General features: G+C 35.4%; 1 protein-coding gene across 1 annotated transcript; it reads right to left on the bottom strand.

Moving 5' to 3' along the window:
- Nucleotides 1-23623: 23623 nt before the first annotated feature.
- Nucleotides 23624-65332, bottom strand: LOC108724895 (uncharacterized). Its single transcript, XM_018451594.1, has 4 exons — nucleotides 62878-65332; nucleotides 29428-29694; nucleotides 28597-28826; nucleotides 23624-24714 (listed from the first exon to the last, which is right to left on the bottom strand). The coding sequence occupies exons 1-4, from the start codon at nucleotides 63017-63019 to the stop codon at nucleotides 24373-24375; spliced, it is 981 nt and encodes a 326-aa protein (XP_018307096.1). The 5' UTR covers nucleotides 63020-65332; the 3' UTR covers nucleotides 23624-24372.
- Nucleotides 65333-72089: the final 6757 nt, after the last annotated feature.

Raw genomic sequence — 72089 nt, 5'->3', positions numbered from 1 at the left:
CCGTCGTGAAATCCTTTTATACCTCTTCAAATCTTTGCCGGGAGCTTTTGCGAGGAATTTCTTTTCATGGTCACCGTCGTTTCGCGCAAACCGCCGCCGTTGCCTCGGACCGCTTCGAGGTTTTTCCACGCTATCGTTTAATTCTTTCGATTTGCCTTTTTTCCGCCTAATAAACGCCGTCAGCTTCTTGATGGATCTCCAGCAACTAGTGACTGCACAGTTCAACTTCTTCATCTCCATTCTGCTTTTTAAACTTTCGTAGTTTCCCCGGCGTCCCGCGCATTCAACGTTTTCCGCCCGCGACGAACACTCCCCATTTCAAGGTTGATTATACTTTCAGTGGAGCGTTAGACGACGAAGATTCTTCAAATATGCACAGGAGTGCTCCCTCTATATACTATTTCTTCATTCCGGCAAATCCGTTTCCGAACTAGGGCGGAGGTCCACATTGTAGATTGCAATTGAGGCTTGCGGCAGGAATATATGTATTTTGTATCAAGTTTACTAAGTTTAGCGCAAGAAGATGATATCCCACGATAACACCTAAGTTTATAAATTTTAACGTAAGAACTGTAATTGTACAGTAAATTGCATAGGAAAATCATTTTGACCTGTTAAATATATACACAATTTTTATTTATTAAAAGTTGTTGAATACTGAATTATGAAAAATATTGTTAAAAAAAATTCACAGGTACGAGAGTAATCATTTTCCATAATTTTATCGCTGAATGTGATACTGTTTAGCAAGTTGCTTTATGTACCATATCATAATTTTGGAAATTTGCGATTAAAATTGCAAAAAGAGCAATATTAATGTATCTTAACTAGGATTGTTAGATATCATGGAAAATTTACTGAGAAAACCGGTAAAAGTCAGGGAATTAAAAAATAGTCAGGAAAAACCGAAAAGTCAGGAAATTAAAAAATGGCCAGAGAAAACCGGGAAAAGTCAAGAAATCAAGGACTTTATTAATTTAAAATAAAATTAAATTTACGGCAACAGCAATTTTAAATTTAAACTTTACTTTCTTTAAAATTATTAAACAGAATTTTTAATAATTATTTAAAGAAGCATTGTATTTTTTATGATTTTTCAATTTTGTAGTATGCGACTTGTAGACAACCATTAACACAAACGTAGTTAGAAAAGAATACTATAATAGCTTGACTTTTGCAAAATCAAGATGTATATTAATTACTTTTCACAAATCACTTGTAATTGTAAAATTGTAAAAATATTATACAAAATATTCCAGTAATTATATATTTATTCCAGTAATTATATATTTTCTTAAACGCGAACGAATTTAATGCAAGAGATGTTTTAAAATTATATACAGTCAAGATAAAAAATTTCTAATTAAGATGGTAATTAAAATATAAGTAGTGTTTTACTAAGAAGATTATATTTTAATAAGCAATTAATGTACAAAACAAAAATTTGATGAAACAAATAAATTAAAAGTTAAGAAACTGAAAATTATGTCTGACAAGAATAATTTCAGAAGTCGCAGAAATAGATGAAAAGATAAATACACTTCTTTCAAAAGTACAAGATTGAAGTTTTTTATGTTAATGTAAATATAATGAAGAATATACACTGAAAAAGACCCAATACGAGGGTTGAAACGTCTGTATTTTAATATATATATTGTTACACGAGCAACTTGTTGGTTCACATTGGCATTTCCTCATTACATCATTATATTTACATTGAGTTTATCTGGAGGAGCCTTATATTGTATTTTTAATTTTAATTTTATTATTTTTATAAATGTTTTAGAACGGTAAAAGTTTTATTTAATTGTTCATGTTATTTTTTATTGCATATATTTTTCATTTCTAATTAATAATCAATAAAAAATTTTAATATTTCCTTTTCTTTATCTTTATATTCAATTGTTTAGGCTTCAGTTAAGAAAGAGGCAAGAAAATTTTTCTTTATTTTAACAACGTTAATATATTATAACTTATATATAATTTATAATATATACAAACTTATAATATATATAACGATAAGAATTATATTGCAATTAAAATTAAGTATATTAATATTGTTAAGACTTTTAGTCTTTGAAAGGAATTTGTTGTGTCGATTGTGGTTAAAAAGATATTTATGATTAATATAAGATCTATTATGTTATAGTTGCGACTTATATAAGCCATTATAATAAATTTTATAATAATGATAAATACATTTTCAATCATAATTGATATAACAACTTCCTTTTAAGAACCGTAAGTCTTTGGAAATTCTAAAGTCGTCTGTATTACCGACTAAACCATATAATTTTTTATTTAACAATTACTTTTTTCCTTTTTTACTGATTCGAAAATCCTTTTCCAGGATTAAAGTATACGCATTAATGTATGTCTGTGAGGTGGAATCTATGCTGAGAACGACAAAAAAGATTTCCAAATTGAGATCTTCTTTTCCATTTTTCAGTCCAATATGGCGCTCCACAGCTGTTACGTAACATTTGCTTCATATAAAAGCTGTGCAATCTGTACTTACAAAATAGTAGTTCACAGACTAATAGTTTGCACGAACGAACAACGTGGAGTTCTTAAAATTGGACTTAGACGTCCAATTAAAATGTTATAGTTATACGAAAATTTATGTGTTTGTGTGCGTGAGATACTGATGTAGTAGTATGTAGTGATGTATCAATGACACATAAATCATCTGTGTGTAAGTACTACTTACAATATGACTAGTCATCTTTAGAATCTCTTTAACATACTTAATTTTAATTGCAATAAAACTTTTCCAACATATGTCATACATGATGTTAAAATGTACTAAGATTCGCTAAAATAGTTTTCTTTTGCTTTAACTTTACAAAAATGTCAAAATTGTGACATGATAGAGCAACTTAAACGGGATTGTCCAGGGACGCTTTTCAGACCAGAAAATTGCGGAAAACCATTATTCGTTCTTGTTTCGTTTTTGTGCGAAAAAATAATCATTTTTTGTCAAACATTAAAACAGACGGAAGAAAATGTTAAATTGTTTTTGCAAAAGAGACTTGGAAAAGATACTTAGGTCCCTTTTACTTGTGTCTGCTTTCACGACTACATTTAACTAAAGCATGGTAAATATTTATTTCTTTAATTATTTCGAGTGTTTATTATTTAAGTGTCTCGAGTCTCACCGGCGATTGTGGTCGTGTAATTTTCAACGCTATATCTGTATAATACGGTATCGTTCAGAAAGTTCGCGGCTGAAACCGAGAGAACGATCCGCGTTCTAGACGTCGCACTTGTCGCCGACCACTTGGTAACGTTACCTGCGGTTTCCTAGGCAACGCAAATTATAAGTTCTGCCCTTGAGGTAAGCGAACGACTCAATTTGCTCGTTCGACACCGCGCTCGAATCTAGTTTCGCTCACACGTGACCGCGTTCTCGCGTTCTTGTTGCGTCAATAACTCGCGGATTTAAATGTCGCTATCCGAGAAGCAACGACGAAAAGAGCGCGGAAGGCTCCGATATCCGTAAATTACATGCATAAGTTCATTAGAAAAGCTTAAGCTCGCGCAAAAAGCCGTCGGGGAACGAATCCTAAACTCGTTTGAAAAAAGCTTACGTTAAAAGCATAGTTGGCCGAGTATGATCCACTTCGCGCGACGTCACTTTTCGCGGAAATTTAATATAATTCCAAGCTGTTTAATTGATCCCGACGACGAAATCTGAAAAATCGAATTAAAACGCACGTCAAATAAATAATCCTTTTACTACTGTTCGACGAGCCAGTATAATCACTTTGCCGTAATTGCTTCTCATTCGTTCGTTTCAAAGCCTATTTTAATACAATCCATGCACTATTGTCGAATTGAATTGCGCTGCAAACGTTTTTGACGTGTACTTTGATTTGTTCCGATATCACTGCGTACCTCCGATTTAATTGGCACCGCGCGATTTAATTAGCGTCCGACTGTCGTATAGTCAATCACTTAATTTACGATTAAGCCTTGATGTTCTTGGATATTATGATGGATTAAATGGAAACATGCTCGTAATACCTCTACACGATCTCTGCGCGAAGATCGTAAGCTGGTTCAGCAACTGCACTTTCATATGGTAATATTTGCATTCGAATTAGGAGGAAGTGCCGTTCGCATTAGGTTAATTGCTACTCCACGTCGCAAATAATTACGCTAGTATCAAAGTGTTAAATGACCAGCAGCATATGCAATACTTGGCATACGCGAAGAACGGAAATCAGTATTCCCTTTATCGTGCGCCCTGTCGTAAATTCTTAAACCGTCGCGTCGCGTCTCGTCGGAAATAACAATATTCTGGACGAATAGAAATTACGGCCGATAAAAGTAATTTCACCGGAGAGATCCGTTTAAGAATTTAACTTTGACATTTAACAGAATTATGGACATTACTAATAAAACAAAATGTAATAGTGTATGTACTATTAGAGTATTCGATAATTGCTAAATTCCATAATTGATGTATTTTTCATCAGCGGTCCTTCGGAAAACAATATCAGCAGTCAATTTTCCGCTTTTGATTCACGTGGATTTGGATTTATTATTATTTCCATAAATCGGTGAGTAACGCAGACGAACGTTTCCACCTGCGGAACATCAGCGTGGTGCGTCAATCCACGAATAATACATTCGGCGTGTCAGTTCGTTGGTCTGTACGCCGACAAGGCCCATTCGCGCTTTCAGAGATGCGAGACTTTTCTCTCCAAGCGTTTCTCTAATCACGTGTCCACGACGATCGATCCCTAATCCCCGTCACGTTACCGACATGTCTACGCAGTCCACATGTCTACCCCATCGTGTGTTCACACTTTCGACGCCGTCAGCTGCTCGAAATTGGCGGGAGTAACGGCCAGTTTCCGTGGCACGAAATCTCGCATTACATTTATACGGCGGCGTATATTGCGCGCGCCCGCCCCCGCCCCCGCGTAATTCGTAACGTGAGCCTCGCGAGACGATCCATATTGCGCGAGTCGTCGTCATGTAGCCGACGAGAGAATGTCCACAGACAATGTAATCCCATCCCAGTACGGGAAAGTGGAGAAGGAATAGAAAGAGAAGAGGGGAGAAGGAGAAGGAAGATGATGAGGCAGAGAAGCAGGAGGACGAAGAGGAGGCGGAACGTTGCCGGAGAGTACGGTTAAGTATATTACAGAAATTGCCGCGGGTGACTGGTCCATTTGTAAATGAGATTGAGTCACCGGTTACGGCAGTCCCTCGTCGTCGGAATATGTACTTGCTAACGGAGAGCCCGCGGCTTACGAGAAACCTGAGGAGAGAATAAGAGCTGTATGTAACCGTTGCTATAAATGAGTCTGCTGTGTAACGAGTAAAAATTAGATTTACCTTCAAGACGTTGAGAGAGAGAGAGTGTGTGTGTGTGAGAGAGAGAGAGAGAGAGGAGAGATGAGCAGAGGGCAGTAGGTGAAAAGGAGTGAAGGGGTGAGGATGAATCGAATGCACCGAATGGTATTTGCCCGCCTGTTCGTCGGAAATATCGCTCTTATACAAATAAACGTGTTTTGTTGGGGATAATTATTGAACTTTCCACTATCACAGTTTACTAGAGTTCTTTAGCAAAATATAGAACGATAAGTATTGTCGGGGAAAATGAGAGAATTGCGAACACGGAAAGCTCAAACGATATTGTTGGAGTGTTAATTTCTCGTTTCTCGCATCCAGTGATAGTCCGAAACATGCTTATTGTTAGTGCTGTACTGTGACACATGACCTGAGAACACACATGCCGTTTAAGATAATATAACTATTATGCTCGGTCCACAACCTTGCTTTAAGAGGCCCTAAGCCGTAAGAGCCGTAAAAGCTGTAAGAAAGTAACCCAACCACAGTCGATTATTTTTCTCATATTCAACTGTGATTGGTCAATTTCTTAAGGCTTTACGGCCTCTTAAAGTAAAGTTGTGGACCTAGCTTTACATGTTTTCGACGTTTGATCTTTGAAAGAGAGAGGAGAGAGGGTGTGAGTGAGAGAGAGAGAGGAGAAAGAGGGGTAAGGGGAGAAATAGAGAGAGGAAGGGAGACGGGGGAGAGGGAGGGATGGGAGGAAGGGGGGAGAAGGGGGAATTCCGGACACCTCGCGTGGAAGTAGATACCCGAGCAGAAATTCAATTAGGGTGCGACTAAGGTCTCTAGCAGGCTATTCCTAATGTTCAGTCAGGTCCTGATAAGAAATTATGATAAGGGCCGTATCAGGAATGTGACGCCATTTTCCGATTGTAACCTGACAGGGTCGCAAGATCAGGTCCTTATCACAAACCTATTCAGGTCCCTAATAGAAGTTGCGTTACGTACCTGAAACCTACTAGGAATTCATATTAAGACCTGATTTTACACTTCAGGTCTTTAACAGAAGTAGCGATATGTGCCTAATACGGCACTTATCAGGATTCTATATTAAGGCCTAATTTTACACTAGGAATAACCTATTAGGGACTTTATTGTATCCATCCTACATAGCATAGAATATTTATAAAATACGTATTTACAAAATATTTATGAGATTTAATAGAATATTTACGAAATATTTTGTAAATATTTTTGTGATGAAATCATAAAGATTTATGAAAAATATTATGAAATATTTATCATAAATATTATAAAGATCCATTCTTATAATGTCTTAGAGGCATTCTAAGAATGGATTTCGACACGGACATAATCCGCGAAATGCATAATTTCTGTATAGAAAATGCCTATGGAAGCCTCAAGAATATTATAAAGATATTTAATAAACATATTATAAACTTAAAAAAAAATTAATTAACCCAGTTTTATTGCTAAAATAAGTATTATTCGAAATTATAATTTCGAATGGCAAGTCTTGTTTTTTATTAAAATTATAATTTGTATTGATAATATATGAATATTAATTATTGTAATAATTTTAATATTAATCTTAATATTGTAGTTTAATGTTAAATAACTGGAATATCTTTCGAATAGAGTACGAAGACTTCTAATTATTTATTGATTGATAAATAATCTTTATTTGAGTTTTTTCTTAGATGTTTTCTCTTAGGTGTTTGCAATTCCTTCACTGTCCCTTAAATTGTATTTCGTAAACTAAAAACTTTGCACAATTCACACATCTCGTTTTCAAGAAGCCTCGCGAGAACTCTTCTTATCAAACATCAAAGAGATAGATCAGAATCGGACAGTTGCATTTAGCATTGAATTTGCGTCACGAACGGACTGTACATTCTTGCATTTTTAACTTCTTTAACAGATTTCCTCGAATGCAAGAGAGCTTTTCCCATTGAAGTTAATAAATCCAAATGATAGGAACGCCCCGCGCGCATCACGGACGCTAGCATTGTGCGATTTCTGTTGTGTGTGAGAAACGCAGTATCTCTCGGATCATACTGATGGATGGAGTGCAATCTTCTCAGCTAGGGTTCTCACAGAAATAAGATCACTTTCCCCTCTGTTATCGTGCGAGTCACGCGACCGTCGTTTTCGCTTTTTTTTCTCTCCTTTACTTTTTATAAACATCCATTTCTCTACGTGGTCAACGAGCGGTTTGAAGCTAACATTTTCCGTTACTTTCAGCATCGAGGCACAAGTTAATTAGCACTCCGGTCTTGTTTTCTACCCCATCCTACTCACACGTATTTTTATGAACCGGGTCTGTTTATACGAGTACACGTAAAGTTACCCCGAGATGCATGGAATTTTGGCGCGTCGCGGGGGTTGTAACAAAACTGACTGTAAAAAAGAAAGTAAAAATAAAATGTTACTCGCTCTACTATCAAAATGATCGTCTTAAATTATTCATAAAATACAGTATGAAAGTAGTAAAAGGATTTTCTATTAAAGACTATACGATCCTATAAATCTCTAATTTCACACGCGTATACAGTTCATTTGCGCTGTAGAAGTCTGTAGAAGTGGTTCCTTCGTATCAAATTGTAGTGATGCTGCACGCGTCGGGATCGCAACCGTCGGGATAATGGGAAATATAAAAAAGGAAGAAAGGAGAAACAAGGACCGCACCGGATGAAGAAAGCGATTCTCGCGGAATAATATTTCTTAGGAGCGAGAAGTGTTGCAAGGGTGATATCCTGATCTGAACGTAACTATACCCCTAGGGAAGCGAGAAATGAAATTCCTAGCTATCTCGGTACGTGGTCAAAAATAAAGTGAGACTCTTTACCCGGTCGGCCAAGTGTAATGAGGTGAAAGAGGCGAAGAACTTTCGTGGAATACCGAACAGAAAGCAGGAAGGACTCCAATCTTATCGTTCACCATGTATGTACATATAGGTCTGGTTTACGAATCTACGGTTAGAGATTTTTGATAAATATTCACATAATGTTAAATTATTAGATACTTATACACAGAAAAATATCATGCTATTGATAAGAAAAGTGATCACTCAATTTATTTTCTTTCTTTTAAGTAACGGTTATTTTAAAGAAAGAATTTTTTTTATAATAATTATAAGATGTACGCATTCTTCAAAAACTTATTAATTTCGTATTCACAATAAGAATTTCTTTTTTTTTGGAAAATATAAAATTGATCGAAGAAGCGACTTTATATAATTAGCAAATCAAATATATTTTAATTTAATAAAATCTTGATTGAAATATTAAACTTGTTAAGGTAAGTCGAGGGATTCAGAATATATTTTAAATAATATTTTAAATTTGATGCTTGTAATGAACTTATGATAAAGATTTATGGATATATTTATAAACTTTTAAAGTATTCGAAACAAGTAATTATTATTTGTACAGTATGTATATTTTTGTGTATAAGAAATAGTATCAAAATCAAAACAATACATAGAAAATTTTAAGAGACTTGCATGATTAATCCATCGTCTGCAATCATACTTTTACTCCGTCCATCTTAAGTTTTTTTACTATACTAGGCTTTCAGAAAATGTGGAAAAATTCATGATTATTTTTCAACGTCTCTATTACATTATTAAATAGTTTTTCAACAAGGAGGAATCAGGCTCGATTTTCCTTTATTCCGGAGGAGAGTGAAATTTTGCTTGTGCCAAAATAGACTCAGATTGCAGACAAAGAGTTAATATTTCTTATTATTGAATATTAATATTTATAATTGTTATCATTATTAAATATTAAAAAATATTCGGTATTTAGAATATAATATTATCATATATTGCCACTTACATTATTTGAGACAAATTACAAAGTAATATTTGATCCGTGTATAATTTACAACGGTAACTTATAATTTAATAATTCGCGACACAAACTCCGATGCAAACTTCGGTCGATCGCGAAAATCGAGAGATGCACTAGCAATCTTACCAAGAGTCCAACGACTTCCCTGCGTGCTCATTTAAGGATAGATGAAGTCTCGTCGTTACTGAAGAGCGGGTGAAATTTTTCCGACGTTAAACACACTTGCAGATATAGCGGAGTGGTCTCGAGGGCTCGAAATGAAAAAAGTTCGCGGCACGTACTTTCCACGCGCGAGGAAGGAAGCGCGAATAATCCGCACGGGCGATTTGCTAAATCGGATCTTTTCTCCTGCGCGGTGAGATCGATCTCGCTCGCTCGCTCGACTTCGAGCGAGTGTCTCGCAGCCTTGTCCTCGAGGACCTGTACCTGAGACGTGATCGAAAATATAATGGGGTAGTTATATGCAAGTGAGGAGTATTTCCCGTCTTGCGCCGATAAAAAGAGGGAAAAAAAGAGAAAAACCCAGGAGCTGTTACAAGCGAAACGATCGTTTCGTGCCTAACCCCTTCGACCTTCCTCAGTTCCTTCCCTCGGTCTTTCACACCAATGGACTGAAACGCATAGCAAGGATCTAGGTGATTTGGAGGTGCAAAACGGGGTAACGGTTGCCTGCCGCGGCATTAATGTCGGGATTAGGCCGAGGCCGTTAGTCTGCACCGATGTCGGCGGATGCGATGCGAAACTCCACCCCGAACTAGCAGCCTGCATTCCAGGATCGAACACCCTGGCAGAACCATCGGCGCGGAGGGTAGCACAAACCCACCAGTCTCCTCTATTTCCTTCCCTTCCTCGCGTTCTCTTGCGCGATCCTCGCGGGCGTTCATCCGAACGCCAGCGCTGGCTTCCAACCACTCTTTAAACAGTCTAGTGGCAAGCAGAGGTAGAGGATGATGAGACGGGAGGGTGGGTGCAGAAGCGGCGGGAGGGAGGAGAGGCGGACGGTGAAGAGGAAACCCTCTAATGGGATATCGATATATTCATGGAGGCTCATCTTCAGCAGTCTCCTTTTCCCACCTCGAGAGAGCAGAGGATACCCTTCTCCCCTCCTACCCTCTGATGTATGCTGGGGTGAGATAGGGGTGCTAGGCTAATTGTTTTTATCCTCCTCTCACAGCTCTCACTTCGTCACCTTTCCATTCCCTCCCCCTTCTCTCTCTCTCAGATTGTAGGTCTCCTTCCCTCTTCGTCGTCTCCGTCCCTTTTCGACTTCCTGCTTATTTCTATTCTCTGCTTACTCTCTTTCTTCTTTCTCTTCTCTTCGTCTTCTTCTTCTTTTTGTTCTTACTGCAAAGAGGATGAACCATCGTCGGTCGAAAGGATCGTCGACGTTCAGCAGATCACTCAATGCGCTCGCTTCTTCTTAGTTTGCAATGCAATAAGCGAACTCCGCCGACTATGGTTCGTCTCTTCCCGAGTGGAGTAATTAATATTCGGGAACACAGAAAGCGAGCTGCGATTGTTCGTCAGGCGGTGTTACAGCTTGGACTTTTTATCATTATCGTCGTTTATGTTTTGTTTCTGTCGCGCTTCCTGATTCGTCTGTACTTTTAGCGTAAGAAGTATACATTTACAAACATAATGAAATGAGAAATACTCGACTGAGGTTATTATTTTGGTATTAAACTTCGGAATAAATGCACTTAATAATGACGATATATAATTATGGTATATAATTCCAAAAAAAATTTTACTTTGATTATATTAACTACATAATCACTATAAAGAATTAAAGAAGAAAGGATAAAAAAGACGTAAAATTAAATATGTATATTTTATCACCCGCAACTCGCGATCTCGCGTAAAGGAACTACGGTAGTGCCGTTGCGCATGGCTTAGCGCCGAGACACTACCGTGTTTCCCGATAGGTTATTTTTTTCTGATGGAAAATTATCTTAGAATCCTTCATATAATTTTTCAGAATTTTTATGTAAATTTTAGAAATTTTCAAAGTTACGTATAGATAGTTCTATAATGTTTCAAAAAATTTCTCGATTTTTTTTTATAGGAATTGAAACACTTTTAATAGAAGTGCCGAGAAAAGTCTTTTCTAGAAATATCTTTTCTCTAGAATTTTTCATATATGTGAATTCCGAAATACTCTAAAATTTCAAAGGTTTCTCATTCTATAATTTCAGAAGAAAACTTATAAAATCTAAAAAAGTTTAAGGTACTTTTTCAGAAATGCTCATAAATTTAAAGTATGACAACCATGCCAAAAATATTGAGTTATATGAGAATTTTTTTTCGAGGATTTGTATTACATTTTATAATTTATTAATCCACAAAAACCAAAAAATTGACGTGTAGGCATATCAATTTCTTTATTCGTTAGGATCATTTACGCTTTCATAAAATTTTGGATGTAGAAAATGGCGAGGAGTATGTAGTACGATGCGACAAATACATCAAATCGTAGATTTGAGAAGGATATCAAAGGATTAAAAAGGAAAATAACGGGCGGCAGCCGAAAGCGCGTAAGTTCATTGCGCTGCGATTCAATTCTCGTCCGACTTGCGGGCATCGGAGGTATTCTGCCAAGTTGATTGAATCATCCGGTTCACGATTCCTTCCGACATTCTGCTCGGATTGTCGGTGAAGCACTCTTACCGCCCGCGCAATCTCGACGAATTCCTAGGCTCGATCAACACTCGGGGGAAGCTTCGCCGAGCGCTTCAAGTTTACACGTGTCCTGCTATATACACACAGTGTGAGAAACAAAGCGCCGGACCTTTGCTACACGCTGCTCATTACCTTAATGACTGATGATTAATAGAACAGTTCCCACTGACAAGAAAAATATATCTCTAACGAACAGCTGTGCATTTTATCCATAAATCGAGATTATCTAATACAGTCGAAATTTTTATTAATGGGACAAATGTATCAATTCTAAACGATTAATTAGAAGATTTATTTTATCACTTAACAGATAGAAATCATGATTTCTAATTTCAAGATTAAAATGAAGTTTATTTTAAAATTGTATATATGGTATTGTGGTCATTGCCACAATGACGAGTTTCAAATAACGTTATTTAAAAAAACATGTAGAGAACCCTTGCATAACGCGAGGATTCCGTATTATACTTATGCAATCTGCATAATAGGAACCTGTATTATGTATACATGGATTATGTATGTATGCGGAAATAATTCTTAATTTTAATTTTTATATACACCTTTTATGTAGAGCTGTAATAAGAACAGCGAAATTAACAGCAGAATTTTTATTTTATTTTAAAGTAATAAATTGGAACAAGTTTAAAAATTTAACAAGAATTCAATTTTTTTATTGAAACACGTTTATGCCTCCAAATCTCTTATCTTATAATTAGTATTAAAAAAATTAAAGTTGCGTCTTGTTTCTTGCATTTAACACATTACACACTGTTAAATATCAAAACAGCAATGGTAATTCAATCCATTGTATTAAATAACGCTTTGTTTTAATTTTCATCTGTATCAAAATGTAAATCAATTAATTTCTGTAATTAATTTCAAAATAAAAAAGCATCATCCAAATTAACGTGTGCACTTACAATTAGTTTTAATAATAAAATACTTTAATACTTTAATTTTTTCTTCAGTTATATTGTTTAACTTTATTGTTCTACTCAAATTAACGACATATTGAGTGAAAGAAGAGTCAATCTATAAATATGATTGACTCTTGACGCACGATTAGATCATTCGTGTCCTGCATGCACATCTCTTTCTTTTTTAAAAAGGAGTATCAAGTAATTACAAAATTTAAATTTAATTTTTAAAATATACAACTTTATAAATATTTTCTAAAGATGTTAAAGTATATGTAAAAATAACTTAATAATTTTTAAAGTGATGACAATTAACCTGGAACATAAACGACTCATCGTGTAATAAAGGACTGAGAAGTCATCATGTGCACTAAGGGTTAAAGATAACTCAAATTGGTATAATTTGATATTATAAATTTAATAATGCACGGGGTAGATTTACTGCGTTATACAAATCCGTTATACACAAGCCTGTACTTTTTTTTAAAACTGATTTTGGCTTTGATTTTCTTCGTGTCAAATTTTGTTTTGATTCCATTGGCACAAACATTGAGCGACAAATAGCTATTGCCATCTTGATCGCGTGTAATCCGTCGTAGTTAACAATTGCGTTTTGCAAATACGGCCGATTGTCTTAAGCCAAGTTGAGAAGTGCACTGACCTACAGTAGTCGGTTAGCAAACGCGTGTAAACACAAAGTTAGCGTAAATCAAAGGGTGCGCACGCCGGAAATACCGACGGTCGCGTGGAATAGAGCCCGCGGCATCTAAATGCGAACAATCCCGCGCGATCAAAATGTAACGATCGCTACCGGGCGCGGCGCGCCGAATTGCTTCGCGAGTATTATCGATTGACTTCAGGCGTCGACGTCGCGTCGCTAATTAGCAGAGCACATACGCGAAATTATCGTTGCACCATCCCTGAAAATGCCATCGAAAAGAGCTCCGATACTGGGCTGGCTCGACGCGACGACGACGCGACGCGTTGCTCTGCGCGAAGGTAGTTAGCGGCCGGGGAATTGGTAGCCTCCGGCTGTTTAACTCGCCTGTTCATTCCCGCTATAGAATACCGTATCCAGTACAACCACCGTGTTTGTCCCGTCTCTCTCGCGCTCCCTCTCTCTGTCTCTATTCTGTTAACATAACGCCACACCGATATATTCAGGAGCGCCATCAAGCCACGCGGAGCGGGCGGCGGCGCGCGGCGTCTCTACGAAGCCACCACAGCAGGTAGCACGTTTCGTGGAATTTATGGGACTTTTGAACGGGTCCACTCCATTATTCGCACGGGAGAATTATTCCCGAGACACGACGAATACGCGGTAGAACGAGCACGGTCACTTCCGGCCGCTCCTTTTCGCCTCCCTTCGCGCTCCTTTTCGCCTCCCTTTTCGCCTCCCGCCTCAGCTCTCTCACGAGCTCTCCTTTCCGTTTTACTGGGAGCTCACCCGCCGGCACTTCAGGAAAGTATCGCGCTTTCCGAGCTTTCCGGTGACTAATTAGAATAAAGTCGAGCTTGCCCGCCCCCGGGGCGGAATAAGGCGTCTAATCCACCGCAATTTCCCGCGGCGGCGATTCTGGATGATTACGCGGAATCGCGCGTGCGATTTTCAAGAATTGCTCTCGCCGGAAATTAGACATTCCTTCTTATTTCCTGCGACAGAACGACCGTTATTGTATTCGCGATAGGACGTCTTATTTGTCGTTTAGTAGTTGCGTAATGAAGCAAGCTCCAATCTTTTTCTCGCTAGAAATATTTCAGCGCGTCCATTTTCGCTGAGGGGAGTCAGCGGAAAGAAAAGCCATTATCTTCCTGCCGCGTGATACTTTATTTCGTTTCGCAAAGTGTTTTCTCGGCAAATAAAGCCGCGCTTCCCATTGCTTTCGACGCATTCCGCGCTTTCACAGAAAAGCATAGCCTTGGCCTCGTGGAGAAATCGTGGCCCACGGCCATACGGGACTAGGCACTTTCCGCGAAGAGTCCTCTTCCGACCTGTCCTGTGCAATCTTCCATGGTTTGTATTACGAGAAAGAGGCAGCAAAGTAAGGAAAATCATCGTGGACATCCGGGAGATTGCGGATTCGAAGGTCGCCTCACGAAACGCGTCAAGTCCAATAAACTCGAGTCCACCGTTTCTCGTAAAGCGAAACTTTATAGTTATTTCATCATTCTCTACGCTCACCTTCTATCTCTCTTTCGCGCACGATCCTCCCCCCCCCTCCCACTTGTGAAATCTCACAAGCTCGTCTTTATACGCGGAATCCCTCTGTAATCTTTTTGTTTCACGTGGAATCATGTGAGATTTGAAAAGATCTAAGCCAGAGAGCAATCTTTATCCTTGAGACTTGGGCTGGAAGCCTTGAGGCGCGAATAAACATCAAAACGATAAGATTATAAGCGGGCAAGGAGGAAATATTCCTTTGAATTTATGATTATACCTCACGCATCTTGAATCTAGGGTAAAGGAGAATATTGAAAAATATCTAGCAGCATAGTATATCGCAAGTGAAAGTATTTTAACAATTATTATGTTCAATACTGTCGAAAGAGTTATATCGTTTCTTTACTTTCAAAAGGCACAACTAAAAAAATTATATTCTCAGAAAAGGGAAAAAACTAATTTTCAATTTAACAAAAAATTTTTGAATGATCAAATAATATCGGCAGAAAAAATATATTCTTGATATAATCAAATATCATTTTTGTTATTTTTTCGTTTAACAACCTCAAAAACTACCTTTTTAAGTTGTGACCGTTTTTGACGATATATTTTTTTAATCCTGATACTTTAATGATTTTTTATGAAGTTAAATTAGTTTACTTTTGATGATTGATAGGATAATGTTTACCTAAATTTATTTATAGTAATAACTCGAAAATCACGTTTACTGATGTGAGCAGTAACTCACTTTTGTAGTAAGGGAGCCATGTATCTATACCTATATTTTCTTAGAAGGCATTTATAAACCTGGAAATTTTTTCCCGATGTCCCAGTTTTTCTACAGACAAAAATAAGTATATTACGAAAGGGATGAAATATACCTGAGTTAGTCAACTCTATAAGAGTTATCGATTCGATCAGCGCGCCGGTTGACAGAATCATCTTACAGCGTATCTTCTACTACCGGAACCCTATGGGGTATTGTTCACGCTGGCAGAGATTGTCGGTCGGTGAGTTCATTTTCCGAAAATAACTTTTTACGAGCGATCTGATAAGTTTTCTTACTCTCTGGACGGCGGCGGAAGAGATTTTGCGGATACGATAAGTTCTTACTGCCGAGGCAACTCCCTATTGGCGGGGGTACCAAAGAACGAGGGGTCATTCTTTATCATAAGGGCGAAACGATCCTTCGACATGGACCTAAAGGAAGAGGTAGTGCATCCTGTCACGCGACTTTGCGCCGTAGTTTAATGACACAATCATTTTATTGATGACGTAACAATATCGTGATATTAATACACTAATTATGCTGATTATTAATATAGTTCACTTTGTTGATATAAAAATAATATAGGAGTAAAGACGTTTTAGTATTCGTCATTAATAATAATCTACATTCTACATTATTATTCTAGATATTTCAAATAATGCTACACGGCGTGCCGTATATAAATCGCTATAATATATTTATAAAATATGAAGATATGACGACTGGAGATTTTTCGTGGTTGATATTTCTTCATTATGGAGAAAGGAAGCTTCTTCTCAATTTTCTCGGAGAGACAATCGTGAAAACCGCGCGACACGTAAGATGGAAACAGAGTACATTATTGGAAGACGGGCTAGCTGGGACTTTGTGAAATTTCGCACAAAGTATCCTCTACTTTCTTCCGACAATAATTCTAATTCGCTCGTTATTTACCGTGAAACTTTAGCAACTGCACTTTCAGTAATAACCGCGATTACTCGAAAACTTCGGTGCTTTCTGGTCTCGCTCAGAATCCTTCTTAAGGAGATTCTTCCTAAAAAACATTCTCCGCGACTACTCGAGCGCAATGTGACTTTCGTCAAGCGCCAATCTGCGCGAGTAGCGTAAGAGTTCTTTTTGTACGTACTTTTTGCTTTCGCTTATCTACTTCTTTCGTAAAATTCAAATTAATATTAAGAAACACTGAAGGGTTTCAAGCATTCTTTGAGCATGAATATAGCAAGCAGAGCAGAGAATTTCGCAAGTTTGGGATAAAGTCGGATAATAAAAAGATAAAAAACGGCGCGAGGGAAATAGCAAGGAAAACTGATTTAAATAGCTGTGCGAGGTTTAATAATTTGATAACAAAATAACTAAACCAACTCTCTTCCTACTATATTCCTACTTGACGACTGCGTTTATATTGCTTCTCTGGCATAACAGCGAAAACCACCTGAAGATATTTCCTTGGAAAGGAAACGAGGAGGCGAAGGTCGGTTGATTTAAACTACCGACAGGAATCCAGTTGCGTATTCAGATTCCGCAGATTTTTGTTTTCCATTGTCTGTCAGAATTCAAAAAGCTTTATCATTTTTTCTACGAGATATATAAAAGGAATTTTGAACTGTGTATAACAATTCGAGTTTGCTGCTAATTTGTAATTTGATTTTTATTTATAGGAAAATTTTATTCTGACGATATTTGTAAATTTATTTAACCTACGAAAAATATTTTTTGCATTAAATGCTGAGAAAAATGATCATTTTCAACATGGAGAAAAAATTGTTTGGAATTTGTAACTATAATGATAAAATAATTATGATTAGGAACTTTATTTTTACAGTTATTAATGCTATAATATTATTAATAATAACACTAGTTTAGGAATCTTGAACAATTCTTAGCAGGGAAAGGAAATAACTTTGTTTAACATATTTTTGCACTGAGTTTGAATCTGCTGTCAAAAAATTTCATCAAGTCGAATTTTTAAAATATAACACGTTGTTTTTTTAAAAATATATAGTACGTCAATTTTTAAGATATTTCTTTCTGGATAATTTGAGTGCAACAAGTGACGAGTACGTTTCCATTAGGATTTGATGATAATTGAGAAACATTATCATGGATATTGAGACAGAAATATATGCTAGGCATCTACTGTTAGATAAATCGATCCAAAGTCATAAAAAACAAAAATAAATGCTTGATACTTTTGATTTGTTTTCTTTGATTTTAATAAATGTTCACTGTGTATATCGAAAAAAAATGTCTTCCTTATTTATTGTCTTCTATATCTCAAAATTGAACTTGATGGAAATATTTCGATAGTAGGTTCAGGCGTCAAAAACCACCCTAGAAACAGCCTTCATATGCTTTTGCACAAAACATTGTAAGGTAGTATATTATATTTATAGTTTTATTAAAGAAATATACAATAGACACATTGAAAATTTCAATATATGTAAATTATAGCTAAATTGTGTTGATTGCAATAACTTTTTCTGCCAGTGACCTTTTTAATTCATAACATTAAATACATTAATCAAAATTCTGATAAAGTATATTAGAGATATATGTAGTTGCGTTTTCATTACATTATAACTTGTTAATTTAGTTCGCTTAGTCTAGTTAACGAATAAGGCGAATGTTCGCAAATGGATAAATATACGATGCTTCAAATTCGTCAATCGCATTTGCGAAAAGAATGAAGTGTCCCGAAAAGCCGGAATGGTAAAGTTGAATAATCGCGAAGTTTTTTCCTTTAATCTAGCCAATGCGGCCTCTCTTTTGCCTTTCGTTCCCTTAAAACTTCGTGCTCCTTTCAACGAAGAATGGAGTGAGTGGTTTCGACTATTTAATAAAATCTTTTATGGATTTGTGTGTGTGTGTGTGTGTGTGTGTGTGTGTGTGTGTGTATGCGACGTTGCTGTGCTACGGATCAAAAACTTGGAATTTCTCCGTGTTGACAATTTTTTGAGAATTGCTTTCTCGTAGTTTTCCATCAGGAACAAACTACTACCTTAAGAGAGATTGAACTGTATACTGAATCTTCTAACAAGAACCTTTCTGTCTAAGTGGTTCGCGACTTTTCAAAAGTTTCGCGTATAATGAAAATAAAATTTTGAGATTTTTCTCCGAGCTGTATAACGCTAAGAATTCAATATTTAAAGTTATGCAAATATTATGATTTTGAAACATAAACTGTTAGTAAAGCATTTTGGAACACAATATCAATTTAATTCTTAACGAATATCAACTTAAAATACTATTATTAATATTATATTAAAAAATTAAAAATTATCTGCATTAAAACGTTTTATTGCAACCAAAAGTTTTTAATAAATAAAAATCGATCGATGTGTGAGTAACACAAGTATAAAATGAAAAAGAACTAATTTAATAAAAGCGGATCTTAATAATATTTTATCAAAAGTTTTATTCGCACCAAAATTTGAAAAGAAAAGCTACCGCGAGTGATGATACATTTGGTATCGAATTTTCCGTTAGGAAATCACTTACTAGTAGTCGCGATGTAACCATCAACATCATGATTCCTTATCGACATACGGGCTTTCTGTTTGCCAATTGCATCACGTTCCCTAAGTTTATCATCGAGAGAGAACGCGGGTATTATAGTGATCGCGATTTGTCATAGCGGATGTCTCCCTGACGAAGTTGACGTTAGAGAGAGGGTTAGTAATTAATTGAATTGAGTTATTAATTGGAACACAAGCATAATTGTTCTTGCAAGATATTGAGAATTGCTTCATAAAACGGAATCGTATTGTATGCTACAATAAGTCGTCTACGTATGATAGAATATTCATTTTCCATTTGCGGACAAAAACGATTATCCGGTTCCAATGTCTCATATTAAATGCTTGCGATTAAACAGCATTCGATTTATTATTCATAACTAGTGATTTGTATTCGCAAAAGCGCAAGAGCACCAGCTGAACGAAAATATGAGGCGCGATATTAATTCTGAGCAATTACCTCTCACTTTTCGTGACCAATGAAAATCTGATTTAATCTGGTTTCCATGTAAATGCGTATTACTTGCGCATTACGCACGAGCAAATTGTTCATTTGATCGTAAATAAAATTTTCATCTTTTTCAGCCATCGTATGCTATATTTACTGATATATCCCTTTGAACAATAATATAACTTGTAATAGTTGTGTGTGCATTGGTTTGTATTTTATAAACCTTAAAATACTAACGTTATTTTATTAATCTTTTTTTGTTAAAATCATATCGAATATCAATTAAATTTACATTATATTATTATCATTTTTCCACTATCTTCTTTATAATTCTATTACGAATGTATATATATATATATATATATACACATCGCTACGTGTTGATAGAAAAGTGATACAAGTAAAAAGTTAACATTTTTTTAAGTAATGAAAGAAAATCGATTTTAAAGACTAATATATTTTTGTTAAAAGTTTAAAAACAAGATATTTGTTGCTTTTTTGCTTATATGAAAAAGTGTTATAACTCTGATAAGAAATGAAATTTAAGCAATACTAAAATTATAGTGTTCGAATTGTGTTGAAAACTCGTGATATAGTTTAACCTTTAAGTGGCCACAACACTCCAGGTATAGTCTTCATTAAAACCTTGTTCTGAAAAAAGAAAATAAAAAGTATTGTCCAGATGTCCAGAAGTTTTATGGCTCCTGAGTACTTACCTCAGCCATATTGAACCGTGATGTTATAAGCAAGAAATTGTCTTTATTTATAAATGGCATGCAAGAAAAATCAACGTGTCGCTTGTGACACATTTCTCGCTTATGACGTCATGATTCAATATGGTTGAGGTGAGTACTCAGGAGTAGTCAGGAGCCTTAAAATTCATTGTTTTTATATTTCTATATTTCATTAGGGTATAACTAACGTAAATTTAACTGTAACATAACATACTAGTAAAAAATATAACTAAAAATAAATAATATAAAATTAAAATTTTTTTCCGAAAAAGAGATTCACAGATTCGATTTTGTTTTCTTGTCGAATTGAAAATGATCCAGTCTCTCGCAATCTATTAAATGTCAACATAAACACTCTTCGGTTTGGCACTCTTCTGTTTGGAAATCGTCGTGCATATTCTCGCACCGCCTTTAAAGCATTACCGTTGCAGAAACCGTATACAAAAACCATATCAGCATATTCACTATTAGAATACGTACGCGGCATATTGCAAAAGACAAAATTCATCTACTGTTAAAGGCTTTCAAAGAGCGACTGACAAATTCATAACAGAAAGTGGAAAATGTAATCAAATATGTCGGTGCTAGATATGGCAAGAAATGTAAACATTTTTTTTCGATTTCTCTGAAACGGAGCAAAAACGAGCATATGTCTATAGGACTTTTTTTCTTAGTTTTTTACTCCTCTACACGCTCCCGAAGTTTTGCGATTTAATTTGGAAACACCCTGTATATGCATGTACATATATATAGCATATACATATATATAATTCACATTGAATTATTCGATTAAAGATCCAGCTTCGACCGATATAGGTATTTCTAGTTCGTATTGATTGTGTTCTTACATGTACGGTCTAAAATATGATTCTTATTATTTAAAATTTTTTTGGATTCTGAATAGTCTACTTACTAATCTACTTAATACTTACTTAAAGATTAAAGAATTCATTATAATTAAAAATATAACATGAAAAGCAAGTAAAATTATAGAAATTGCATATTCACTATCCTAATTAAAACATTGTCCCAATTTAGAATTTTAAAAATGTTCTATATTGAAAAATTGCTAATTTCGACATGTGTCATTTTTCTATCAACGCAGCTAGTAATATACTGAATTTTCTATTTGGCACTTATATATACATATATAGCACAAATGAATGAAATATGAAATGATCGTTCTTTAACTCTTTTTTGGAAATTCGTGACATTGGGGCTAGATATTGGGTCGATCTTTCTATATTATTTCTTTTCGAGAGAGAGAAAGAAAGGGAGATCGAGAGAGAGAGAGAGAGAGAGAGAGAGAGAGAGATATGGAAGGCACATATCTATCTCCATAGTCAAAGCTCGAGTGACGCGCGAATCGCCTAGAAGATCGCTGGTGTAGTGTTGTTCCTGTCGCCAGTTGATGCTGCTGTTGGGGCGAATGATATAATGCCGGCACGTCACGTCGGAAACTGGGTTCTATCGATTTCGTATCAGTTCCTGGCATCTCTTGCGGGATATACACACAACTGCGCGAATTTGCACGTACGTAAGTACGCGCGCTCGCACGCATCGACACAAGTATGGCTATCATACATGTTCATATATGAGAGTACACACTATACTACATACTACACATATATACTATACACATACTACACATATATAAAACACACTCGCACACGCACACACACTCTCTCTCTCTCTCCCCCTCCCCTCCCCCCTTCTCTCTCTCTCTCTCTCTCTCTCTCTCTCTCTCTCTCTAGTGTCTGTTAGGGAAGAGGTGATAAAGCAAAGTGGGAGTAATAGCGAGTGGGTAATGGGTGAGACTCCACCTTCGACTTCGAGCGCCCTAAAGCCTTCCTAACGTCGCGTCGTCTACAATTCAGCTGTGAGTTGAATGCTTGACTATTGTCCTCGGCACTCTGGCAGCTTATGTAAGTCATTTCGGATCAATCATATATATCCTGCCGCGAACTATTAAATTATAAGAATATCACATAAATGATGTGAAAACATCGAGGATTTACATTAAGGTACTAATGATTTCTAGAATAAAAATAATTTAAAAAATGTTATTTTGATAGATAAAATGAATAGATAAAAATAAAAATTATTTTGACTACCAATTTTTATAATATTCAAACGTATCATACTGTCTCTAACAGAAATTTAATTCGAGTTTTAATTAAGTAAAAATGAGTAGAAACGAAATGTATACGAGAGTCACATTCGTATAAGTTCTCTATAAAAAAATGAATCTTACATACAGATTATTATTATAAAAATATCGGGATAAAACACAGTATCTCTTACAAGCTAACGAGGATGAGAAAGATTAAGAGGGTTGGGGTGTAGGTTCGTGAAAGCCTTCTCATGTGGCGAGACTAAATTGAAGGTTTTGTCGAAGAAGCTCGTAATCAGTAAGCAGGCATGGAGTCATAAGATAGACTTACCTGAGCCGACGGAAAATGTCATTATCAGGCTCGGTGTCTCGTGAAACCGATTCGAATCGGCGCTCGTTACGTCGCCCCCGGGACGGACAGATACTCGACCCCGTTGAAAGGATCTCGAGGGCGTCCTTTCAGACCAGCGATCCTTAATTAATCTGGAAATCGAATCAAGGAGAGGAAGGAGAGTCACAGAGTCGGTGTGCCGATAGATCGGATCGAAGGGGTGGGGGAGGAGATCCGTTTGGTGAATCCGAGACGGTTTATGTGACCGCCCTACTCTTTCGATGGTTTTCTCGAGATCTTTCTCTGGCTAATTTCTCCATTTATTGTTTACTCCGTCCCTTGCTTCCTCTTTGACGTTTTAAACTGCTCTTATCTCGCTGGTCTTTGTTACTTACGTAAATTATGTGTATCGAGTCATGATGGTCCCTTCTCTGTTATACAAACGCTGGCAAAGGAAGCCATTGAATCACGAGAGCTTCGAATAGCCATGTTGCTCCTGCCGCGTGTACCGATTTATTCTTTAGTATGATAACGGTCACAATCCGTTAATCGCTAATTAAGTAAACCGTTCTTTATACATACAACATAATTAGCGAGTTCAATAAAATCGTTACACTAAAGACCCATACAGCAGAGATTATTCGAGCAATATTGCAATAACATTGCAACGTTGAACTATATTGCTGCAAGATTCTGCTACATGGAAAAGGATGTCTGGTTCGCGAGAAATATACCAACCAAGTTGATTAAATCATCGTTTTATTACTGCCATCGCTTCGACGATAACGACGATACTTTGGATCGTGTAAAATTGCTGAACAAAAGCGTCGTATCTTTTATTTCACACGTAGAACTCGCATGCCTCGTTGAGGAAGATCGGATGTGGAGAATATAGTCGAATTAACCACATACTTATACTACATACGCCGACGTCGAGTCGTACTTAAGATTACGACCCGTATACATTTATACTTCTTAAACTATATTTCTGGTCTGACAAATGATAGATATATATTTCTCTCGAACGCGACGTTCCAGCCGCGTTATTCTCCCCTCAAAGAAGTTGCTCGCGATGTCGCGCGCGTCTCCGCGAATTCCGATATATTTCCATGTACTTTCATCGTGTTCCCTTCATCATCTCCGCAGTCCTTCCATCCGGTTAATTATACACGATAATTTGTTGTAATGCTAATTCACAATTATACACTATGTACAGTTATCATGTTGCTCGCGCTGCTCCGACCTATTTTACGTAGAGTTGTATTGCTATCTCAGACTTATATATGATATACGGGGTGCTCTAAACATTGTGTACACATGCGAGCGAACGTGTATGGATTGCGCGAAAATTCAGGACGCACTGAAGTATGCATCGCTCTCGATTGACATGTAGATGTAGAGAGAAGCCGATGACGATGCGCGACGTTTTTCCTGATCGCAGAGAATGCATAGAGACGTATACACTAATTAGCACGTACTTGAAAGGTATCGATGCCATGGATCGAACTATCTCGCCGACATTAAATGCGTAGAAATCTGAGATTGTCGTAACGAATCACGTGAATCACGGTCATTGTCCAGCAAGTCAGAACCGGGTAGAGTTCGATGTTCGACCTTGAGCCTGATTTAGGAGGTTCTTGGGCGAGACGTTGGTTGCTGGCGGCGAGAGTAGCAAACTCTATGGTTTTGAGAGGATGGTTATCAGCGATTCCTGGTAGTGTCGACTGGCAAACCAGAGTCAAACTGCCGCCGGAAAAATGATGCCGTTCCAAGCGCATTGTCAGGCCCAACCGCGTCGTAGAGACCAGCTTTCCGTCTAAGTTGCCAATTCCTCGCAAGTCTCTAGTTAAGGCTCTGTTTACCTGTTAAGAATCAGGCACAGAGTTTGAAGAGTTTAAAATGTAATTTTTGTAAAGGCTATATTTTAAGTAACTTGTATAGTGATAGGATTTATATTATAGTCACGAATTATCGAGATATTTAATATGGGATATGGAATACGAAAAATTATAAGAGATTACAAATGAAGATTTAACTTCATCAAACTTCGGTCTTTGACTGTACATATGTTATTTTCGTTTATTAATTAAATTAATTCATACACACTACAGAAGGTAGTTATTCTATATGTATTACATTTAAAATTAAAAGTCTTTTGAGACTTTTACAGAATCTGTAAGGCTCAAAGTATTTTATATATATATATATATATATAAAGTGTGTGTGTGTGTGTGTGTGTGTGTGTGTGTGTATAGGTTACACGTAAATTTAGAAAATATTAGTGCAGAAAACTGATGTTTAAATCACTCTTTCTAGGAAAAACGATTTCTAACTTTCTTAGTTATATCTCAAAAACTATTAAGACATAAAAAAATGTTTTATACAAAAACTTTATAATAAAATTATGCAATATTGAATCAACATCTCAGAAATGTTGAAAAACATTGCAGAAATGTTCGTTAAAATAATAAACATCTTGCAGACGTTGCAATTCAAGAATATTCGAGAACATTGATTCAACATTTATTCAATATCATATAAACTTCCAAAAAGATTCAGTCCCTGAATTAATTTTTATAAAATTAAACGAAATATTTTTAAAAAAATATATTTTATTTGCTTTCATCTTAAAGCCTTTGGGTCACTTTCTAAAAATCATTTCATTAAAACATGGGTGAATAATTTCGTAATACTGCGCCTCTTATTCTATCTTATGTAATTTTTAAATATGAGAAAATTACTTCGCCACATACACCTATAGGCGATATTGCATACGGTTCCCAGGTGAGCGACTTTAATATTAATTTGTTCAATATTATTTCAACGTTGTAGCAACAATAATAATCAATATAGGAAAATCAACGAAGATTCAATGTTGAAAAAACATTCACACATCAATATTTAACATTGTAATTTCTCAATAACAATTCTTTCATCGTTCTGTACTGTACTACTCAACAAAAAAATAGGGAACACTTTCGAACACGCTCAAAATTGCGCAATAATCAGAATACCGTAACTTGGTGAAAAATCATCGCATATAAAAAATAAAAAAAGCGCATTTGAAAGCTCGAAATCTCTACTTTTGAAATTGGTAATTAATATTTCAATCTGACTGATTTTTTACGTAGTTATACGGATACAAATAGATATCCGTCAAATCTAAAAATTTGTACAAATTTTACAAAGGTCTATGGTGTGAAGTGAAAATCACACAAAAATACGATTTACAGTCGAAAAAGTGAATCTTTATCTTCAATTTGCTTTTTTATTGAACGTTGTACGATTTTTTTTTCACCGAGTTATTCAACATTGAAGCAAAAGTGATCATTTTTGCTTCAACGTTCAATAACTCAGTAAAAAAAAATCGTAAAGAATCAGTGAGATTGAAATATCAATTACCGATTTTAAAAGTAAAGATTTCGAGCTTTCAAATACTTTTTGAAGTGTTCCCTATTTTTTGTTGAATATTTACGAAATATTCGGAATTTATATTATCAAAATATTTTTTAAGGTTCGGAAATATCCTATCACTGCGTATTATATTTATAAAAAATTTATTAGATAAAAACATTGATGAAATTCATAAAATCAATATTTCAAAATGTCGATTTAATGTTTCTTGCGTACTAGATCTGGGTACCTACCATGGAATATGTCGGAATGAATTCCGATCGAAATCATTCCGTTTTCCCTTAAAAAACATAATAGAAATCTAGGGAATAATTGAATAATTCCGACTTGTTTCATGATAGGTGTATTATTAGATTGTCTCGCCTTGATGAAATAAACTGCCAATGTTCACGAAACATTGGCATTTAATGTATTAATTAAGATACAGAGATAACTCGTAAACTGTATAATTTTTCTTCTAAGTTTATGTTTATACTCTCTTTTTTTTCGGTGCCTACAATAACACGTGTTTCTCTACAACGAATAAAGTAATATATTAAGTTGATCCAGATGCTTCTTTACTTGTATAATCGATCATAATAGATTGTCTGCCATTCCATTACTTGTTAAAGGAAGAAGTGTAATAGATTATAAATTTAATTGTCGAGTCTCTTGAAAAAAATAATATCTTTAAAACGTCATTTGTTATATCAATTTTGTTTGAGTTACAATTTTCATTTTACGAATAGCATATTTTTGTCGCAGTCCTGTTGCATTTTCGCGAGTTTATTCTCGAGAAATTAATTTGTGACTCATAGCATTGTATTTATTGAGACTTGAACGTGCGGCCGGTCAGTGAGCGAAATAAAAATGCCCATGCGAACTGGTCTCGCTTGACAAATTGTCGTTGAATAAACCGAGTAGTACCTCCTCGCGAATGACGTGCACAGCATAGCATTGAATAATGGGAGTTATGTGGTTCCTAGTTTACCATGCCCGCTCAACAGCCCGCGGAAGCGAGTTTTGGATTACGTTGCGCGATTAATTACGAAATTTTCGCTCGTTTCGCGTTTGCCCATGCTACAGGGATATGCCCTAAAGTAGTTACATAATATTTCGAAGGTAAATATTCCTTCGATCAATTTTAACAAAAATATTTCAATAAGTTTGTTAAGTCAGAAGCTATCGAAGGAGGACGCTGGAAACTGAAAATTTGCGTTTGATTGACAATTGCTTTGGATAAATAAAAAGCTCTTCTTTATTTAATAAATGATCTAATAAAATAATTTATAAATCAAGCGAAAATTTGAAAACATGCCTCGTACACGAAGTATACGAACATGGAGAATTACGGAAGTTTGTCTGATTGTTTTTCAAAACTCATGTGATCTTTCGAAAATTTAAGAACGTTTTGACTATACAATACCAACTAAAAGTATCAGTCAAAGTAACCTAATAGCCGCCAATATCATTCAAAAAATTTTATAGCCCGTGAATATACTTTGAAACCAACTGCAAAAAAACAACGATAATTTGGCTTTTAATGGTTTTATGTAGCAAAATGTCCATATTTTTCTGCAGTTTTAGGTCAATAATTTTTAAGTGAATCCAATATATAATCCAGTATAAAATTTTATTTAATTTTGAATGTTATTTCCTCAAATTTGCAAATAAGTATTACAAAACGTGATTTTACATTATAAAGAATCAAGACAAACAAAAAATTAAATAACTTTTAAACTAATAAGAGAATCATTCTCAAATGTTACACAGATATTCAGACGTAATAATAGAACAATCTATGAAATTTTTATATTTTTAAAATTATAAAAATAAAATTGAGCTCTCGAGATGAAAAAAGGGATAAAAAGTATAATGACTAATGGGCATTTTTTAATAATTTATTCAGTGCGAACCAGTACTCTAAACAAATTGCGCACCCATTCTTTCAAAATAATTTACTTTTTGAATATTGGTCATAATTAACAGCTTACTCAGCCAATCAGACATTACTGACATGGATGTTTCAAATATGGAATTGAAGAGACTCCTCAGCCGCTTTTTTAGATCTATTTTATATGATACGATTAATTTTTGAATCTACCATAGGATATCGCTGATGATGGCTCGAACGGAGCCAAAACGTCTGATTCTTCTCATTTGTATGTAACATCTAGAACAATACATTCGTTAATTATTACGCACAAACAATTGCGTTGATTATTGCTCTCAATTGCCCGTTAGTCATTATACTTTTTATCCCTTTTTTATATTGTTTTTAGATGTGACACATATGTCCTTAAGTGCAGGCGTAACCCTAACTCTCGCACTCACGAATATCATCGACTCACCTCTTTATCGTTCAAGATGAACGTTAAAACTGCCGGGGGGTAACTTAACCCTGACGTGCACTCCGCTTGGAGGATCTCGCCTATTTCGTAAGAAGGTCGCATCCCCTCGAGTATCGGAGAAGTTTGAGGGGGTACAGCCACGCTCATGTTTGCCTCTCTGTAATCTGTCTCAAAACTCGGCGCTTCGGATGACACCTCGCAACCGTAAGACCCCGCCAAGTCGACTTTACCTGCGACATTAAGTTAAAGAAAAGACACTATAGATATAAGCTAAGAAAAAGGGACGAAAAAGAGATTTCTTTTATTTCATTAATATATCTGCAGAATAAGCGACAACAAAAAATGGAAATTGATTTTTCTAAAAAGACAAAATTAAACCTACGTTAAATGTCTGATTAAATCATTAAATTTTTGATATTTACTTTAATTCCTCTAATAATTTGCATATTGAAATTATAATCTTCTACAAAAATGATTTTAATAGTATATGGAATGATTTTACTGATGAAGTATCAATATCTAAAAATTTAGTTAGAGACAGATCTGAAAATAATTTGGTTGGATTATCAAAATAATTATGTAGGATGTTCAAATTGGTTGCAAATAGACTGTCAAAACTTTTTGCAGTGTTACTCATTATTCTTGAGTTCCCTAACCCTACATATAATTTTGATACAATAAAGTTATTTTTATATCTACTGCATCTATCTAAATTTTTAGATACTTCAGCAAAATTATTCTTTCCATGCATATATAAAAGATTCATCTTTTACATAAGAAATATATAGTAATGGATGTATCTTGTAATTCTTGCTTGTAAATTGATCTTACGTTGATCTTTGCCAATGGTTGGGCCCAGAAGTGTCACTTGTTTGTGGTCACTTCGGTTGAGGTCAATATATAATCCGCTGATATTTTGAGGTCGCTTAGGCGTCGGTGATCGCGGCATGAATCTGAAGATCTCCTGGCCATCTTTGTTCCACGTTACCGAATACAGCTCCTTGCCACCGAGATCATACTCACATTTGAGTGACACCTTCTCCCAATTTGGATCGGCGATACTGGGTACGTCCAGCTTTCGTATCTCTAACCTGGCACCTAGCCAACAAAAAGCACAAACGATATATATATATTTTCTTATTCTATACATTTAAATATATATTAATAACATAAACAGTACATTTCATATATTGTAGTACTGCTTCCTTACTTAAAAGTGATACAACATTCAAGAAATATGATCAAGTTATTATTCTGGTAAAACATTTTTCATGCACGAATTAATTTGGTAAAGAACTTTCCTGGCTGAGGTAATATTTTTCGCAATAAGCTCTTTATCAAATTAATTTAGGGGGGATTATCTTATATGTAGGAATGTCCGAATGTTTCGGCGCCTTATCATTTTTATATTTATATTATTAACATCTCAGATCGGTTGCGGTTAATGTCCGAATATTTCGGCGCATAGTCACATCTGAGTTAATTAAATTTAAAAATTAGGAATATATATATATGTATTATATTCATAACATCTAACTTTGACCGATTATTGGCGTTCTTTATATTTATGTATAATATTCTTTTTATCAATATTATTTGATTAAACAGTAATTTTCTGTCAAGTTGAAAAAGAGTTTTCTCCTTTTCTGTGAAATTTAATTTTTTCAGTTATGTCACTTTTGAATTAAAGGAGCAATATGTTAAACGTTGTTATAATTTAAATTTTTAAATAATGTTAAATTAATTTAAGCTAATTAAAACACATGTATTATCCCTAAAAAGAAGTAAATGTTGCTAATAGAATATAATAATTAGATTAATATTAAAATGAAGTAATAATATTGGTAATAAAAAATTTTCTCATTTATTTTTCAATATGTTCTCACATTGAAACAGATTCAAGACTTTAACTCACTTATGCTGTACGATGGTACAATTCAGAACACAATTCGAATAATTTAATTGACCGGTAATTAAAAAAAAATTATCCTGACGTTAAAATCTCGACTCTTGAAAGGTCTCGGAAAATATAGTTATTTGTGGAAAATTTCGACCGCGCAATAGAAATCTCAGCGGGAAATGACTTCGCGATAGTTGACATGCGCGCATTAATTTATTTAACGTGCATCCGCAGGGCGATCGGAACAAATACAGCGGTAATTAAAAATATTCGATCAACCGAACGCAATTGAGTACTCCAAAGCGGCCTGAAATTTAAAGTGATCGTGAGAGCCAATTATTATCGCGCAAACCTTTTCAGAATGAAAAAAATTTATCCGCATTCGTTCTTCCATCGATAATGTGTACAATTTACAAAAATTGTAGATAAATTTTATTGCAATAAATGATACATATGTAATAACAGCGTAACCATCCTACGTAATCGAAACTTTGAAAATAAAAAGAGCTATAAACGCCATTTTCCAAGAGAAAATAACTGAAAAGTATTTTTACTGCATTTTATCACAAAGTGATACACTGATATTTATTTGCAAAAGTAACTTTCTCTACGATTTTATTTTTAACACTTGTCCGTTTAATGTCAAACTCACAATCATTTTGAAATAAGTAAAATTTTGAAATATTAACAAACATTTTGAAATAGTTATACTGTTATATTTTTGTTGATCGAAGACTCACTCGCAAAGAAATAGATATATGTTTCGAGTTATTTTCTCTTGTGACCTCCTTCAAAATTTATTACTAAGTTATCCGCTATATCATGTCACTATTCCGTTATGGATTGCTAATATATTATTTACTATTTGTGCCCCGTATGTCGGTACTATATTTATTCTTATTTTGATATTGAAACTATAAAACAGTTTTGCTATCATAAAGTGCGTAAAATATAGAAGGCATAAATATTGCCTAAAATATCAAAAGCTATTTCATTTTAAATTTGTAAACCCGTTTATGTAAAGACAACGATGGTTGTCGTAACGGCGTTGGCAAAATATCGAAGAACAAAATTAGAAGAATAAAATCGTTGGATAGTTATTTTTTTTCTTCTCATGTACGTCAACATACACAGAGCTAGTAGTCACATAGTCACATGACATTTATTGATTTATTTTGAGTATCCTATTTTGATAACACTCAATTTTACGGTGCATCGATGTTTTACATCGCTTCGGACATAGTTACATATTTTTCTGTTAAACAAGTCGGACCACAAAATCAATATACGTTAAACCGGAAGTTTTATATCGAGCAATGTTTTATATTTATCCATCTTTATCCACACTCTTTATACTCTCTAATAGTTTTCATTAATTTATTTGAGTGTCGAAGGTCCCGTTTCTCCACGTGGGCACAATGTTTTTTCTTTCGACCGAAAGTTCCCATCTAGCTAACAAGTGGTTTTGCAATATTTGACCATTCGCCTCGCGGAACAATAACGAGTCTTTTTAAATAATTCGTCGGCTTTTCAAGGCTTTGTGTAAGCAGTAGTTAACCAGGAATACAATAGAGCGAACCGCTTTGACCCTGTCCTGTTAGTTTGCAGGATCTCTGCCGGGCCACGGGCACGGCTGGGCTGGTTTCGAAGTGCAAACTCCAGAACGAAACCACGATTCCCTGCTTCTTTTTCGCGCGTGCCTCTGATACGAAGTACTCGCCTCGCATTGAGTAAGGTATTTTACATTGTATAGTATTGGGATACGAATGTTCCCGACGTGCTTTACATTCTGAAAGCATATGTATTGAACGGTGTATCGAATGCTCTTACAAAAATCGAATTTAATACTAAAAGATGATGATCTATTACGTATTTTAGACAAAAAATATTGTAGACATAAAAAAATATGCTTGCAGACGAAGGATTAAAATTGTCATTGTTCAGTACTTAATAAATAATTTCTATTTTCGAGGTATTCAATTTCTATGAGGGTTCGCAAATGCGCGAAACGTTAATAACAAACAAGTAAACTGACACGACATGATCAAATTTAGCATACAGACTGCGTAAACACGTATAGATGTATGATATTTCCTAAAACCGCTAATTTACGTGTAAATTAAAACGGTCATATGATACGGTCGTTAAACTGATTGTCTATGTTGCAGATAGGATACAATCCGGAATGAAACGATCGGCTGCTGATCCAGCATTGGCTAATTCAGATTGTGTTGGATAGTCTGTTGGCTGACTCGCGTGTTCTGAAGGTATGATATCACTGCGCACAATCAAGCGGTCCGTAGTCCTTTTTCTCGGGGTCTCTGTTCTTCTGTTTGCGAACACGCGGGATTTCTCTTTCGCGAGCTAATTAAATCGGCAATTAGTTTAATAATTAGCGATTTAATTAACGTGCCACGTGACAAGATGGACGGACCATCCGGCTCTCAAGACAATAGCGAGCGAGCCCATTTCGGGGTCGATGTATTGTCGAGAGCTGTCGACTCGCGTACCCTGATTAAAGACTCCCACGCGTATCAGGGAATCCTGAAGGATCAGAGTGGCGGGATTCTTTTGAAGTTCGCGGATTGATTTGCCTCGTCGTGGATTCGAATGCGACTAGGACACGGGGCTTCCTTATTCGTCGCGCCGTTGATCAAATGCAAAGCTGATACTTTGAATTTTATTTCACCCACCGTATCAAGGGTCTAATTTTATTTCTCTCTCTCTCTCTCTCTCTCTCTCTTCCCTTCAAAATTTTTATCTTCAGTCATTGATTATTCAAGATAAATTATTTCGCCGTTATAATTTATTATATTTTTACGTATTAAACTTCGACAAACAATGCATAAGAGACGCATATTGCTTCATATTTTTTATTCATGTTTTATTTGTTTCGGACTGCCATTTTGAATTGCTATTACGAACGCCATTTTCCAAAAATTTAAATGTTTTTAAATAAATTTCTTAAATAAAAATATTTTTAATAAACACAAAGAGCAATATTTCATTTTATTACCAAACGCGTATAATTTCATATATATATGTATATATTGTATATCTTTTTGTATATTGTTTAAATAAATTTTATGAAAATCGAGCTTTTATTCCATCTCGCGTACTTATCGTTTTGTACAATACGTCGCGTTTTTTTTAAATATTATATGGAAAACTAAAGGCGGTGTCAGTGATTTATTATGAATAATTTATGATTTGGAATCCATTTATTTTGCCATGCGATATTATTTCTCGGTATGTGCGCCTTCGCGCCCGCAGCTGTGCGAGCTTACAATTCAGGCTTATGGGCGCAACAGCTTCCGATACATCGAACGCGGCCAAGTTTTCCTTATTCATTACACGGTTGATCAAATGCAAAGCCGATACTTCGAGTTTCATTCCATTCCACGCGCTTTACACTGCGCCGCGGCGAATAAAAAGTTTCGACGATTCATCGTCTCTCGTTTTCTCGCCCTCCGTAAGTAACGGTGAAAATTGTATCTGTCTTTTATATCTTAGCATATAGCTCATATTGAAAGCGTTATGCAAACTTTTCATAAAGACTATATCTTAAAGAATAACAGCCGGAGAAGAGATAAGGATTTCCCTCTCCCTATAGAGTAAATCGATATACATATAAAAGAATTAGGAGTAAAGGTACATTTATGTTACACAACGTTATACACGTAATTCTTTATAATAATAATTCCAATATATAATTCTGAAATTCACATTTTCTCGATACCGTCGATATTCGATAAGGTATGTCGAAAATAAATAACACGGCGCAATAACCGGTGTATTAGACACCGTTATTGTTTACCTTGTGTGCCTTTCGTTTTTCGCCGGTCGCGGGACACCGGCTGCGCTTTCTGGCTGTCGCGAGCAACAGTTTCCGGGTCATAAGCTGGTGTACACACCGTATACACAAGTTTCCCGATTCGCGCGAGTCGCGCGACACACTGTCGCGCCGCGTTAATCGCGTTATTTGCCCGCTAATTAAGCACGCGCGATAAATTTGGCGCCAAAAGTGGAGGTGTTTATTTGTACGTTCGCCACACGTCGATACATTTTACTCGTGATTCTTTTTTGCAGTCCGTGTTAGCCGTGGAGTAACCAAACAACATTCGTACTCAGTTGCTCTCTCTCTCTCTCTCTCTCTCTCCCCTCCACTTCTCCCTCTCTTCTCACTTTTTCCTTTCTCTCTCTTTCTCTGGAGGATATGGAGTGCTATTACAAAATCGAGAGTTCGTGGGATACATTTCTAGTTAAAGGGACTTATGTGCACATCGCGATTTATGAAAACCCTCCGGGGCATGCCACGTTACACCCTATCTATGGTACGGTAAAACGTTCAATTTTGGGAAATTTCTTGCGGGATGTTAACAGCAGGTGCAGCAGCTGCTGCGAGTTAATTCGGGCTTTCTCTCTCTCTCTCTCTCTCTCTCTCTCTCTCTCTCGTTTTGTTCGAGTTTTGAAACAATTCGTTTCAGTGGAAACTATTTATTTGCGTGAGAGTTGAAATAGCAATGAATTTTCTGCGCTCGTAATTCGAGCTCTCATTCTTTTATAATAAGATTATTGACCCTGTTAGACAAGTCATAAGACATGTCACTCGCCTAGCGTTAAGAATCGTTGCTTAAATTAGTAGCTTCATTTCGCACATGAATTAGATACGATTGTATTAAATATTTTATGTGTTATTGTGCATATTATTTGATTTAATGTTGAATTAATTTACATCAAAGCGAATATGAAATTTATTAAATATTTTATGTGTCATTGTGCACATTATTTGCTTTAATGTTCAACTAATTTAAAAACAAATATAAATTAACAGAATAAAAAAATTTGCATGAACATACGGCGCATAGAACAAAACTGCGATACGAGTTGCTGTTAATTGCTTGCATTTAATTTCGATTGTTCGTTTATTCATGAAAATCGATCGCTCGTCGTACCTTTAATTAGCACCGTACAATCAAGGAAAGAACTGCGGTATGAAATTTAAAAACAACACGTTGCATGCAATTACGTGCTCAATTATTACACCGCAATTAGTAATTCCTTTCAAATCTTGTTTTATATTTGGATTAAACGTAAACATGTTTAACGCTTGAAAAGGTAATAGCAGTTATTATTTTTCATTGATATGTAACAGGTTTGACAGAAGAACGTTTCTTCTTACAAATGTTTTTTTTTTCACTCTTTTTGTCACTTTACCAAGATTTTCATATTACGCGTATCGTGTAATTTTCATATTTAAATGTATCGTATCAAAACTATCGTATAATTAACTCTCGAGCGTAATAATATTAATCGTTTTATTGAACATAGCCTTTCTCTTTTTAAAGAAATATATGCAGAAACATTGCACAGTTTTTAAAAGGACAGATTTTTCTAGCTAGCTATTCATGTCGGTATATTTATTCACCTGTCTTATTGATCTAAACACGTTAAATAATATTGAACATAGAGAAAATATAAGTAAATTAAAATTTGTCGAGCAAGATATAAAGCTGTGTAATGTGTATACGATTGATTTCGTACACAGTTCCTTTCTGAAGATAGTAACCCTAATTGATACTCCAATAGATCCGATAATATGTTTCAATTACGTATTGTGAAAAATTCTTCTTAATAAATTTTTTCACAACCTTACATAAATTTAAGTTACATAATCTTATTTTCAGATTATTCTCGAATTTTAATGAAAAAAAAAAAAATCGTTCACTTACATTAACTTTGAGTAGAGATACAATGCATTAATTTAAAGTACATTGGACTGGCGAATATTAGTTAAGGAAATTTCGGAGCGAATATCAATTAGGGTTAAAATTCTCGTTCGCTATACTTAACACCGCGAAATAGGTAGTCCTCTTCAAGGGAGTTGCGGAGAGAAGGGAAGGCTGATTAACACGAATTACTCGATAGCGGTTGGGAAGACGGCTGGACCGTTTTACGAGATGTGGGCGGGTCGGGAGGTCAAATGACCAGTAACCAGCGCGAGTTCTTCGCCGACGGAGCAGAGAGACGTCGCTTCATCGCCGAGCGTTGTGGTTAAGTGACTCATACACGCACGTTGTATGTATAGGTACCAAGTATCTCGCTCACGCGAGTAATGCTTCTTTCCGCGTACACACACGCGTGCGATGCATTTATTAGTGCTCCCACGCAGTGCGCACTCTCGCAATCAGTTTGGGTAATCTTAAACGTCGGGGTTGGCTTTATCGCATGTGCATATTCACTACCGGCGCGATAAGCGTATATATTAAAGCTACTCCCATGCTACTCGTATGGACGAAATGAATACCTATGCGACTACACAAAACTATCACATGTTACACGATATGTTCATGTAACGATCGCGTTGATTTTGTCAGATATATGTGATTATCTTGAGACTTATCAAACAATACGAAGTGTCTCAAAATCAAGACTTTTAGACTTGCTTCCACCAATGTAGATTAACTTTAATCTCGTTTCAATTTACTTTTCATCTTTTTCTAGTTGTATAAATAATTTACATTGGTAGAGATGGACATTAGATATCTTTTAGACGGTTTTCGCAAAAATATCTTTAACTTTCCATCGGCAACTGAGATTTTTAAAGATATCACGATATTTTTGATCGTAAATTTTGATAGAAAAATTTAAATTCGTAAAAAATAAATAAAATACAATTCGACTTCTATAGTGGAAACTTATTAAAGCTTTGACAAATATATCAGAATTTTTTCAGATTTTTATATAATCCGAAACGAAAAGTTTATTCTGTTTCTCGAAAATCTCTATTGTTGATGGAAGAATTAAAATTTATGTTGTCGGCGGAGTGTAGACATTTTATTGACTTTTTACAATAAAGTCGTTAATAAAAATAAATAAAAGTCAGGAGTGAGTTGTAAGCGAGACAATAGTGTGTTATAAAGCAATAATAAATCAGGAATCAGTAACTGCGTGGAAATAGCTAAATTCCATTTCTTACCATTTAAAACTTAGATTACGTTATGATCGACTAATTATGTAATGTCTCGTTGTTTGCCCTGAGAATTACCAGCCTTCAGATTGGCTGAAATATTGTGATACAATAATCTAATACTTATTCTGAATGCAAGTTTCCTAAGATTTATGACTTATAATTCTTGCTTACTACTAATGTGATATGAGTGGTGATTAATGACTTATTGTAGAAAGCTTATCAGACGTCTTTTTCCTCGAAGATGTTAACCCTTTGTATACACAATGATTTTCCAGTCTTTTACTACATATAATGGACTGTTCGCGTCCCAGGTTCATTACCATCACTTTTATATAAATATTCTAAAATTATTAAATAATTTTTACATATATTTTAAGATCTTCTGACAGTATATATATTTGTAAAGTTATGTAACTCTTAGTACACACAATTGGGTCATTCATATCCTATATGTTCTTTTCCTTAAAATACTAGAAGCATAAAATAGTTAGTCGTAACATTTATACACAACTTTTTAAGTACGCAATCTTACAGATACTTTCTGAAGATGTTAAAGTACATTTAAGAATTACTTATAATTTTTGTATACTTGATTTTGTATACTTGAATTAATAATTTTTATATACTTGTAACAGTGATAAAAATTAACCCAAAACATGAACGTTCCATCACGTGTAAAGGAAAATTACCGTGTATATGAAAAATTCAAAAAAAAAAGGAAAGACTAGAAGACCACTGGCTACGTTTACACCATGCATTTAGGTCGCGGACTAAACGCACGGTGTAAACGTAGCCATTATTTAACTAATTGTAAGTGCTCCTAGTATTTCGAAGAAAAGGAATGCGCAGGACACAAATATTTAATCATGTGTACTAAAAGTTATCTTTTAGACGTTTTATAAGATGTCTTAGGTATTCATAGTCGGATGTTGTATTTAAGTCTATCTTAAGTACAGTCTTAAAATGTCATGAGTCCATCATAGAACCGTACTAGCATCTTAAGATATTACTTAGACGATCTTAAAATAAGAACTATAAATACTGGCCTAATTTTAGACTTTTGTTGTCTAGGTTAAGAGAGCTAAATAATCGATTTAAAAGAATTTGAACATATCGTTTATTTAGGTATGTATCCATTAGGCGTTTTCACATTATCTCTAATTTCCGACCGTTACTCGTTGCGGATTCTTCTTCTCCTCGTTAGAAAAGAAATATATTCTGGCCATTCTTTCGGTGGCGACCGCATTTGAGCTGCCAACGTTACGAAGAACGAGGATGCAGTTAACGACGTAATTGGCCATTTTAATTGGTAGTATTATTGTTTACTGCGGTCGCTACGCTATCGAACATGTCGCGAGGCCGACGACGTATACCTTTCTTCGTCGAAGTTGCAACTCCCCTCGTAATAATTATTGCGTTGCAAGCGTTTTACACGAGCGTAATTCACTCGTCGTCTCGTAATCGAGCGCACGCACACGCAATTCGCTTCGAATCGTACACGCGCGCGAGAACGGACATCGTATACGAGACATGTGCGGCCGCAATTGGCTGAAATTAGTAACGACATTGTTCAGTTTACTCTTCGTCCCCGCAATTGCCCTCTTAATAGTCGCGGAGGAACTTTCTTTACGACACACTCGTTTAACAATACTCGACTGCCGTCAGCCAGGAGATGGAGTGTCTTATTGAGGTTCATCAAAAAGCGCTGCGATTCGAGTGACGTTCGAGTACTACTTCGCATTTTCTTTACAAACGTCGCGGTGTTTCGAAAACGCTTCTGAATAGCTCGAGAAACGTATTATTTATGTGCTTGGCGATTAATGGCTACTATAATTTGAAACGAACTGAATTTTTATGTACAGAATGAGTTGAATCAATTGATATAAAGATAACACATAATTATTTCTAAAAAAAGTATGCAATTTGTAACATGATATTACATATCCTTTTTGAAAAGCAACTATGTATTTTTTTACACCAATTGATTTATTTCATTATTCTGCGTCTAAAAGTACTAAGACACATTTATAAAAAAAATTAATTTAAAAAAATTCTAATATATTTCATATTTTATGTCAAAAAATATGCCAAAATACAATATAAAATATCTCGTAAACTATTGATTTTTCAACATCTCTATTTTAATACTTCTGTATGCAGAATAGTTAGAGAAATCATATTATGTAAAAAAAAATTATACAATTTAAAAAAATAGCAATGACCTTCATATTAAAAAATCGATTTCTTTCGAAATTTGATCTTTATTATTGTTTTTCAGATCATATAATTTTTATCTAATGCAGTTTTCGTTATGATGCATACTTTCAGAAATAACAGCTTGTAACACTGAATATGTATACAAAAAGATTTAAAAAGTATTTAATTGTTACATCTTACCATGCATATATGTATATTCATATTTCCTTTGAAAAAAAAACACATTATTTTATTAAACAAAAAAAACCGTAATTATGAAAACACACCAAAAAGGGAAAGAAAGCCTTTAACGATTAAACTGGATTTTAATTGCTTGAATAATACTATGTAAATTTATATACTACTAATGTAGTCATTTAAATTGCGCGTCGAATTGATTTTTCGATCTTAAAATGCAAACTCGATTGAACTACTAGTATTAACATCACAAATTAAATTGCCTAGCAATTTAATAATTTGATGCTCAACATTAATTTGTGATGTTATTACTGTAGTTCAATCGAGTTTGCGTTTCAAGACTGAAAAATTAATTCGGCATCCAATTTAGATAATTACATAGGTAGTATAAATATAAATTTACATAATATTATTTAAGCACTTAAAATCCAGCTTGATCATTAAAGGCTTTCTTTCACTTAATTTTATTATATATATATATGTATATGTACAGAAAAATATATATAAAAAGTGTCTAATTGTTATACATTATTATACATGTATATTTACACTTCCTTTAAAATATCTAGATACATATAGTTTTATTACATTTATATACATAATATAAAGAATGTAAAAAAGTATTTAATTGTTATGTACATTACTTTGCATGTATATTTTTTGTAAAAGAATTCATATATTTTTATTATATTATATTTACACATATATGTAAAAAAATATAGAAACATCAAATTGTTTTAATACGTTATTATATATGTATATTTACAATATAAATTATACATGTGCATATCATGTATAAAATGCATAACTATTTACAGATTTGTTACATGATCAAGTTTGTTAAACTCGTCTCGCATTTCCATAAAATGAGATCTCGTGTTTCGCGGGAGTTATCTCTAATATGACATGATCGAATAATTATGATTACCTTTTTTTTGAACAATGGGTTAATTAGCTCGTACATACGTATGTGATTATATATATATATATAAATATATATATACATGCATCAAATGCATGTAACTGTGCGCGTGTAATCAGCTTCGACCGATGAAACCGTTTTCTCGAGAAATGAAGTGTGAGAGGAGATGGATCGCGGCAAATGGACACCTTCTCGCCAAGTATTTGCTAAGTACTCAAACGAGGACTGAGTGCTCGCCACTAAGCACCATACCGTTTTAATTGAACGAGTAATAACTAAACGGAATCTGTGTACACCGCAAACTGATTGCTCGTTTAAAAATAAAAGCAGATCCGCACGTAATACAAGAGATCCAGATTCGATCCCCGACCGAAGTAATATTTTTCGCAATAAAATTATTTACAGATTTCAGGCTTGATGCAATTATCAGCATCAGAATATTAAGATCAATGTAAGATGTCTTATAAGCATGAATATAATTAAATTACCTGTCAATTTAATTTGTGATTACTATTCTAGTTCTGTTAGAATTGCGTTTCAAGACTGAAAATAAATTCGGTGCGCAGTTTGAGGAGTTGAATATGTAGTATATAAATTCACACAGAATTATTTCAGCACTAAAGATCCAACTTGGCCATCTAAGGCCTTTATTTCCAATTGTGTAGTCATATTACGATCTTATAAGACACTTTGTATTGTTAAATTAGATAAACACTCGCTAGGTAAACAATATCAATATGCGAAAGATACTGTTGGTAACAATAAACTCCACATCAAAAGATCGTTATCAATTATTGGCATAATAACTTTCACGTTTAAAAAATTAGGAGTCAAAGAAAAGAAGGAAATTATAAACGATATTATATTTTCTAAAACTCTTTTGGAGTGAATCTCACTTTGAAGAATAAAATCTCACTATTAAAGAGCGAAAGTTAAGTCACTCTTTTCCAAGACAGGCTCAATTTTCACTCTTTAAAATGAGACTTCACTCCAAAGAATTTAGGGAGTAATAAAAGCAATAATATATATATTAAAATAAAAATTATAAAACTAATATATTTTTAAAAAATGTATTAAAATAAAAATACATATAACTCCAAGAATAAATTAAATATAAATAAATTGTCTATATGAGTGTATAGGTATGTCACTTCCGTACTAAAGAGAACTCAAATTCAATTTAAACGTGTTTGCAGTTAACTTCGTTGATAAGTATATTCCAATTGTTTACGAATTATATTTTATTGTTTTATAAATATATTTTTCAACGCACTAACAATCGCGGAGGCTCATACATACAATTTACTCATATTTGATAATATATATATATTTTTACGTGTGTTAATTGTCATTCTTCACGTACGGAAGTAGTGAAGATGGTGATAGTGATCGATTTCTAAAGAGAAGAAATCGTCCATACAAGCCGTGAGATATTGCCCAGGCAGTGTTCGTCGACACGAAAAACGTGAGCAGGATTTAATTCGGAACTAACGACGACGGATGCGATAAGCAGGAGAGAAAAGAGAAAGAGAGAGAGAGAGAGAGAGAGAGGAGAGGGGAAGATAGATAAATAGACAGAAAGATAGAAAGAGGGAGAGAAAGGTGGCGGCCCGATAATTGCTTCTCAAAGCCGGGCTATTCTATATCGCTCTCGCTCTCGCTCTCCCCGGACGATAGTATTCTAGCCACGGGCTATGCATTAATTCGGGAACGATCCCGCGGGAGGAGTAAGGAATGTCGTTATAGTCGACTCGAGCCAGTGCCATCGTTGTGCGGCCTCGTTCCTCCAAGTTTGGATAATTGCTTACGAATTTACTCGGCCCGTGCGCGCTCGCGCAAGCCGACCCTATGTAGGTTTTCTTGCCCAGGCCCAGTCGCTGTCGCCGTGATACTGACAGCACGTGGTGGTTACCGCTACGGTCACTATTCTCCCGTTCGCCGTGCAGCTGCGTCGAGCCGAGCGGCGATGCAGGTGCACGAGGAGCTCCGGCGTCCCCCGGGGCGGTTCGAGGGACGCCGCAGCCGAGGAGAGACCTTTGTCGTCCTCCGTGTAAATTAACCATCGGATGCAGATCGGCAGGGATGGTATTTATGGTGTCTCTTACCGCAGAGCGACCACATAGTATTAGGGTATGATCCGCATACTCCCTTTACCAATGAGATGAGAAACAAATTGCACGAAATTTGAACGGCGACGTGAATACCGCACGTATACAATATATTCTCTATATATAATTGTAATCTGAAATATATTTTTTTTATTAATATATTTGGAGTCGAGATTTTTTCTTGGCTAAAGCATTTATTGAGATACAATAATTTTTCTTATTTATAACGTAATACATAATATAACTTAGACTTTCATGCGTTTTGAATTTAATTTATATACATTGCATAAAGGTATATAAAATTACATAAATAATATGTGTAAAAGTTATTGATGTTGAAAGTACGGGGAGAATATAAAATTGTGCATTTTTACAAAAGTTAGTATCTTTGTCTCTAATTATGTAAATATACCTTTATATTAAACAAATTACGATAACAATATATTTTATAATTTTTATATATAAATGTACAAATTTTTATATTATAATATTATATGATATAATGGTAATATTATACATATTATATTTGCATTTTTACATTTAGCGGATCTAAAAATTTGTCAAGAGAGGAGGCCATTGGTGGCGCCGCAAGCAAATTTTTTTTTAAGTCAAATAAAAAATTACAATATTAAATTATTACATTCAAAAGTATTATTTAAATTCATAAAATGTATAATTTAGCAAACGTTTCATTTAAAATTATATTAACACAAAAAAAGAATAATATGACAGAATCTATGTTTTTTTATAATTTTGTAAGTTGTAACTTATGTGTAAATGTACACCTTTAACAAAATCCAGAATTACTACAATTGTAATTTTCAATGAAATTTTTTTACTCCACTTTCAAAGCGAGGTATCGCTCTATCTGAAGTTCTTCGACCCGTTTAACAACAGACGTTTCCGCATTAACTTTAACGTTCGCGACGCCATGTATTTTGAATAGAACGTTACGGATGCAAAGTCGCCGGCTGGAAAGTTGAATAAAAATTGATGCCTGAACAAACGGCGAATCAACTTGCATAAATGATACCGAGATACGTGCGACGAACTCGGGGAAAAAGGGAGCAAACTTGGACATTCTCCCTGTTTGGTCTGTTATGCGAGCATGGCCAATGATCTCCGCCATTCTCGCAAATTTCTCCTCTGCAGCTGCGGCAAACGTGATGCAGATGCAAGTACGGTGTTTGAGCAAGAAACGCAATACGGCATTATGTACTGGCATTGTGTTGTCTACTACCGCGCAAAGTAAACAGCAACGGGGGACAGAGGTAAAGCAAATTTACGGTAATGAAACTGTAGTAAAGTAAGTTGTAGCAAAAGGAAACGTAATTAAATCTGTCTAATTAATCTTTCGGTCGTGGTCCCACACGACGACTCCTGTAATCCGTACCCTGCTCCTGCAGCGCGCACCCATCTTTCTTCAAAGACATTTCGAATGACGACTATCTCGCCGCGTTTGTTCCGCGTATTTGATTAAGAAGATTCCGAGCGGAGCTCTGCGTTCAATTTACCGCCCGAATAAAATGACAACACCGAAACTGCTAACTTGGCATTGTTTTCACGATTGTTTTCTTATTAAACAATTTACTTCTCGTTAAACGGGAGTGCCTCGTGATGGCGCAATAATGGCGACAATAAGTATTTAATCGTGAAAATAGTTTGCAATCTTTTTGCAAAGATAAACTCGGCAGTGGCACAGATAATGCAGAAGAGTTTTAAACAAAGGAATCGCGATGAGAAACTCGAGCGAGGTTTCGAATTCGATTTGAAGGGCCTTGTCGAAATGATTTTTCTCCCATTTATATAGTTCTTTTGAAATCGCGTTGTCACTGTGTTTCGAACGCTGTACTCCTCTGGATGCGGTTCCCGAAGGGGAGCGCACAATTGCGGGCGCGCATCAGACTGCGGAATGACAATGTGGGCGGAGGGTAGTAATCACGACAATAGAGGAATAACCGTATCCGCTGTTGCCTAGTTTCATATAACGAGATTGCCGATGATAGCAATCGCGGTTGCGGCGAAAGGAGAGGGATAACGCGTACCAGAGGGCCCTTTTGAGCCCCCCTAATTAATGCTGTATGTGTGTGTTTCTGCGCGCGCGTGAACTCGCGGAGGCTCTCAATTGGACGAGCTTGATGCTCTCGAAATATGACTATTCGTAATGTCGCGTGTGCACGTCAAACTTTAGACGCGCGAAAGCTCTGTTTCGTCACGTCGCTAGTTGTTCGTTCGTTAAACAAACTTTCGTGCAATTTGTTTATTGTCGCAACGAAACTATAATCCCGCTAATCTGCATAATTAATAAGAAGATATCGCGATATAGTGGCGAATAGTCGTACTTGTTACATTTAGATCCTCCGTTGCATTTTATTTTAATGTGCATCTCGAGTGTGCATTACAAGTTACTTATTTTATGCTTCTCACTACACAGAAAGAACGATGTTTAAACTGGTTATCAAAATGTTGAAACTTTTTACGGCATTGCACAATGAGCTGAAGACCCATCATGTCATGTAAAAATTATGACACTTAAAATTAATCTTTATATGAATATGGAAATGCCTATAAAGAGATTTTTTAAGTCACTGATTCCAAATATGACAAAAAGTATGTCGCAAAAATCAATTTTGTAATAAATTGTTATGAACAAATTATTAAATGTTGACTGTAAAGATAAATTGATTAATCGATTCTGTTGGAAAAGTTACAAAAGAAACGCGTATTTTCCAATTAGTTTTTTGTTAACTGGTCTAACTACATGCTGGAATGAGTTTTTAATAATTTGTGATTTTTATTTTTTTGCATAATAGAAAAAATTATAAGTCTTTCTTTTGTAACTTTTCCATAGAATTGCGATGGTGTAATTCTTTTCATTTTTTTCTTAATATTTAATATTTGTTCATAATTATTTGCTGCAAAATTAATTCTTGTAACGTGCTTTTTATATCAGTAACGTTTTCCATGCTTGGATTCTATTTTCAATTGTTTTGTGAACCTTATTGATTTAAATAACAAATAAAGAATTTTATCTTGACACTTACTCAAGATTAAAATTTTTTTAACCAAGGATCGATAAATTTATTTAAATTGCCTTTTTTAACAATTGACCGCAAAGAAAAACAGGAAAAACCTTGCGAAGATACGACGAATATTACCATATCTATATGATACTGCGAATTTGTGTTTAGCGATTTGATATCGCCTCTCAATAACGTCCTTTAATATATACAAATATAAATTGTTCTTTATTTTGTACGAAATGTTTGTTAAAGAACTTAATTTTTAATTTTTTGTATCAAAAATGTACAATTTAAGACTTATTAAATATTTATATAACAATATATATAAAAAGTTTATATATAACATAAATATCTATATAAAAAATTTAAGACTATATAAATATCTTACGCGTTGGAAAGTGTATCTTACATATTACAAAATTCGAGAGTCTTGACGAGACTCTCGGTATCGTCGAGACTCGATATAAAAAATCTCGTATCGGTCTCGAATTCGGACCTTAAGTCTCGTCTCAGTCTCGTCTCAGTCTCAGTACCGATATAGATTAATCTCGGTATCGTCCGAAACATTAGTAACTGTACTTACATAACCTACTATAATTATGATTATTGCTACACTGTTAGCAATAATAACTATCTCTTTTATTAACAAAAATATGGTAATAAAAAATGGCTGTAATTTACAGTTAAATTATAGTGATTTTTATGGTAATAATAACTGTAATTATAATCATTGTCGATTGCCAACTATACATATTTGTTGATAGAACTGTATACATATAAATATTATTAATAACATTATAGCAGTAATAATTATAATTATATTATAGTAACATGTAAGTATAGTTACAAGTACCAATTATTTTTCTCTCAGCGACCAGTGAAATAACGAAGGATGATAATCCTTCTATTCCTGTTATCGTAGGTTTCGCGCAACAACACATTCATCAATTGCGCTTATCTCTCGCGAGCGGTTCTCGTGGCAGATCGTGATTTTTAATTGCACCTCCCATCGCGGCCTTTTGTCTCATCAGCCCTTTTTCCCCTTTCCGTGGCGACGGTGCTCGACATCGGCACGATAATAAAGTCCCATCGGGACGGGATATACACAATTAGCGCGCTTGTGACATCGCCCGTTGTCTCTCGGACGGCCAGGCTCACCTGCACCGACCGCACCGCATAACCACTCAAATTCGCAACAAAAGGAAAACTTGGCCGCGATTATTCCACAATTCGTTTCGTGCGACCGCCGCGGCCGCTGTGTGGAGATTCCATCCCATCCAGCGCAATATAATATTTCCTCTTTCTCCCTCTCTCTACCGCGTATACCTTATATTACGTTTCTCGCGCTCAGAAAGTTCCTACATATTATATTTTCTGACTTTTTCCCTTTAATTCCTCGCATGTCGCGTGTGTGTTCTCTACTCTAATTGCGTGGGACGCAATCTGCCGGACGAGAGCGTTACGGACGCGCGCATGCGAGAGTTTCCTCGAGACTCGATACTCTGCTCTGTGTTTACTATAGCAGATAATAACGAGGTAAGCGGGGGCTTTAACCCCTCCCCCTCCCCTCCTCGTTACGTGCCGGGTAGCAATTATAATTTTATTGCGGCGGAAACACGGCTTACTAAAGTCCCTTCTTGGCCGGCTAATCTTTCCTTCCTTTCCTCTCATCTGTGCAAGTGACGGGTTCCAACAACGATGACAACGACGATGCAACGTCGTACATATGTATTTGATGTTCGATCAAGCGAACTAGAGAGCCTCCGTTATCGAACGCCAAGTGCTGTCCTACACGGACGTTTTCGCGGCGCTTTCGAAAAGCATCGTTAACGGCTCCGATCCGGGTCAAATGCTTCTCGCTCCGTATATGCCATACACACGCGTGCGCGTACTGGAAGCAACGCCAACGCGTAGAAATCTGCAAATGCGTGTTTCTCGCGTATCGCGAGCACGATTGAGCGAAAGCTCTCGTCGGCCGTCGACCGCAACGCGCACTCGAAACGTAATGCATAGAATGCGCTCGCGTGTGCACATTTGGCGTATAATACACTTGTGTGGCGCACATATATGCGTGCGTACACGTGCGCGTTTACGTGCCCGCGGGCACGCTTGTAATTCGATTATTAATTTAATAATCAATCATCGACCGGGTACCAAATCGCATTAGTGACGCTCGGTTAAATCACGCGGATCGCTCAGGCGCCCGCAAAATGGTGAGGAAAAGCTATACCAGCTTTTTTTTATCTCTCGCACGGGATCGAATGCGACACGTATGACATGTGCATGTATGACATTTGCCGATTTGGGAATCAAACACTTTTCGAACGGGTGAGAGAGGTAGAGGTGCACATTCAGCGAGGTGCACATTTGTGTGTGTGGTCCTAAAAATTCAAAGAGAATTGCACTCGGGAATTGATAACATACATATTGCTTCCTTACTTCATACAGAAAAGGATGATTTAATTGAAATATAAAAATTTAGCTAGGTACAGATCTGAAAATAATTTTGTTGTACTATCTAATTAATTATGTATAGGACGCTCAAGCTGGTTACTAGAATATCCAAATTTTTTTGCAATATTGCTTATCATGCTTGAAATTTCTACATAAATATTTCGATAGTCCAACAAAATTATTTTTAAACCTGTCTATCTAAAATTTTAGATATTTCAATAAAAGCATCCTTTTTGTGCAAAAATGACATAACTAAAAAAAAAAACGATTTTCGAATTATTATCGTAAATGAATTAAGTAAAAATTACTATCAATCATCAAAAGTGAATTAACTTAATTTTATAAAATAATTGTTAAAATCGTCACTATTCAGAAAGAGTGATTTTTATAGGTTGTGAAATAAAAATGACAAAAATGATATTTGATCATGTTAAGAATATATTCTTTTTGCTGATACTACGTATTTAATTAATCGATAATTTTCTGTGAAGTTGAAAAATAGTTTTCCTATTTTCTAGGAATTTTATTTATCCCAATTTTTTAAATTGTTACTTTTAAAATAAGGAAACGATATAAAAATTTTGATTTTTGAACATTATCAAGGATCCCCGATAATCAAATTTTCTACGATACTATTATATCAACAAATTTTATTACCTTAATATATTAAAAAGATATTAAAAATATCTTATTTAAATTTTTTGTATAGATCTATAATCATACAGGATGTTTCTAAATAAGTGAGAAAAATTTTAGGAAATGATTCTTTGTTAAAAGGTAAGGAAGAGGGAAACTTTTTCATATATAAACATAAACTATACATATATTCTTCCCTGAGAAGATACGGATTTTCAGAGAGAGAGAGAGAGAGAGAGAGAGAGAGAGAGAGAGAGAGAGAGAAAGAAGAGAGAGAGAAGAGAGAGAGAGAGAGAAGAGAGAGCAGGAGATAAAAATTAAAATTTATTTATTTTCTCAAATTTGAGACAATTTAGAAAAATGAAGTTATAAGGGGATAAAACCAGCAACCCTTATTTAATTCTATATTAAAACCTTTTAACGGCCAGAAATGTTATCATCTGAAATTCTTTTTAATTTTCGGCAAATAATCGTCTCCTAAAATTTTTCATATTTAGAAACACCCGTATATATTATAAATTTGCGTTATTATATAAGAAATTTAAAGCGGAGTTGACAGATGGTAGAATTTTTTGAATAAAAAATCCTGTAATAAAATCTATTATTTGTTGAGAAATAAAACGTTAATTAAAATTTGTTCAGTATAATTAATGAAACACGGCGGCTGAGTAAAATATTTTACAATATAAAATAATTGCGTATACAAAATTCGAAGCGATATTAAGTTGTATTTCCTGAAGTCTTAAATTCTTCGCATAAAAACATCGATAACGCGTTATGTTATGTTAAGTTCTGATTGTAAACTCAAGTCTGTAATAGTAAACTTACATCAACGCACAAAGAATATCATAATATAACATTAAACATTACATTCTGAATTTCTTTGTGCGTGACGTAAGCTTACCGTTACGTACAGGCTTATGATTAAATACGTAACTTAACGTAACGTAACGCGTTACGGATGCTCTTGTGTGGAGAAGCACAAGACTAAAATGAAACACCGCAGGGGTTTGCAATCATGTTGGGTCTGCAACTCCGCAGACCTTTAGCACACCACAGAAACATCCACCTGACGGGAGAATTGTTTTTCCCCATTGCGATTATATCGCTCGCCGTGCGGATGTGTGCCGAAATGCAGTGGCCATGCACACGGCAGTATGCATACCCCATCGGACGGAGGGGGCTTTTAAGCGAACGCGAGATCGACAGCCGAAAGTGGTGCTCCAACGTGCCGGGCCCGCATCTCGCTCTCATTTTCCTATTGTTTCTGCGAGCGACGTCGAGCACGCGGCTGAATAATAAATGCGATCTTCTCCTCTCGCTCACTCTCTTCGTCCCTGGTCATGGAAAATCCCAGTTTTGTGGACGTGGACAATGGCGATCGAATGTACGGACCAAAACGGAGAGAGAGTTTCTCCATCATCCCTCCTCTCCCTCTTCCCTCTCTCTCTCGCGTTGTCAATTACGCGTCGCGCCGCTGCCGCGGAGATTGAGAGAGAGAGAGAGAGAGAGAGAGAGAGAGAGAGAGAGAGAGAGAAAGAGAGTGAAAGAGAGGATGTCTCCCATCGTCTCCTTCGTCGCGATTTTTTTCCCTCGCTCTTATTGTTCTGTCTCGATTATGCTCGAGAAAGCCACTCGATTAATGTCACACGGGCACGCGATTATGACACGGAGCGCGAAACTTCATTATCGTGTCGGCGACCTCTCTACGGATTGAGCTTCGAGTGTTTCGTTATGCCATGCCTGGGCAATAATATGAGATCGCTTTCAGGAAATCATCCGTTAGAATCTTATGATCCTACGTTGACGCGTAGAGATCGCGCTTCCATTACATGAACAAGATAGAGACGGACGGTAATGTACTACTTTGCAATTTGTGTATGACATAATTTATTTTATTAAAACCAACCATACACGTTCAAGTAAGTTGATAAGTATATCTGTGCAAATCTACCAGAATGTGTACTGTATTTACGATAACTGTATGGTTTTATCATCTACACGTCCTGGTAGACTTGTACAAGCGTGCTTACAAGTATACTCTTTAAATCTCGTGGAGTGAAATCTCACTCGAAGAGATCGAAAATTTAGTCTGTCTTGAAAAAAGAGTGAAAATATGTCCACTCTTGTTCAAGAGTGGCAGATTTTCGCTCTTTTAAAATGAGATTTACTCTTTTGGAATCAGATTCACTCCAAAGGAGTGAAATCTCAATCCCTTTTTTGGAGTGAGGTTCCATCTCTACCCTGGTATTATCTACTCTAAAAAAGGAATTGAAATTTTACTCCTTTGGAATAAATCTCATTTCAAAAAAGTAAATCTCACTCTAAAAAGAGTGAAAATTTGCCACTTTTGAACAAGAGTAGCCGTATTTTCACTTCACGAGATTTAGAGAGTATACTGCAGCTCCTTATAATTGGCCACATATGTTCAAGTAAACTTGTCGAGTATACATATGCAAGCACGCTTGTGCAAGTTTATTGGAATATATGACAAAATGCACAGCTATTTCGACTTGCGTAAACTGGAGCAAACATGAAAATTCATTCATTCGATATGTTTGTGCCAAACTGGCACAAGTAAATCGGAGCACGTGTAACGACATGGCAGACTCATTTAAAGCTAAAGACTCTCTAATCAAAGATTGACCATCAAAGATTTACTTTAGCTTGTTTCAGACTAGAGATTGAGATTGAAATTTGAATTTAACTAATCAAAAGAAAGAAAATCGCTATCAAGTTTACTGAACTTTATTTTGATTGGTTAAATTCCAATCTAATCTCAATCTTCAGTTTGATACGAATAAAGTGCCCTTTTATGGCTAGTCTTTGATTAGAGGACCTTTAGTTTGAATTGAGCTTTCCACACACACACTCCAATTTACTTGTGCAAGTCAGTTTGGTGCAAGTACATATATCGAATAAGTTTTCATATTTGCTTCAGTCGCTTGCACAAATCAAAATAACTGCGCAGTTTTGTCATCTACACGCTCCAATAAATTTTTACAAGCGCTTGTGCATATACATACTGGACACACTTGAACGTGTGTGGTTGGCTTAATATTTATTATGATCTTATTATTAAATTATTTATTAAAAACACGGAAGAAGCAATTTTTCTGAAGTATCTGAAAATTTGATTAAATATAAATATAGATTTGAAAATAATTTGTTAAACCATTAAAGTAATTAGGAATTTAAGCATGATAAGCAATGCTGCAAGAAGTTTTAACATTCTAACAACCAGTTTGAACGTCCTATATAATTATTTTGATGACCCAACAAAATTATTTTCAAACCTCTGTATTTAACTAAATTTTTACATACATCAGCAATCGTTCTTTTTATGAACTTATATTTTCATTGTATTATCATCAGAATCAAAATATCGCTCTCTTACTTTAAAAATGACACAACTAAAAAAAATTAAATTTTTCAGAAAAGGGGAAAAACTATTTTTCAACTCGGCAAGAAAACATTGACTAATCAAATAACATCGTAAAAAAATATATTCTTGATCAAATGCTATGTTCGTTTTACAACTCTTGAGTTTTTTAATGATTTTTTTAAACCACTTTTTTGAATTGTGATGTTTTGGTGATGATCTTTTTATTAAGCTAATTAATTTTTGATGATTGATAGGATAATGTTTATTTAACTTATTCATGATAATAACTCGAAGATCACGTTTTTCGAATTGCGTCACTTTTGAAGCGAGGGAGCGATATCTCGAACGAATTTCTATGTTATTTATATTTGTATTACGCGCTATCTTTTTATTTGATTCAGAATTGATTCGCGACAGGACACGAAGTTCATGGGATGCGAGCGACGTAACACAAAGTGCACTCGTCTTGATTACAGCAATTGCTGCAACTCACGAAATACCGTGGTGTTGTCGTCGCGCTTAGCTCAATGGGACAAGCGTGAGAGAATGATGATCAATAGGCCGGTCACGAGCGACACGGCCGATTACGGTAATTAAGTGCGGAAACAAATATGAAATTAATACTTGTGCTTGTCTGTCACGAAATGGTCCCACGGCGCTATTAGTCGCACGCGACGCACATGTACATATACGTACATATGTGTTGTATGCACAATGCCGACCGATAATCGTATACATATCGGTTTGTGCACAGGTATTACGGGCATCATTGCTAATTGCGGCCATTGTCGAGTGGTCAGGTATTCCGACGTTCGCGAAGTTAATGCCCCATATTTTCGATCGGGTGCGCATCACGGGGAGATAGGCACGACTACGGGGGTGGAAGAGAAGTGTGGGACGCGGGGAGGCGCCAGACAGAGAGAAAGTACGCTATTGTGCGTACCGATTGAATCGAGTCGCTCTCCGCATTGTCAATTCCGTCCGAGTGCGACTCGTTTACTTCGAAACTAACGATTGTACGCGACGCCGTTTAAAAACCGCTTTCACCGCAGCAGATCCGTGTGTGTACGAGACACCTGTTTTTTTTCCTCCGGATTTACATATGACATCCGTTATGTCCGACAAGTGCGAGTAACGTCGATCTAATGAGTAGTAAGATCTTAACGACGTGTAAATACAGATGTCTTTCGAGGTGCACGACTTCTTTCTTATATGATTGTCGGAGTGGCTACGGTTGAAGTAATGCAAATTATATACCATCAAAGATTCTTTATCTTGCGCGACAATCGTTTCATCGTTCTGACGATCTTAACGCATTGAGTTAATTTGTAGTTGGCGATCTATACACGCGCCAATTATTTGCCAATCCAATTTTTTTTAAATAAAAATTTTATTATATGAATTCTGATGAAGAATGAGAATATAACTAAGATTTTATTTTTATATATGATGTTATTTTAATCCTTCATAGCTGACGTCAAAATCTGGAACACAATTGACGCCGAGTCCGTTAATCCCGCGAAACATAATAAGTGTAGTAAGTCGTAAGAAATCAATCAATTAATCAATCACATAGTCAATTATTCTTCTCACATACATTAACTGGCCAATATCTTATGGCTTGTTACACCTTATTGTGTTTCAGGATTAAAATTACTTTAATTTATGTTAATTAAAAGGCATTAATTAATTTCAAGAAATCAAAATAACATAACTCATATAAAAAAAAAAGAATAAATACTAAGGCCCGGTTTTTTATTATCTGATTAACTTGTGATTAAGCCTAACTTAATGTTTCATTCAATGGACTTTATCCATGACATCATCATAGATGAAGCCTATTGGATAAAATCAAGTTAAGCTTAATCATAAGTCAGCCAGATAATGAAGAACCGGGCGCGTAAGCAGTGTATTTTAAGAATATTATAAGAATAATTCATATTTGTAGATGTAACATAGAAAATTAAATTGTTTGAATTTTTTTACAAAAAGATCGAATGGATTGGATAGATCCACCTTCAGCTTTGGAAGATTAATAAACTACTTAATTACATACATCTTCACTAAAATTTACAACAAAATTCTTATTTTTCTTTTCATAAAATTGAAACAACAAACAATTGCAAACAATTGAAATAATTGAAACAACAAACAATTAAACTACTTAATTATATTCAATAATAAAATATCTAGACAACTATATATAGTATATATGAATAAATCAAATAAGTAAGGAAAGGGCCAATACAGAAACTTTATCTTAATGCTTAATAATATTTTTATATATAAATTCTAATACATCTTTTAGTTATATAAACTGCGCGCCGTTTACTGTCGGACTAATTGAATCGTAGCCATAAACTGAAGCTGAAATAATAATATTACGATTAAATTGATCATCGATCTGTTAATGTAATTATTTTAATTCTAATATTATTATTTCAGTTTTTTAATTTATGATTAATCTATCATATACTCACTCAATTATAAATCTCTCTGTTAAAAATATCAAACAATTAAATTTTTTCTTGTAACATTCTTAATATATACTTACAATTAGTATTACATCATTTTGATTGCTTGAAATTAATTAATGCCTTTTAATTAACATAAATAAAATTTAGTCTTAAAAATTCAGCGTCAGTAACTGATTACAAATTTAATTTACAAGCGTCAGCTCCAAAGGATTAAAATAACATGTTATATGTAAAAATAAAGTCGGAAACAAAGTTACCTAATTGTATAATAGCAGTCAACGTGTTAAACTGTCGTCTCGACATACGACCGGGTATTTTAAGCGAGTTTCAAGAGTTTCCCGGGACCGTTTAGGTCCTCGACGATGGCTCTTTCGAATTAATCGCCGGGCGGCGCAAGATTGGATTTGTCGTTCGCTGTTCGGGGGAGGAGGGATTATCTTAGAAACAGGTTGGAATCATCGTCCTGCGGGATTGAACGCGGGTGCCGGCAGGTACTTGGGCGGCGCGGGCGCAACCTGGAACGCGGAGAAGCCATCTGTCTTATTGCCGATGTGCGCCATTCCCCTTCCGTCCCTGCCATTCCTTATCCCCTTGCGTGTTTACGTATGAAAATGATGCACTCCGGCGTGATGGGCTCGGAGCATTCTGCTTCCCAAACGCGCTCGGCTACATCGGAGGGTCCGACCGACTCCACGCACACGTGGGAGTGACCCACATTATGTGTGCCCCCATTTACCACGCTGTTATTATCCCTCCCCATTCGAAAGGCCATATTGCGAGATCATTAATCTCGCGTACCTACAGAAGCCGCCATTAAGGGGAATTATTTGAAAAGTACATTATTTTACGGACGATACTTACAAAGGGAAGTTCGTAGACTCCGGCTCATCTAATATGTGCGCCGCGGGTGAATTATTAATTTTCTGAAGATCGATAATTCACTGACCTCCCGGGAAAAAAGGAACATGTAAGGAAGATACTGTCTAAAATAACAATGTGTGCATGTGTGAGTACGTGCGCGTGTAAATCGCGTCGAAAAGAATAGAATACGCTCTTCTGAAACATTGAATTTTTCGAATTTTATTCCCTCGAGCTAGACAACTGTACAATTTGTACGAAATAAGTCGTTCTATTGTAGAAAGTATGTTTAATACTGTTTAAATTAATAATATCAAATTATACTCAAATCGAGTTATAGTTTTAACTATATTTCTATAGACCATTGAATCACCACTGATTCTATTCAATATGCCGTTAATTTAATAACTAAAACAATGGAATTAAACAATTTAACTTTATTTTAAAATGTATTAAATTGTGTGTACTCAAATTCGATTTATTATTTACTAAGTACATACGTTAATATGGACGTGTTGTTTGCTTTGAAAGTAACCACAGAAATGAATTGATTTACATTTTGACACATGGAGATTAAAAATAATAAAATATTATTCAACTCAGAAGATGGATTACCATTACTCCTTTAACATCTAAAGCGGCCTCTAGACGGTCAATATTATTATATAATTATTTTGTAAAATATTATTGAGATGCCTCCTTTAAACATTTCGAAATAAACGGTCTGGAGATTCAATATAGTCTCCAGACGATCAATAACATTGTAATATAAAATATTGTACAATAATATTCATCACCTAGGAATCGCTTAACAATGAAAATGAAGAGATTCCTTTTTATTTGATATGTGTGCATTTCGGTAACATTTCCATTTATAGTCAATCACGATCAAATCCGCAGTAGAACGTTCACTCGTGATTATATAAAGAGTGTGCTGTGTATATGAATTTAACTTCAAAAATACAGATGTTATATATGCGTGCTCAATTTTATCATATGAAACGCAAGCTGACGGAAATCATTCTCTCTCGATGGTACTTGCAATATTTGTGGCACTTACATATAGGTACCCCGTGCACGGAATGTTATTAAGCATGATAATAATTCGAGTGGAATACCGCAAACCCCTTATAGCAACCGATCGTAGCGCGGCGATAAGAGTGAATTAATTCCCTTGATGCTAGCTTTGCTAGAGCGATTCTACTCGCGTCACGCACGCACACAGCAGTTTACATTCCTCCTCATCTGTTCGCAGAAAACTACAAGAAGCCGTTGCCTTTACTCTGGCTTCTACTGTTACGGCACAGTTTTAAAACTTTGCAAGTCAGTTCTCTACTGCCCCGATTTTCCGCATTAAAGAAATATTTCAGAATCGATTTTTCTTAAAATTTTACAGTCGTTCTAATAGATTGAAATTTTTAGCATTTAAAGTTAGAAAGATCTGTACTGACAATGTGAGTGGTACATATTGGAAAAAATTTATTAAATCTTAATATATATTTTTTGCAATAGTACTAATTAAACATTTACTTACAATAAATAAATAAATATATACTAATAAAAAAATGACAGTTAAATCAAATTAATAGTTTTCGTAACAAATATATATTAACATTTAATAAAAAAAAGTAGGTACTATTCAAACAAATATTTACTAAAATTTGGTACATTTTTTAAAATGCGGATGTAAAATTATTTGCTTTTTGCCTCAAGTCCATTTAAATTTTAAGACGATTAATACTCATACGACATAAAATTTTCGTTGGACGCAAATTAAAGGAAGTGCGAGGTTGTTGAATTCTTTTGTACCGTATATCTTTAATATTTAATCTACGTTTAGTACCTATATATTACGAAACTGTGTATGTTACATTCTGTTCAACATTTCCATGTAACAACTTTTTCCATTGGGTTGTGATTCTCCCGGTAACGCTCGCGTCGATGGAGTCACTTGTACTCTAATCCGCGGGCATGAGTTCGAATCTCGCTCGCTAATACCGCCAAAGAGGCGCAGCCAGATGAGGCTATCGGTCGGCCACTCTTGAAAATACTGCGAATAGGTGGATATCACAATCAAATGTAGCTACAGTTAACAGGTATTACCAGTAATCTCGCGTGACTGCTCTTTTCATGTTCGCTATGTATTATCTGCAAACAGCACCATGTCGCAGCTCATCAATGCGTTCAATAATAAGTTTTAATCAACGTATTAGCTGTGTTTAATTGTTAATTAATTCATTCATTTGTATAAGCGCATCATTGTCGCGGCACCATTCAGAAACGTATAATATTTATCGCTTGATTGATTATGTAATGATTATATGTGTCTAAAGCTCAGATTTTTGTTAAAGAAATTTTGATTTATTGATCGAGATTATTATCAATTGTAAGTTGCTATTAAGTTACTTTCGATATTCATTTATCTGTATATATTTTACAAATATGATATTGTAAAATATTATTCTATATAAAAACTAGAGGAAATATAGTATCTCTCATCTACTTTTAAAATAACATAAATCATATACATATATATATATATAATACGTATAAAAAATGATAATATAATATTTTAAAGTATTGTACTATCTCTTTATGTTATTTTAGAGATAAATAATACTAAAATATTTCCAAATTTTTGTCCGCGCACTGAGAGAAAAGTGTTCGATATTTGTTACTAGGTATAATTGCATAGTAAAATAATTATGGTTAAAATCTTTTTATAATTACTGCTATAATAATAACAATCTCATCCCTATTTATAGTTCTACTAACTATACAAAATTATATTATAAATTGTAGTAATTTCAAATATTAATATTAGATACGAATAGTAAATAAAATAATCATTTTTATGTAAATGCTATCGCAATTAATTACAGTCAATATAACATATTTTTTTAACACATTTACTATTTATGTGATAATAATAGATAACTAAAAAATGTATTTAAAAAATAAAGAAACAATCTCACTTTTACTTATAAGTGTATATCATGGTGGTTGTGGTAATCATAATGTTGAAGCAACTAATAATTTGCATAATTAAAACAATAAATATATATATTCTTTGCAGTATTTTAATATACTTATTAGTATCATTATTAAATTGACAATCAATGTAATTTGTAATTTATTATTTTCATCTTCAATTTACGATTGCGTTTCAAATCCAATAAACCGAATCGATGCTCAGTTTATAGAACTGAAATGTCCTTACAAATACACATATTATTGATATTAACAATAAGAATCTTACTGGACCGTACATTTAAAAATTCAACAATAAGAAATGGAAGTAATAGCCATAACAGTCAAAGTTAAATCTTTAATGCTTAAATAATTCAATCTGAATTACTATATATACTATATTATATATGTATGTACATGCATATATACTATATTTATTATAGTCATTCAAACTGCGCGCTGAATTGGTTTCTCGGACTTATAAACGCATTTCATATGAATAATATTCTTGAGGCTTCCACGAGTGCTTCCTACATGAAAATCATGCGTTTCGCGGATTTTCATCTCATATGAATATTATTAAGTATCATGATTCGCTTCGGTTGAAAATAGAATTCTTTTCCTTTGTTCTTATAGAATTCTTTTTCATTTGTTCTTATCGATCTAATTTTTACTTGCAATTATAAATAAAAATGACTATAAATTATAAATTACAGTTAAATTATGGTAATTGTAACCATTTTTCTTTCAGTACAAAATTCAAAACATCCGCGAAGGCCTAGGTCAAGGGAATTCAACGGATCGACGAAGATGACGATTTCATGAATGATATGACGAGTCAACCAATAGTAAGATTTTAATGACATCTGATCTTTAATGACAAATGTCCGCCCCATTCCTCGACAAACGTCGACGTTCGGCTGTAGACGTCTGAGATTACGCGTCTGAGTGCGATATTCTAATGGACGGCAGGCAAGCAGCCGGCTTTCTCGTGCATTTAATCGAATGGGTTAAAACTGCGGTTATTTGCAGTGCACTTCGATCGAATTGGCTGCCGTTTGCATAATCTTCTTCCGTTGCTCGTCGCGTCGCATTCGTCCACATCTGCACGCCTTTCTTTCGCCGGATCTCTCTTTCTCCTCTCTTTCTCTCTCTCTCTCTCTCTCTGTCTTTCTCCTTCCTGTCTCTTCCGTCTTTCCCGGAGTACCTTTCTTTTTTCCATCCGGTCGTACCTTCCATCCGCGAAAACGATCGCGTTTCTTTGTTCAAGGCAGGCGGGAAATTTAGGTTCCTCTACGATCGCGCTTGATTTATATCCATCGATCGATCGAGTTCGACGACGGCCGATCGTTCACCTCGCACGCCCCGAGGGAAGCTCGATCTCGGTAGCCGCGGTCAGCGCGTGGCGGACGATCGCCGATCGCCACGAACGAATCGTCTCAATTGCGACTTCTTGCCAAGATCGGATTTCCGCAGATCGACTGCATTTACACGAACCCGAGGTCGACGACGACCTCGGTGACACAGGGGATACGTGCCGGTGTTCTTACGTTAGGAGAAAACAAATGACACACCATGATCGCTTTGAATTTTGCACGTAACCGATTTGAATACATTTTCACGCAACCGTAAAAATTGCCGGTCTTGCCTCTGACGTACTGAAATTGCGAGATTGTTTCCGCAGCGTGGAATAAAAATATTTGTTTCGAGAAATTTATACGCGTCCTCCGGTCGGACATATTTTTCTTGGGGCGAGCGAGCAAGAGATCTCGTTCCGTAAAATAATCCTGAAACTTAAGTATCATTTCTTCAGTATATAAGATCCTCCGATGAAAAGAGAACGCCGAGGGGCGCAATTTGTGATTAAATATCGTATACAAAATTATCATACTGTAATCACGTAGCTTTTGCGCGAAACGTGACGTGCGTGGATTTAACGAAAATTCATGGCTCAACGTATCATAAAATCATTTCGAATTACGTTATGAATAGCACGGAGCTCGGCACACAGCAATAACCGTTAATGTCCGTGTAATAATTGTTCGCGGTGTATTATTAATACAACTTAATTACCGGTAAGCAATCTGCGGTATAAATATTTGTAGAGATGGCAAGTAACGTTTACCATTATTGTTACTTTTTTATAAAGGTTTATAATAATGACGTAACTATTTTCATGTCGATAACGATAACGTCAGAGTTGAAACAGTTTTGGAAGTAACTTGTGAACACCCCGAAACGATGCACGGAAAGAATGTTGCTAAAGTATTTAAAAATTTAGCTAGATACTAATCTGAAATTTAATTTAATAATAATAATAAATTATTATTGAATTAAATTTAATATACTGGAAAAGTTTCTGGTTAAAAATGAACGAATGAGAATTTTATGATTAAATCTATTAAAATTCTAGTTGAGATAACTAGAATTCTGACCGAAATATAATTATTCTGGTAAAAATAAGAATTTTAGTATATATATATATATATAGATTTTACTAGAAATATTGTATCAGAATTTTGGTTATCTTAACCTGAATTCTAATAAATTTAATTCTAGTAAATTTAATCGAAAAATTCTGATTCGTCCATTTTCAACCAGAAATTTTTTCAATGAATATCAAAACTTTTTGTAGCATTGCTCACGCTTAAGCATCTTAAATAATTATTTTTAGATCTGTATTTAGTTAAATTTTTAGATACTTGAACAAAATCGTTCTTTCTACGTGTAGTTTTCCTAAACATTTATCCAGTTACTGTCCAGCATTATTATATTCTCATTAGTTGCAACAATATTGTGAAGGAAATGAACAACAACTTGATAAGAGTTTTATTAAGTGGCTGAATAAAATATGTGCAACTTGCATAGACACATGCTAAATTATTGTCTGATATCAATAAATTATTATTAGTTAAAATACTGCATAATTATATATTAGCCTGTTTTTGTCTAGTAAATGAGTTCAGATTTTGCGCATCTTTTGTACACGGTAATTGCAGGTAAAGCATTATAGATCTTGATTAAAATTCTAATAAGTAGTTTTGCTTTTCAGTTATTAGACAGAGTTAATATGTCTAGTAACTGTTGGAAAAATGTATGAAATTTCTATTAAGGCATTACATATTTCTCATTTAAAAAAGTAACGAGTTACCTTTACAAGTGACCATTCCAACCATGATGTTATTGTTAAACGTCATGAAAAATTGTAACTTTACCAAATTGTTATTATAAAAAGGTAACGATAAAAGTAACAGCATTTTAAATAACGCGTTATTTGCTATCTCTATATTTCCTATCCGTCTTGGGTGGAATGTGTAATAGTCCTGAATCCGCGGCGTTATGAGCCGGAGAGCTCTTTGCGCGTGAATTACATCGGTTACGCTAAGTTTGTCGCGTTATGCGGGACGACACGAAGTTTCTTGTTAAATTGCTCTTCTTCCGCTTATGCGCGATCTTGAAATGTATATATATATATATATAATATATAAAATATATATTATGTATATGTGTATATATATATACATATATATACACACACACATACATGTATTGGTATGTACATGTACATGTCATTGTACATCGTTCAAAGTGAAAATTTCCCAACGGGCGTTCGCTTTAAACGTCGCTGAATATTTATGATCCCAATCTCTTTTCAGCCTACGGTAAAACGAGGTTTACCGTCATAATAGCGATGGGATGCGCGGCGTATCCGCGATGACTTTAATAACTAGTTACCGGATTAATTGCGTCACTTTGTCACCGTTAATTTACCTATTAAGCACTTATCGGTGAAATGATGTATCACGGGCGTGCGCGGCACAATTATTCATTATGCTAATTGCGCGCGACTCTGCTGTAGATAAATTCTCTTTCCAATCGTGTAAATGCCATCGTGACGTTTATATCGGCACAAAAAGTAAATGCTTATCATATTCTCGAATTCTCGAAACTCATAATTTAAAAGTGAAATCTTGGGATGTTGCAAAAGTCGGAGAGATTTATATATTTCAAAAAATTCAGAAAATCTCGGAAGGATTGAAAGTACTCTACGATCAAAAGACTGCATGTAAATCGCGGCCGGTCTTAAAATAGCAAGAAAAAATAAATTATGCAACGGGAGTGAAAGAGTGAACGGGGAAGGAAGAGGTGTCGCCCCGGCGGCGAGATTAAAGCTGCCTCACCTGTCGTCAGAGAAGAGCAGAATAGTGCGGACAGTAGTACGAGCTGCATTTTAGTCAGACACTTGCAGCACCTGGAGCACGATTCGTCGTCGAGCGAAGTGGCGTTCCACTTCTTCCTCGTCTGCACCCTCGAGTACTTCATCGTTCACTTGACATTTGTGCGGGGCGGTGCCGCGGGGATCACAGGGGGAGGATAATCGCGGCCGTTTGTACCGTTTGTCGAGAAAAAGAATAGGAGTTACAACCGCAGAATTTTGCAGCCGTCGGGGAAATTTCCGTTTAATCGAATCCACCCGCGCTCTTCGTTCCCTCGTGTTCGGGATGAAACGATCAGCGATTCCGACGACACCACGTGTTCCTCGCCGAGAAGATCGTCGGTGTCGATATTCCTCGATATCTTAGAGACAGTCGAGAGCCCGTATTTGAATGTTGATTTCGACCGAGCCAGCGAAATTCCTGCGCGTTCGTCGATTTGTTCACTCGACGTCTCTCCCACGCTTTTCGATTCTCGCGAGAGGATTCCTCGTGCTTTTTAAGATGAAAAATCCAAATATATATATATATATATATATATACACACCGATCGCGCGGTTTAGCGTGAAAACAATTCCACTTTGCGTTCGGATTTAATGGAACGCCTGAAATCTCTTGACGTTCTCGATTTATTTTTCCGTCGTAATGTTGCTTTTCTAATTTGTTCCTTTAGAAGTACTGATCGACCGCGATATCATAGAAGACAGCTGTTGTACCACTTGCGAATTAAATCAAAATTGAATTATCACGTTAGGACGTCTTATCCTTTTCGTGATTTATTTCTTCAACGAGGAGATTCTCCTGATTCCTCGCGAAGCGGGGAGCGTTTTTCCGACACCGCCACGTGTGTGTTTTCGTGGAAACCACAATAAGCGCACTTAGCCTTCGTATATCCGCACGAAAGTAGTTTCGCTATTACTCCGCTTTACTTGGGTCATTCCGCGGAGGTCTTCTCAGGGCTTAACGATCCTCCTTTTATCGTCAGTTGTTAGACGGTGGCCGCTATTTCCGCCGTAAACGTTGTCCCGTTAATGTTTTTTGTCTCTCGCACAACTTCCCCCGGACACTCTCTCCCTCGGGCGCTTTCGTGAACTTTTTACGCGAGGGTGTCTCTTCCGTTTCTTTTTTTTCCTCGTTACTTTTTTTTTTTTTTTTGCGTCCCCGACGTTGCTCAGATGCGCGCCGCGCTACCGAGCACCCGTATATTTCCCAGTCAAACGGATATCACTCCCTCGCGAAACTCGTTCCCTCGTTCCCTTTCGAACAGAATGTTCGACCCTCTTTCACAACGCGCGCATTAACGCTGCGCTTCCTCCGTTTTCCTAGATTCTCGCTAATTAACGCGAAAAATGATTACACGCCGCGAGACGTGAGCGTCGATGCGTCTCGAGGAGGTCGGGTCTCGCATCGGTCGGGTTCCTTCCCTCCGAAGTCGGACGAGTGCTCGAAAGCGGAAACAAACTGATTCACCTTTCCCTCACCGGCGACTCCTCATTGTTGATTAACCGGCGCCGGCCGCGGCTCGTTAGTTACGTCAAAGCGAAAGCCTTCGCGAGAGAGAGGCGCAAAACACCAACTCGTTTTGGAAATCTCATCCGGCCGAATCACTTCGCGTTTGGATCCTTTTTCATTCCTTTCTTTGTTGTGCAGCGAGAGGAGGGAAAAAAACGGGAAACAGCGAGCGTGAATTTTCAGTTTTTTCGCATTTATTTCGTGGTTCAATGAATTCCTCGTGATTTTTTCCAGTGCCGCGATCCCTTTTTTTCCCCCGCGGATCGAGAAAGTTCCTTTCGACGTTTGCAAATTCTCGCGAGCGGAAACGGGTCCCGACAACGAACGGGCGAATGCACCCACGTGACACTTTTGGCCACGTGCCGCGATCGCAATTGTCCACCTTTATTTTCTCCCACTGCGACGTACGGCCATCGCAAGCGCGACTCCTTGCATCGCGCTCGATTATCGTCCTAATTCACACATTTCTCGGATTCGTTAGTCGTCACTGTATCCTTTTCCAGTGGTTCCTCAAGCGTATCCTAGCGTGCGCACTGTCACTGTCAAACACACCCCTCGTCAACTTCTTCGGCGGTCGCGATCGAATCTCTCAGCTCCACAGATGGTCCCGCCAAAGTTACGTGTCACTGTCTTGTAATATTCTTTATTTTTAAAATTAATGAAAAAGAAAGAAGTCACAACTGAATGATGGTCACTTGTCTCCGCGTCATGTTCAAGAGGAACGGAAGTCGGTTCCTAAGTGCGAACACGCGTGACACCGTGAATTCGCGTGCTGGCAACGAACACCGGCCTCGTTGTCGCAGGTTCACCCGAGTACCTTTACCATCGGCAGTTCGTAGTTGACAGAAACCCTTGGCGGGAGCGGTACGACGAATAAGGTGCCACTCCCACCCGCGCATGCTCCACCACCACTCTCATGATCCCCTTCTCTCTCTCTCTCTCCTCCTTTTGCTTATTTTCTCCTTTCCCCTTCGTCGAGCCCTTCTCTCGCTCCTCTTTCTTTCCAGCGGCTTTCCTTCTCACACATGATCCCCCCATTTACTGCATTTTCAAATCGTTTTCTCTCGCTCCCGTTTGTCAGGCCGTCTTCTGTCGTTTTCTCCCTATTTCTCCCCCTTGGTCATCATCGAATAACCGCACGTGGTTCTACCATCAGAGAGTGGGGCGATCTATAAACCAATTAATTCGGGTAATAAACTCGACCGGAGGACCTATCCGGACCCTTGTCCGTCTACAAGAACACGCTACTGGATCCTTTTAGCGACTTCCTTCGACTTGACTCGCCTTTGTTCGACGTACAGCAAATCGGCTTGTCACATCGAAAGCTATCACCCTATCTCGTTCGTTGAAACAAGCTTAACCCTTTGGCCACGTATGGCGTGTCAGAGGGATGTAGAATCTGTCAGAAACGATGGATTTACGAGACTACGCGGATTTACGAGACTGCTGTTCTACTTTTTTTTTTAGGTTTTACGCTCAACTAATTTAAAACTCATCCTATATAGCTTTTTAATTGCACGTAATTAAGCATTTAATATACTGATTTATTCTTTAATAATTGTTAACCCTTCATTACTTGTATAGGGCGTCCAAGATATCTCTACAGCTTTATAAATTCGCTAAATGTTTAAATGCATTTTATACATGGATATTTATTATATTCAGCGCAAATTGTTTTACAATTAAAAATAATCTTTTGTATCTACAGGATATCTAGAATATTATCAGTTTTTATTTAATTATAAGTCACCGAAGAGAACAATGAGAATTGAAGTAAAATGTGTTGAAAACACTTCACGCAGTTGTTCAACAAATTATATTTTCGTAGATATTATGAAAGCATTATAAATTACTGCGATGATAGAAAAGTGACACGTCTCAAAATTAGCAAATTATTTTAGTAAAACATTTTTTAAATTCTGAAATGGAATTTTCCTATTTGCTATTTATAATAATTAATAATAATAATAATAATATTAATAATAATTACACCGTGCACTCAACAGATAGCATTATAGTGAATCGTGCAGGCTGTTCTTCTGACTTGATTGCATCAATTTATTGCTCAGTTTGTTCATTCTATTATTATCAATAAAGCGAAATGCAGAACGTCGTGATCGTGATATAATATTTTGTAGGTAAGTAATTACTTTTTATAACTATCAAGAGATAGTTATTAATTTCCATATAGTTCATTTTATTGTAACTCTATATTTATACTTTGTAACCCTGTATCTAGTTTATATTTTCGTCACACTGCTTTGTTGTAATCAAAGAGAGAAAACTCTTTGTACGGTAGAATCAACACGATTAACCCAGGCATACTGAACACACATTGATTGTAACGTTTACTTTTGTTATTCTGAACCATGACTTCTAATTCATCTGTTAAACGTTGTGGAAATAAGAGATAAGTAAGGTAAATAAAGCAGGTAAGTAAATTATTTAGAAAATAGTTTTTTGTGTATTTTCTTATATGTCACAACAAATTGTCAATAAATTTATAATCTTATAAAAGTAACATTGGATTACTTTATTTTTTATTTTTTAAACATTTTTTTTATGAAAAAGGAGAAAATATACATTTAAGCCATATTGTGCACAATATGTATAGCCTAAATGTTACTTTATTTTCTTAAAATATTCACTGCACCATGTAAATAGTTGAAGATGTCTTATTTATTTTTTTATTCAGAAATGTTTTATTTTTTGAATCTGATTGTCAGTTTTTAATTTTGAACTCAGCAAAAATTAGAAAAAATTGCAAAGCTTGGCTAAACCATCTAGGGTCTGTGATTATCTTATAAGTTCTTTAAAGGTATATCAATTTTCAAAATTCGAACACTGCAATCCTAACGCTAATTTTTTATTTGAGTCACGTTTCTATCAACGTGATGAAATGTGCAATGACGGATTAACGCATAGGGAAATAAGGCTTAGGGCGGCAAATTTTTCAAGATAGAAAATTTTCACATAGTTGAAATAAATTTTTAATTTGTCAATCTAACGTTTTTGAACAAGTTGTGTTACCGAGCATATTTTATCACAAACGATATTTTCAATATACACTCGGGAAAAAATATTTTCCCGAGTGTATATTTAAAATATCGTTTCATATATAGTTTCATATATATGGTTTCATATATAGTTATATATATAATTATATAAAAAGTTTATATATAATTATATAAAAAAATGACTATATACAATTATATATAATTATATATAAAATATGTCCATATATATTATATAACATTTTTTCCCGGGCAGTTAAAAATATATTATATTTATATATATATATTACTTATTATATTTATATACTTATTAAGGATTATTGAATGTTTTTACCATTCCAGTTAATGTGGGGGTATAAATAATTTTTTTTTTATTCATTTTCCCTTTTATCAAATTTATAAATTAATGAAGCCACCTGGGAGCGGCTGGATGTTGGTGCCTAAGAGCGGTAAAATGCTTAATCCGTCACTGGAAATGTGACATAATTAATTACTGAAAAGTGACACATCTCAAAATTAACAACTTTTCAAAAGGACATGTTTTTACTCTGAATTGGAATAACATCTTAATTAACGTAATGAATATGCATAACCTTATTTTCTTTTCTGTGTTATACTTTCTCTTATATGTATGTGTATTCAATTATATTTATTCTTTAATACCATGTATCAAGAGTTTTTAGAATTCAAACATTGCAATCCTAAGACTAATTTTTTATTTGTATCATTTTTCTATTAACGTGGCGAAATGTGACATAATTAATTATTGTACATATTGTACATGTATTAAGTCGCAATTAATAATGTTGAAATGGAAATAAAATGATATCGATTTCTTTCTAACGGGATTAAATTAGCGAGAAGTAACAAGGAATCACACACACACACACACACACACACACACAAAGATTAAGACATCGTGCATCCAGGCGACCGTCACGATCTGTTTTAATTTGTTAAATATATTCATTGCTTTCACGTCCCCGTTAGAGCGCGGCGCATCTAGACTCCGGCTTGCATAAGTTTTCACGATGGCGTTGTCCCTTATTCCCCGGACCCAATGAGGGATTATTAAAGAAAGGCGCTCTCCTACCAGTGGGCTGCGTAATAAATCAATTAGTTTAAATAAGAAGGGCCCACGGCACGTAGATGGGGAACGGCGACAACACGTCCCCGTGAAACACCGTCGCTCTCCAAGCTCTCGCCAGCCTATTATTATGGCCCGCACGGCGCGGGCGGACGAACCGCCGTCGATTGCGCCGATGAATTAATTGCGCGCGATCGATTAATTAAAACGCCGACGCACTGTCAACGTGATCCCAATGCCGAGCGACGGAAATATTATTCCACCACGTCCGCCGCGCTGCGCCGACGCGACGCGCGGTGACTCGTTTGGCAATAAACGGTGGAAAACCTTCAAGTCAACACGGTCGACCGGTCGGTCTGACTCGCTCGTTCGCTAAACCGCGACGATTAACGTCGAAACGCGCCTGTCGTACTTGTCGCCACCTCGATGGACTGTCGAACACGGTCGATTCTACGCCCGATCATCTCCCGTTCCGCTCTTCTCACCGCGCGCGCGTTTGGCGCTTTGCGATTTGCCAAGGTGAATCGACGTTGATTTGATTTACATTTCCTCCCCTGTCCCTCCACGAGAAGCCACCGAATCTCGCGCGTAGAATAGAAGTGTTCGGTGCGTTTGCATACATTCGAACGGATCGCACCGTCCCGCGAATGACAGCTGAGAATTATCCGTTGCATAATACACGCCGCATCCCGGCAGGATGCCGAGATCCTGAATACGAGTTGTTGGTGAATGAATTAACATACTAATTACATGCCCCGTCAAGCACGCGTTGCGCGATTTCATGGCTTTGGTAACTTTGCAACAATGATGAATCTTTCGTAACTATGCTAAATAGATCGTGACACGCTTTTGTTTTCCCTTTACACGTCCGTGCTCCCATTTTGCACAGTTTAATCTCATTCTACGATAGATGCACTGATATAAATATCCATGCAGCTCAAGGAATCAGCTAATTAATTTTCTCGTACAAGATAGTATTAATAATAAGTTAACTTGGACCGCTACACGAATAGATCAAATAAGTAAAGAAGAGCCAATATGATCGGAATTAGAGCTTGGTATCTATAAATAATATTTATATGTAAATTTTAAATAGAGGAAACCGTGGCTCGTTGGTATAAGAGGCAAGTTGGTATTGCATTTAATTTATGTAAAAATTTGTTTCTCTTTTATAACATAGATATTATTCTCTAAGTTTTATTTAAATCAAACAAATATTGCAATTAAAAAATAGAAAACACTAATTCAAAAGTAAGCAACGAAATTTTTTTTAAAGAGATTTCATAATTTTGTAAAAGTTTCTATTATTATACCACATGTTATTTTGAATAATAAAAGTAATTTACAATATATAATGTATAATAAAATATAATGTACAATGTATATATAACAACAATATATAATAAAATGAATGTAATAATTATATGTAGAAATAGGATACGACTTTAGCTTGACTTGCTGTTTTCACGCATGTAAGAAAGTGTGTGAACATTTGGTTACAATTTAATTCTGACAGAATGCTTCATATATATATATATATATTTATTTATTTATATATTTATTATGTATAATATACTTTTATTTTATTTAATATATATTTCCATATTGAAACAAGTTAAATCAAAGTAGTTTACACATTTGTTCTTCTGTAATAAGCGTTATTTTATACATTCATTACAATATATTATAACTTTAAAAAATCTTTTAAAATGATAAATCTTTATCAGGAAGTATACGTACAATCAGCTTTTTGTATTTATTACGTTTTCATTAATTTAATATGATATAATTCGTCGTATAAGTAACTTATACAGTGATATGTATCAATTTACCTCATTATCGAGGCAAATGGGTTACGATACAACATGTTCGAATTTCACTTACTACAATGAAACTATACAGTATACACAATCGTTCCTACATGAAAATGATTTGTATATAGAGAAAGAGAGAGATTTCCTCTACCATATTATTATACAGATTAATCATAATCTTGTATTTAAAATTTAATTCTAATAATTAGGTGTTTACAAATCCCGGGATCTCCTGCTTCTTTTAGTTATGTAAACCGCGGCCGATTATTCATATTATCAGATTGAAACGCAAGTACTGGCAAATATTAGTACTTCTTTATATTAAGTGTCCTTCAGATATTAGGTCTGTTCTTTATTCCTGCATTACTTGAACTGGTGTACACGGTGCAATAAGTTGAAGCGAAACAAACGTATATTTGTTTTAACTTATTACACCATGTGCACCAGTTCAGGTAGTGCAGGAATAAAGAACAGACATTAATAGAATAAATATGCGCTTACGAGTGCATCAAATTCTCTTCGCCGTCATCATGTCTCTATAGAAATCGAGAAGCGAATGCAAAAACTGCAGACTGTTATATGCTGATCGTTCATCAATGGCAATATCTACAATTCTACAACTTGAGAGAATTCAATTAGCTTCGATAAATAACATGAAATGCGAGAACAATTGGCAAAATGTGCTACACGTTAACTTCCGTACGTTCAAAAATTTTTAACACAACCGCAGGTTTCACTGTATGTTTCAAATTGACAAATTGGATACGAGAATCGCGAGCGAGAGGAGGCAGATTAATGCGATCCGTGAGTCGCTCTCGGCTTGTTTATCGTGCTATCGATCTTGCCCGGACGTTCGATTGCTCAGAAAAAGCCCAAGAGATACGCTTTTCAATTATCCCCGTAACGGAAGTTATATTTACAGACCGCTTATGTCGTGTGTACGATCTGGCAATCCTCTATACTCGTTCAATTACATTCTTGCTGAGACGTGGAATTACCAATTCTTTTGTCACCTGTAGATTTTTTTAGTGCCGTTTGGCTGATGTTTCCTTCTTCTTTACTTTGCTCTTTACGTCAAATGCACTGAGAGAAAAACGTTTGGTACCTGTGACAACAGGCGATTTTTGGCGTGCTTTTGGTATAGCAACCAAAAGCAACCGCGGTTGGGGCTATATCTTTGTCTTCTGATCCCTGAAAACGAAGATAGCCTTAGTTGCGGTTGCTTTTGGTTGCTATACCAGAATCACGCCAAAAATCGCCTTATATCTGCATAGTACAATAATTATGACTAGGAAATTCGTTTTTTTAGTATATTACTGTTAGTAATAATACATGTTAGTAATAATAACTATATTTATAGTTTTACAAAAAATATATAATTGGTACCGAAAATGATTATAAATTACTATGCAACAAATTTTGATCAACTTTTTATTTCTGAACAAATAATAAATGTTTATAAATAAAAAATTACAAGATTTCTTAACATCTGAATGATGATTCTTATGTATTTTATTCCATAAAATAAAGAGATAAATTGTAAATTGTTAAAACTTGTAGTTTTTTTAAAATAAAGTTCTTAATTTTTCAAAATTTGTGATTGACGATGGAAATTTTTTAACCTTATATTCTTTTTTAGCATCTAAAAATACATGAAAATCATTTAGATGATGAGAAATTGAAACCTTGTAACACGATGTTATAGTTAAATTATAATTGCAACCTCGTTTCCCTCTCTTAGTGTACGTTCCT

This window comes from Mycetomoellerius zeteki, unplaced genomic scaffold (assembly GCF_001594055.1).
Source record: "Mycetomoellerius zeteki isolate Tzet28-1 unplaced genomic scaffold, Tzet1.0 scaffold106, whole genome shotgun sequence".
In the NCBI taxonomy this organism is placed as follows: Eukaryota; Metazoa; Arthropoda; class Insecta; order Hymenoptera; family Formicidae; genus Mycetomoellerius; species Mycetomoellerius zeteki.
This window is presented reverse-complemented; position numbering and strand designations above follow the sequence as displayed.

Excerpts from the sequence above, each read along its gene's own strand:
- LOC108724895 (XM_018451594.1), bottom strand. The coding sequence starts at position 63,019 with ATGAAGTACTCGAGGGTGCAGACGAGGAAGAAGTGGAACGCCACTTCG. Across the intron at positions 29,695-62,877 it reads CTGCTCTTCTCTGACGACAG|GTGCCAGGTTAGAGATACGA; the intron begins GTGAGGCAGCTT and ends TTTGTTGGCTAG. Across the intron at positions 28,827-29,427 it reads AACCATTGGCAAAGATCAAC|GTAAAGTCGACTTGGCGGGG; the intron begins GTAAGATCAATT and ends TTAATGTCGCAG.